At 44.2% G+C, this 72,089-nt stretch overlaps 1 protein-coding gene across 2 annotated transcripts; it reads right to left on the reverse strand.

Annotated features, from left to right (window-relative positions):
- Positions 1-5,539: 5,539 nt before the first annotated feature.
- LOC115185714 (maestro heat-like repeat-containing protein family member 1) lies at positions 5,540-45,419 on the reverse strand. 2 transcript variants are annotated; one of them, XM_029745798.1, is made up of 43 exons: positions 45,144-45,419; positions 44,059-44,170; positions 43,733-43,878; positions 42,655-42,786; positions 42,231-42,393; positions 41,911-42,009; positions 41,635-41,786; positions 40,539-40,679; positions 39,975-40,067; positions 39,421-39,499; positions 38,354-38,467; positions 36,200-36,273; positions 35,729-35,851; positions 35,455-35,565; positions 33,955-34,099; positions 33,276-33,316; positions 32,957-33,098; positions 32,259-32,311; positions 31,598-31,705; positions 31,125-31,244; positions 30,537-30,659; positions 29,950-30,096; positions 28,160-28,186; positions 27,078-27,200; positions 26,754-26,833; positions 26,312-26,456; positions 20,876-20,971; positions 20,678-20,782; positions 19,917-20,052; positions 19,396-19,508; positions 19,013-19,165; positions 18,777-18,931; positions 17,951-18,116; positions 17,635-17,831; positions 17,091-17,228; positions 16,832-16,946; positions 15,116-15,262; positions 13,800-13,988; positions 9,731-9,880; positions 9,266-9,400; positions 8,903-9,005; positions 8,254-8,319; positions 5,540-7,978 (listed from the first exon to the last, which is right to left on the reverse strand). In XM_029745798.1, the coding sequence occupies exons 2-43, from the start codon at positions 44,078-44,080 to the stop codon at positions 7,902-7,904; spliced, it is 4,944 nt and encodes a 1,647-aa protein (XP_029601658.1). In that variant the 5' UTR covers positions 44,081-44,170; positions 45,144-45,419; the 3' UTR covers positions 5,540-7,901. The 2 variants fall into 2 exon arrangements, with proteins under 2 accessions (XP_029601658.1, XP_029601659.1); XM_029745799.1 differs by lacking the exon at positions 28,160-28,186.
- Between the last annotated feature and the right edge of the window lie 26,670 nt (positions 45,420-72,089).

A 72,089-nucleotide genomic window follows, 5' to 3' on the forward strand; every position in this document is an offset into this window, starting at 1 on the left:
AAAGCACCAGTCAGAAGTCTGGACACCTACTCATTATTATTTATGATTTATTTCTACTTTGCACTTTCCTCTACTACAAATCTACCATTCCAGTGTTTTACTTGCTATATTGTATTTACTTCGCCACCATGGCCTTTTTTGCCTTTACCTCCCTTATCTCACCTCATTTGCTCACATTGTATATAGACTTATTTTTCTACTGTATTATTGACTGTATGTTTGTTTTACTCCATGTATAACTCTGTGTTGTTGTATGTTGTCGAACTGCTTTGCTTTATCTTGGCCAGGTCGCAATTGTAAATGAGAACTTGTTCTCAACTTGCCTACCTGGTTAAATAAAGGTGAAATAAAATAAAATAAAATAAAATAAAAATTCCAGGGTTTTTATTTATTTTGACTATTTACTACATTGTAGTAAAACTATTAAATAACACACATGGAATCATGTAGTAACCAACGAAGTATTAAACAAATCGAAATATATTTTAGATTTTAGATTCTTTAAAGTAGCCACGCTTTGCCTTGATGACAGCTTTGCAAACTCTTGGCATTCTCTCAGCCAGCTTCATGAGGTAGTCACCTGGAATGCATTTCAATTAAGAGGTGTGTCTTGTTAAAAGTTAATTTGTGGAATTTCTTTCCTTCTTAATGCGTTTGAGCCAATCAGTTGTGTTGTGACAAGGTAGGGATGGTATACAGAAGATAGACCTATTTGGTAAAAGACCAAGTCCATATTATGGCAAGAACAGCTCAAATAAGCAAAGAAAAATGACAGTCCATCATTACTTTAAGACATGAAGGTTAGTCAATGTAGAACATTTTAAGAACTTTGAAAGTTTCTTCAAGTGTAGTTGCAAAAACCATCAAGCGCTATGATGAAACTGTCTCTCATGAGGACCGCCACAGGAAAGGAAGACCCAGAGTTACCTCTAATGAACTTATCCTCTGCAGCAGAGTTAACTACACCTCAGATTGCAGCCCAAATAAATGCTTCACAGAGTTCAAGTAACAGACACATCTCAACATCAACTGTTCACAAGAGAATGCGTGGATCAGGCCTTCATGGTCCAATTGCTGCAAAGAAACCACTACTAAAGGACACCAATAAGAAGACGAGACTTGCTTGGGCCAAGAAACACGAGCAATGGACATTAGACTGGTGGAAATCTGTCCTTTGGTCTGATAAGTCCAAATTTGAGATTTTTGGTTCCAACCTCCGTGTCTTTGAGACGCAGAGTAGGTGAACGGATGATCTCCGCATGTGTGGTTCCCACCATGAAGCATGGAGGAGAAGGTGTGATGGTGCTTTGTTGGTGACACTGTCTGTGATTTATTTAGAATTCAAGGCACACTTAACCAGCATGGCTACCACAGCATTCTGCAGTGATCTGGTTTGCGCTTAGTGGGACTATCATTTGTTTTCAAACAGGACAATGACCCAAAACACACCTCCAGGCTGTGTAAGGGCTTTTTGACCAAGGAGAGTGGTGAAGTGCTGCATCAGATGACCTGACCTCCACAATCACCTGACCTCAGCCCAATTGAGATGGTTTGGGATGAGTTGGACCGCAGAGTGAAGAAAAAGCAGCCAACAAGTGCTCAGCATATGTGGGAACTCCTTCAAGACTATTGGAAAATAATTCCTCATGACGCTGGTTGAAGAATGCCAAGAGTGTGCAAAGCTGCCATCAAGGCAAAGGTTGGCTACTTTGAAGAATCTAAAATCTAAAATATATTTTGATTTGTTTAACACTTTTTTGGTTACTACATGATTCCATATGTGTTTTTTCATAGTTTTGATGTCTTCACTATTATTCTACAATGTAGAAAATAGTAAAAATAAAGAAAAACCCTTGATTGAGTAGGTGTGTCCAGACGTTTGGCTGGTACTGTAAGTACCTATTAATGAGGCTTTCAACTGTTTGTAGAGGTGTAAAAACCTTAGACATTAGCCATTAATCAACATGTAAAGTTAGGGATGTGGGAGGGAGATTTTACAGTACAGGAGAAAGTCTTCCATGGTTCTGTGGCATGACATTAGTCACAACCAAACCCTGGATGACTGACAGGGGGCGCTGTATTGAAGCCACAGAGCAGCCATCTTGGTACTCCTCCTCCATTGTAAAAAAAATATTAATTTATTAATGTCTAGATTCGTTTTTAACACGTTTTCTATTAATGCATACTTTGAAATTGTATTATGTGCACTAAACGTATAAAAATGAAAAAAATATATAAATAATTTTCCTTAATTAAAGTATATATTTTTAGAGTCCCCAAAACAACAACAAAATCATGAATTATGTAATTTTGTCCTTAATTGAAATACTGTAGAATTCCATTCATTCCTAAAGAGCAGTGGTTCCCAAACTTTTTATAGTCCCGTACCCCTTCAAACATTCAACCTCCAGCTGCGTACCCCCTCTAGCACCAGGGTCAGCACACTCTCAAATTACGTTTTTTTGCCATCATTGTAAACCTGCCACACACACACACTATACGATACATTCATTAAACTTAAGAATGAGTGTGAGTTTTTGTCACAACCCAGCTTGTGGAAAGTGACAAAGAGCTCTTATAGGACCAGGGCACAAATAATAATATAATAAGAATAATAATCAATCATTTTGGTCTTTATTTAACCATCTTACATATAAAACCTTATTTTTTCATCGAAAATTGTGAATAACTCACCACAGGTTAATGAGAAAGGTGTTCTTGAAAGGATGCACATAACTCTGCAATTTTGGGTTGTATTGGAGAGAGTCTCAGTCTTAAATCATTTTCCACACAGTCTGTGCCTGTATTTAGTTTTCATGCTAGTGAGGGCCAAGAATCCACTCTCACATAGGTAAAGGGCATCAGTGCAAAGGGCATCAGTGTCTTAACAGTGCGATTTGCCAAGGCAGGATACTCTGAGCAACCAACCCAGAATTCTGGCAGTGGCTTCTGATTAAATACAATTTTCACAGAACTGCTTTTGCAATTTTGACAAGGCTCTCTTGTTCAGATATCGGTAAGTGGACTGGAGGCAGGGCATGAAAGGGATAACGAATCCAGTTGTTTGTGTCATCAACCGTTTTGGGAAAGTACCTGTGTAATTGCGCACCCAGCTCACTCAGGTGCTTCGCTATATCACATTTGACATTCTCCTTAAGCTTGAGTTCATTTGCACACAAAAAATCATACAGTGATGGAAATACCTGTGTGTTGTCCTCATTAATGCAGACAGAGAAGAGCTCCAACTTCTTAATCATAGCCTCAATTTTGTCCCGCACATTGAATATAGTTGCAGAGAATCCCTGTAATCCTAGATTCAGATCATTCAGACAAGAAAAACATCACCCAGATAGGCCAGTCGTGTGAGAAACTTATCATCATGCAAGCGGTAAGACAAGTGAAAATGATGGTCAGTAAAGAAAACTTTAAGGTCATCTCACAATTCAAAAAAATGTGTCAATACTTTGCCCCATGATAACCAGCGCACTTTTATATTGTAAAAATGTTACATGGTCACTGTCCATATCATTGCATAGTGCAGAAAATACACAAGAGTTCAGAGGCTTTATTTCACTGTAGTGTCCAAAACGTCTTTCAAGCTGTCAGGCATTCCCTTGGCAGCAAGAGCCTCTCGGTGGATGCTGCAGTGTACCCAAGGGGTGTTGGGAGCAACTGCTTGCACACATGTTACCACTCCACTATGTCTCCCTGTCATGGCTTTTGCGCATCAGTACAGATACCAACATGAGCAGCAGCTACGTTTGGCTACATACGGACCGTTAGTAGAATTCCCACGAGAGAATAACAGTTCATGTGATTGGATGTTAATTATTTGACTAGGCTACCTGTATTTGACATTGTGGTGTTATTTCGCTGAACACTAGATGGTTTAATTATATTTTTGGCAGTGAAACGAGGTTACTCAGGCGAGGAACAAACCTCACCCAAATGTATAGCCCCGTTGGAAAATAAAAATGTACTGTTTGAAAATGTGAAAGAAAAAAAAAACATTTGACATACTCCAGTTTGTGAATACCTGCTATAGAGGACTGCTTCTGGGGAGAGCCAATATGGCCGACCGGTGGCTTTAAAGCCTCTCAATGGCCAATACATAGCATCAGCAATCCAGGGTTTATATGCATCATTGGTCACAACTTTAGACAAACTATTATTGCCTTTTCTCTTCTGCAGGATAATGAAGAACCAATATCACCATCCCTTGTCTTCTCTAGGACAATGAAGCACAAATATCACCATCCCTCGTCTTCTCTGGGACAATGAAGAACCAATATCACCATCCCTTCTTGTCTCTAGGACAATGAAGCACCAATATCACCATTCCTTGTCTTCTCTAGGACAATGAAGCACCAATATCACCATCTCCTGTCTTCTCTAGGACAATGAAGAACCAATATCACAATCTCCTGTCTTCTCTAGGACAATGAAGAACCAATATCACCATCTCCTGTCCTGACCACTGATCTAGCTGGCATTCCAATCCACAGCCTCCTCAAGTGCAGCTACAGTATATGATTGCATTACCTTCAAAGTCATTACTTAAAGATGGTCAATTAAGATTTGAAATGACCTGCATGACAATGTGGAGCTACCATTTACGGTAAACCAATTGTTATCTGAAATTAACTGTTTTTACCTGAGAAGAACACCAGTGCCATTCAATGCGATGATGGCACTGATCATTTTAAATCATCATTACGTATCTTGAGATTGGATTGCTTATTTAGACAATATGGGTTTCTCATGCAGAGCAGTCACTGTAAGCAGTTTTAAGAGGACATCCAGTCATTCACATGGGCTAGTGGTTATCAAGGTTCAGCCCATTATATTCAACAAGCCTGCCTGTTTGGTCATTAAGTTAAATTGACTCAGATTCAATAGGCCGCTATGTATTCTATTCTATTAGGCGTTGATTATCTCATAGAGTGCCTGAGACCCCAATCTGCTGACTGCAGTTGAATACAATGTCCAGTTAGAACGTGCAGTGAATGTAACATAAATGATATGTCCTAGAGTTAAATTAACTTCACCACCAGTTGTTTGATTCACCTTGAACACTACGGATCCAAATACTGCTGGGTGAGATTTCCACTTTCTTTTTCTTCTCAGTCTTCAAACTACCCTTCTAATACTCTCCTCTCTTCCTTTTGAGGAGTTGTGAAGAGACCCAGTGGACAGTACTTTGAAGTGAGCTTTTCAGGAGATATATTAAAACCATTAGTCATTTAGAAAAACTGCTCTGATGGACACAATTAAATCTTATTCCCCAATTCACTTCCATCAGCCAGATGCCTTTCCAGATGAATGCTGAGTGTGAGGAGAGCAGGGGACTCCCACAGGTTATCAAATACTGTACAGTAAGGTTTATATCCTCAATAGTATATAAGTACCTTTCCTTTATATATTCATCTTTCTCCATATTTTCCTTACCAAACAGCTTTAATAAGCATATGATTTATTATGTCTTAGTTCTTAGAGCTTTCCTTTGAACAATTGTGACATAAAAGGCTCAGGACACCAGTTATTTTTCTATGGATCATCACTTTATTATTTCCAAAATAAAATATGATTTCCATCATCAACATCATAGGCCTGTTTCCATTTTAAATGGACACGGTTTGCATATTTAACAGTGCACTTTTTCCATGTCCATTATTGAAAGATGTCACATTAAAATATTACATTAACAAAGAATGGTCCAACAGAACAGCCATCATCCTCAGTAACCCTTCAACACCCCAGACACACAGGTCCAATCCAGCTGTACTTTAGTACCAGGACTTTTACCCAATGTAGGCAACACAATAAATAGTGCCTATACCGCAATTTTCCACAAACAAACATCTCTATCCATCAGTAACGCAACAAAAACATGTGGATGTGTAATTCACTGTGTACAGACTGATTAAGTAGTGCAACATAAAACTTACTTGACAGGAATGTCATAGCTTAAGACCTCATAACCTGTTATAATCGGTACCCTAACCCAATCTCATGAAAAGGACAGTAGGAGTGGAAAAGTTAAGTGCATTCCATCTTTTAAGAGAAAGCGTGTGAGATAAGACAAGGAGAGATATGAAAAGAAAGGAAAGGTTATTACATCCATCTTAATGCAGCTTCCCAGTAAAACTATTATTTGCAGATCTGGGTTCAAATACTATTTGAAATAATTTCAAGTACTTTAGGTGTTCTTAATTCTGCCTGCACAATGGAACCAATAGAATAGCGCTGGCAAAACTGCAAACCCCACCCCTCTGGCAGGTTAAAGTAAACACTATTTTTGAAATAAATCAAACAGTATTTAAATCCAGGTCTGATTATTTGGCACTATATGTGGCAACTCCACGGGAGTGCCTGGTTGCGTACATGTTGTACCTGGGGTAAAGAAGAACAGATAAAGACTAGGGGTCACGTTCATTAGGCACCAAACGGAAGAAAACTGACTGAAAACGGGGAGAGACTATCTGGACTTGTCCAACAACACAAATTTCTCATTCATTTTCCATTGCATGGTCCTAAAGAAAGTGACCCAGGCATTTTCCCTGACCAGTAGAAACTCAATGTATAACTATATAACTAGGTCCTGTTTTTCCCCCCATGGTGAGGTCTTGTGGTCAGGAGAAAACTCCTGTTCCTACAAGACATTTTCTGAACAAGCTACAATAGTGTTTTAGGATGCAGTCCTGTTAGACAATCCTAGCAGAAGTAACTGTAAGAACGGGTAAATGGGATGGTTTTGGGCTGTCCTTGCTGACAGCCTCCTTGGACGTGGCTGATAACTGCTCATCCTTGTGTGGAGGGCTGTGGTGGTCATGGAACTTTGTAGGATGGTAATTTGGTCAGCCAAATGACTGCGGTCACCGTAACAACCGTTCAAATAACAAAAAAATACAAATGAATAAAACGTAGACGGACATTTCTCCTCCGTTCCTGACTGCATGTGCTGCCATAGAAACAGAATGAATAGAACAGGAGTCCCCATTCAACTCAATGTTGGCATAATGGGTGGACTGGCAGCCATTGCGAGTGTACCTATAGGACCAAAGCAGGAAGTCAAATATGTGTTGTGATTTGGTGATTCAACTCAATAGACATTACAAAAAGTACAGTACATTCCATTGCATGAGCCACACCAGTTAACATAATTTGAACGAACATTCTACATTACAAAAAAAGTTTAATCATGTTAAGAGTCCATGTTGCAGAAGAAACAGGCTTAACCGTAACATTCATTTTTTACGGTCTTTATCCATAACCGTGGGTTACAGGGTAATAGTGCCAGCCCTACTTGTGTTTCAGTGGTCCACTAGACTAGTGTGAATGGAGTAGAGGCTGGAGGCTCACAGCACAGACAGAATAATAAGGCTGAATTCCAAATCAACCCCTAGCCCCTCCCCGCTAGCCCCTTTTCTTGACCTGAAAGGGATAGATGGCTATAACCAATATGGTGGAGATTCCATCCAGCAGGCAAATCCCATCAGGAGGCCAAGGAAGTAACTACCATATTGCCTACACCTTTCTAATCCCTTCAGGTCTACAGAAGTGCCTAGGGAAGATGCGATAGTGCTCGATTTGGAATTCAGCTAAACACTAAGCTCAGCGAAGGTCAGGCCCATTGGCCAATTGACCTAGCCCTAACACTCAACATTCTAAAGACAAATTCCAAAAATGGCAACAGATTTCATAATACTGCTCCAAAGTGCTATGCATGTTTTTCTATACATGGAGGTACAGTCTTTGGTCACTAATTCATACTTTCAAGGACTAATTCAAGTTGCACTGTCAACATGTAAAGTACCAGATCATCTTCTTAGAAAACAGAAACATGAACAATTCTAAAACAGCTAATGAAGTAATGAATAGCAGGCAGGATGTGTGTCTGTTCAATGGAAGTGGCCCATAGCTTCAGCTGCCTTGACTCTCACCACTGGGTCTGGGTCCTGGAGCAGCATGACCAGACCTGGGAGACAGCACACACAGAACACAGTATGAGGTCATTGTCTTCCCCCAGGTGGTGCCAGTCCTATGCAACGCTAGTCAGACAGAAGACAACAAGTATGAGGTAGGTTTCCCTGATCACGTGGATCTGAGCAGGAATAACTCCTGGACCGACATACACAAGCACATTTAGTTACAGTAATATCACATGGAAGGAGTACTCATCACACGGACTACAACAACCGTTCCAACAGGCCCAACTCACTTGGAAGTAGAACTAGAAACAGCTAAGCCTACCTTTGGTCACACTCCCCATGTTGATGTGAGAAAATAATTCCTCGGGAAGATTACCCAGAAGGAAACCTACAAAGAAATAAAGGACATTAAATGTTCCATTAGATAAATATTTAAGTGAACATCTCTACCATGGTAAATTAGAGAGAATATTTGGTTTGTGCAAACAGCTTCATTGACATTGTCTTCTTGAAAATTACAACTAATTATGACATTTACCCTATATTATAACCAACCACTGTCTGAAAAATGACCAATATTTTTGGTAGTCATAAATGACTACAAAGACATTGGGATAGCTACAGAAGCTAAGACACAGAGCAGAGCCGTGTTGAGGTCAATTCACAAGGTAAACCAAATTCCAATTTTCCTTATTGAAAAGCATTGAAGAGAATTGGGATTTCAGTGTACTTCCTGAATTGACTGGAATTGAAATGGAATAAAGCCCAACCCTGGTGTTGAGGTGAAGTTGAGGAACAGAGATAATCAAAGGAAACAGAGACATCCCGCCCTGGTGTTGAGGTGAAGTTGAGGGAACAGAGATAATCAAAGGGAACAGAGACATCCCGCCCTGGTGTTGAGGTGAAGTTGAGGGAACAGAGATAATCAAAGGGAACAGAGACATCCCACCCTGACCAGTTTCCCTACCTACCGATAAACATAGCAGCGCCGGCCCGAACCTCGGCCCAGTTGCTTTTGAAGAACTGGATGACAGTGATGTGGTAGAAGTTGAGCATGCCAGGGAAGTCTTGAATCTGGTGACAAATCAAATAACAGTTCTATCATATAAAAAGAGAAAAATAACCGGAACCTTCTGTAATAGAACATTATTATTCAAGGTGGGTTTCCAAGGCAACTGCTCCACTGATTGCATAGCGTGCAACGCAACGCATTTAAAAAGCTGTTTACTACAGTAGGTAAATAATTCTCCTGATGCCAGATCTCCGTTACTGGTTTTGATGGCCGATGGTGATGGTGAGTAGAGTATTACAGTACTAGACCGTGATCAACTCACAAGATATTTGGTGAGGTCGTTGATGAACTCTCCGTAGTGCAGACTCTTGTCCTCGTGGAGATGGTTCTGGAACATAGTGGTGATGAGCTCTGAGCCCACCACCGGAGCACACACTCGCATGGCATACTTACACGCCTGCACAGATAGGAAACAGTCTTTTAGTCTACCATCTGAGTCTCAGCACAAAGGCTGCTTCAGTTCAATCCACGATGACGTAATAACGTATGATTCACTTTAATCTATGAAATAAACCAGACTATATCAGATGAATCTATGAAATAAACCAGACTATAGCAGATGAATTCTACGATATAAACCAGACTATATCAGATGAATTCTACTTATGTAAAGCACAGGACTGCAAAGAAAACTAGACAACAGGTATACTGTACCAAACATCAAACCAGTTCGTAGAACCATAGTTTCCCAAGTCCACTACGTGAGTGTTGATGTGAGGTTACCCACCTTGACCACCTGCAGGTTGGGGTCACTGAGGTGCAGCAGCAGGCTGACCAGTACATTGTGGATCTGGTCCTTGAACACAGGCTCTCCTGAACCAAACTTAGACAGGTTCCCCAGGAGCATGATGGAGGCACAGCGGATCTCATCATTCTCCTATTGGGTCAACAGTACAGGAGCGCAGTTAGAGGATCCAAACTAAACCCATCATAACGTTAACACACGTAGACCTACATAACAGAGAACCTTCAGAGGATCCAACCTAAACCCATCATAACGTTAACACACACGTAGACCTACATAACAGAGAACCTTCAGAGGATCCAACCTAAACCCATCATCATTTAATACATTGTCATTTAGCAGATCAAACCCTTCTTATCCAGAGCGACTCACGGTCTAACATCCATTTATTGAAACAAGGTTGTCCATTTCTTGATACTGTCAACTTCTACATGATAGTAATCTGACCCTGAGAAACTAGGAACTCAAAGCACCAAGTATCACATAAACATATAATATCTTGCCTTATCTCTGAGAAGAGAAGTGAAACCTAATAAGCCTTACAAATCTGTTTCAGACGTTGTAGCCCCATCACAAGCATCCTCCTCAGAGGCCACTAGTCTCTAATACCCTGACTACACCGCTCGCATCGCGTGCATTGCAAAATAAATTTAGGAATCTATATTATTAAATTATTGCACCCACACTGCTCGCGAGCGTCTGCGTTGTCAAGGGCTAAAATACAAGTCATTCCTATTTCTGACGCAGATCGCACTGCAAGTCCTGCCTCTCCCATCTCCTCATTGGTTTATAGAAGCAGGTACCCACGTGCCATCTCCTCATTGGTTATACCCACGTGGGTGATTGAAAGACGAACTGTTGCCAGTTGTCGTGGTAATACTATGAAAGTTTAGATGCCAATCACCATATAAGTTAAAACGATGAAAAGGCCTGGAAGGAGGAGAGATGACTAGAAACGATTCGGTTGATCGTTTTTATGTTTGGATTAATTGTCGGAGTAGAGGACCTTGTGCATTTCAGGTAAAATAACAACCAAATGTTTATATCCCAGGACAAATTAGCTAGCAACAGCAAACTAGCTAAATAGGACAAATTAGCTAGCAAGTGCAAGCTAACTAGCTAAATTGCCATACATGTTTAATGCTTTTCGACCTGTCCCCAAATTAATGTAATTGGTTCAGAGTTTGTTTTGATATTTTAACCTGCGTGTCGTGATCGCGTTTGGTGTGGGGGGACAAAATAAATGTATGCACGATGGTGCATGCGCGCAGCCGGTTATGGTTCCGTGATTGGTGTAATTTCACCTTAATCTATATCTATCAGGTAGGGGAGTTACCAAGAGAGAAAAGCATATTTTACGGTGCCAGACGCTGGACTTATATCAGGAATAGTTCAAATAAGCTTAATTAACTTCTTGCATCTAGGCGTTCCGCCAGCGGAACACCTAGCCAACGGAACAGCAGGGCGCGAAATTCAAAACATCAAAAATCAAATAATTTCAATTTCTCAAACATATGACTATTTTACACCATTTTAAAAGATACACTTCTCCTGAATCCAACCACGTTGTCCGATTTCAAAAAGGCTTTACAGCGAAAGCAAAACATTAGATTAGACACCACCTAGATTAGACACCACCTAAACAAGAAAAGCCACACAGCCATTTTCCTAGCATGGAGAGGCGTCACAAAACCCAAAATCCAGCTAAAATGAAGCACTAACCTTTGACGATCTTCATCAGATGACACTCCTAGGACATCATGTTACACAATGTTTTGTTCGATCAAGTTCATATTTATATCCAAAAACAGCATTTTACATTGGTGCGTGATGTTCAGAAAATGATTTGCCTTCAAAACTTCCGGTGAATGTGCACATTCATTTACAGAAATACTTATCATAAACGTTGACAAAATATATAACAATTATTTAAAGAATTATAGATATACTACCTCTTAATGCAACCGCTGTTTCAGATTTTTTTTAAAACTTTACGGAGAAAGCACATTGTTCAATATTCTGAGTACAGAGCTCCGCCATCAATGCAAGCTATACAGTTAGCCGTCAAGCCACGGCGTCGTCAAAACTCTAAAATACTGTTATAAATATTTTCTTACCTTTGCTGATCTTCGGCGGAATGCACTCGGAAGGACTCCCACTTCCACAAGAAATGTTCATTTGTTTGATGAAGTCCATAATTTATGTCCAAATACCTCCGTTTTGTTGGCACGTCCAAAACACTTCCAAAGGCACGAGACGGGGGCGCAAATCAATAGACGAAAAGCTCAAAAGTTCCATTACCGTTTGTAGAAACATGTCAAACGCTGTGTCCAATCAAACCTTAGGGTGTTAACATAAACAATCGATAATATTCCAACCGGACAACAGCGTATTCATTACAGAAGAAAAATAAAAAATGCTATCCATGCGTGAATGCGCATGAAGTAACTACATGACCTCAGACTGTCCACTGCTTGAACCGGCTGTTATTCGGTCAAAATCCACCATAGAAGACTCAAACAACTTTGTAAAGACTGTTGACATCTAGCGGAAGCCTTAAGAAGTGCAAGTTGACCCCACAGACACTGTAGTTTCAAAAGAAAATGGTCTGAAAGACTACAAGTCTCAGACTTCCCACTTCCTGGTTGGATTTTTCTCAGGTTTTTGCCTGCCATATGAGTTCTGTTATACTCACAGACATCATTCAAACAGTTTTAGAAACTTCAGAGTGTTTTTTATCCAAATCTACTAATAATATGCAAATATTTGACTCTGGGCCTGAGTAGCAGGCCGTTTAATTTGGGTACATTTTTCATCCGGACGTGAAAATACTGCCCCCTATAGCGAAGAGCCACATATACCTCAATGACGCTTGTAAGGTTAAACTGCATGTCTTATGTTATTAACTACAAAAGGCCCTTGAGGTAAGAAACCTATTTTGTGAGGGCAACCTTGCAAAGTTTGTCATTATTCTTTTTTATTTATTTAACTAGGCAAGTCAGTCAAGAACAAATTCTTATTGACAATGATGGCCTAGGAACAGTGGGTTAACTGCCTTTTTCAGGGGCTGAACGACAGATTTTTACCTTGTCAGCGCGGGGTTTCGATCTAGCAACCTTTCGGTTACTAGTCCAACGCTCTAACCACTTTATTTTGTCCCCCTACACCAAACGCGATCACGACACACAGGTTAAAATATCAAAACAAACTCTGAACCTGCCGCGCCAAAGTAATAAAGTCAATAGACAAAAGCTACTGGACATAGAATCAATGTACAGGGACCAGGATTCACCTCCATTTATTTTGATTGAACCCTTATTCTACCAGTTAAGTTGACTAAAAAAACACACTCATTTACAGCAACAACCTGGGGAATAGTTACAGGGGAGAGGGGGTGAATGAGCCAATAGTAAGCTGGGGATGATTAGGTGACCGTGATGGTATGAGGGCCAGATTGGGAATTTAGCCAGGACACCAGGGTTAACACCTCTACTCTAACAATAAGTGCCATGGGATCTTTAGTGACCACAGAGAGTCAGGACACCTGTTTAACGTCCCATCCGAAAGACAGCACCCTACACAGGGCAATGTCCCCAATCACTGCCCTGGGGCATTGGGATATTTTGGTGCCTCTTACTGGCCCTCCAACACCACTTCCAGCAGCATCTGGTCTCCTATCTAGGGACCGACCAGGACCAACCCTGCTTAGTTTCAGAGGCAAGCCAGCAGTGGGCTGCAGCAGGGTGGTAACGCTACCATGACAACAGTGGGCTGCAGCAGGGTGGTAACTCTACCATGACAACAGTGGGATGCAGCAGGGTGGTAACTCTACCATGACAACAGTGGGATGCAGCAGGGTGGTAACGCTACCATGACAACAGCGGGCTGCAGCAGGGTGGTAACTCTACCATGACAACAGTGGGATGCAGCAGGGTGGTAACGCTACCATGACAACAGTGGGCTGCAGCAGGGTGGTAGCTCTACCATGACAACAGTGGGATGCAGCAGGGTGGTAACCATGACAACAGAAGTGTCTCTCTGCTCTACTCACACTCTCCAGGAAGGGTTTGATCTTCATGAAGATGTAGACAACCAGCAGCTGGACGTTCTTCTTGTCCAGGTAGAGGAGCACCTTGGACAGGCCCGACATGGCCTCCAGAGTGATGCGTTTCCCAGGGTCGTCCTTCTCCTCCATCCCAGAGCTCATAGCAGCCAGCAACTCCTTAGCATATTTATTTACCTAGAAAATAGATTTTGTAGAGGTTCTGATTACATTGAGATCCATATTTGTCTGAAACATTGTTCCCCTCTGCTGCTGTCTTGGGTAGACCAGAGGGATATACTACAAAGTAGGATAGCCAGATAACTTGTCTAAATATTCTGAAATAACTTTTTATATACATTTTATATAAACCTGAAATTGGCATGGTCTAATTGACTCCACCAAAAACACAGTTCAGATTTCTTAATGAACCAGAAAACCAATATATATTTTATAAACAACCCAAAATATATCTGGCTAACTCATTGATCCTGCTCTGTAGTATATCCTAAGCATTAACTTCTGTTAATGCTTTTTGCCTGCGTATTATTGCCACATTGAGGTAAGATTAAAATCAGTCATACCTTCTCAGCTGATCCTATGGTGATGTTCCCCAGCCCCCTGACAACCAGCACACCCCTCCCCTCTTGTCCCCCCCTCCATATGTACCTTCTCAGATGATCCCACAGCGATGTTCCCCAGCCCCCTGATGGCCAGCACGCCCCCTCCCCTCTTGTCCCCCCCCCTCCATATGTACCTTCTCAGGTGATCCCACAGCGATGTTCCCCAGCCCCCTGACAACCAGCACACCCCTCGCTCTCCCCCCCCCTCCATATGTACCTTCTCAGGTGATCCCACAGCGATGTTCCCCAGCCCCCTGACGGCCAGCACGCCCCCCCTCCATATGTACCTTCTCACGTGATCCCACAGCGATGTTCCCCAGCCCCCTGACAACCAGCACGCCCCCTCCCCTCTCGCTTCCCCCCCCCCCCCATATGTACCTTCTCAGGTGATCCCACAGCGATGTTCCCCAGCCCCCTGACAACCAGCACGCCCCCTCCCCTCTCGCTTCCCCCCCCCTCCATATGTACCTTCTCAGGTGATCCCACAGCGATGTTCCCCAGCCCCCTGATGGCCAGCACGCCCCCCCCCCCCTCCATATGTACCTTCTCAGGTGATCCCACAGCGATGTTCCCCAACCCCCTGACGGCCAGCACGCCCCCCCGCCCCTCCATATGTACATTCTCAGGTGATCCCACAGCGATGTTCAACAGCCCCCTGAGGGCCAGCACGCCCCCCCCCCCCCCCCCCCCCTCCATATGTACCTTCTCAGGTGATCCCACAGCGATGTTCCCCAGCCCCCTGACGGCCAGCATGCGGACGGTACAGCAGGGGTCAGAGATACGCTCCATCATGTTGTTCATCAGGACATCCATCATCATCAGCTCTGTCACCACGTGGTGGTTCAGCAACTAGTGTTACACACAGAGACAGAACACAGTGGTTCAGCAACTAGTGTTACACACAGAGACAGAACACAGTGGTTCAGCAACTAGTGTTACACACAGACAGAACACAGTGTGAAGCCAGTGGTTCAGTAACTAGTGTTACACACAGACAGAACACAGTGTGAAGCCAGTGGTTCAGTAACTAGTGTTACACACAGAGACAGAACACAGTGTGAAGCCAGTGGTTCAGTAACTAGTGTTACACACAGAGACAGAACACAGTCTGAAGCCAGTGCATTGAGATATACATGTAGGAGACGTACAAAAGCTCAACAAATGCAATGTAAAGTACTTTCACTCCTAGTGACAACGGCAATTAAAATGCAATCCCTTCCAAGTATTATAATACTGTAAAGCCACTATGTCCAGTTTGACATCCTAACTCTGACACCTCTAAACCCCCCTAGAGTGGATGTGGGCAGCCCCACCTCTAACACCGACCCCCCCACAAGCATCACGGGACTCGTCTGAAGTCGGTACATCCGATCTGCCAACTTGTGTCTGTAGTGTGTGAACAGTTTGGGCGATACACTAATATGACCCTCACAAACACGTACATGTCAGTTATTTTGCTCCAGGACGCCCACAACCCTCATAAGACTAGTCTGAAGGCAGCCCGTTCAAAGGCACTTCTAGATTGTCTTGCCCATTCACCCTCTGAATGGCACACATACACAATCCATGTCTCAATTGTCTCAAGGCTTAAAAATCCTTCTTTAACCTGTCTCCTCCCCCAGACCTTTCTGTCCCACATGAACTGCACTAGCTAGCTAGCTTAGCTCATCACTAGCTTGGTTTGCTAGCTAGTTACAGTAGCTTGGCAAAACAGCAACATTTTGGCTAGCTAGCTAAATTGTACAGCCAGTATTTTGTCTATATCAATTATGTTACTATTACAAAAATGTTGGGCAAAACAAATAATTTATGAAACCGTGATGTATGACAGTGTTGGATGTTACATGCAATTTCTATTGCATTTGAATTGCTTTGTGTATCAGCAAAGTTGATGATGCAACTTGCATCTGCAACAGAAATTGCGTCCAAATTGCTTGGTGTCACACAGGATTTATATGTTTGCAGATGTGAAGGTTCTGGATAAGTATAATCAGTGTGGAGGTGGACATTCTATCATATTGCTTCCTTCTTACAGACCTACAACAGTGGGCCCTGGGCTTGGCTCACCTCACAGACCTACAACAGTGGGCCCGGGGCTTGGCTCACCTCACAGACCTACAACAGTGGGCCCTGGGCTTGGCTCACCTCACAGACCTACAACAGTGGGTCCGGGGCTTGGCTCACCTCACAGACCTACAACAGTGGGCCCTGGGCTTGGCTCACCTCACAGACCTACAACAGTGTGCCCGGGGCTTGGCTCACCTCACAGACCTACAACAGTGGGCCCTGGGCTTGGCTCACCTCACAGACCTACAACAGTGGGCCCTGGGCTTGGCTCACCTCACAGACCTACAACAGTGGGCCCTGGGCTTGGCTCACCTCACAGACCTACAACAGTGGGCCCTGGGCTTGGCTCACCTCAGAGAAGAAGGCTGTGATAGTGACCCTCTGACACTCGTAGATGTTGTTGAGACAGGGGCACAGACACTCCACTATGGCCGGGAGACGAGGGCCTGCGTGCTTGGCCATGGCCCTGAAAACAACAACACACCTCTCACACTAACTGGTACAGCATAAAGGGTAGCTATACTGTACATATCATGAAGAAAGAGTTAGGGCTGAGGTTAGGGTTGAACCAGGATGTGGACATGAAGCCAGGGTTAAGGTCAGGGTGTACCTGGCGAGGAGGGTGACCCCGGTGATGTGCTGCTGGGGGTCCTTCATCTTGTCCCAGGCCCCCTCCTGGTCCAGGGGTTTCACTACATGGTCCAGCTGGGCCCGGGCCAGGAGGATCCGCAGCGCCTCCACCGCTACCCTGCAAACCCAGGAACACACAGACAGAGGAGTTAAACCTTCAATTAAAATAACTCCATTTTTCCTGAAGGAACTTCATTTTCACATCTTCACATTGTATGGTAACTATGATCAGTGAAACCAATACTGCCATTACTCCTTTTCATTAATTACCTGTACTGATAACTCATATAGTATGTCACCAGTACTTAGTGTATATTTACGTACATGTTTGGATGATCTCCGTAATCACATTTTCTGGGAGGTATATGGGGGGGGGGTGTTCATGTGGACCCCTGTAGGACCTAACCTCTAGTCATTTTCCAACACTGGCACTCCAGATAATCTAATGGATTGTCCCTGCACTCCACCCCGTGTGTCTTATGATACAGTATGCGCTAGCTAGCGTATGTCGGCTCCTAACCCACCCGCACACGTCGAAGCCAGCGGCCAGTTTGGTGGGGCTCTTTCTGTTTGTTCCGAAGCTGTTGATGTCTTTGGGTAGTGTGACCCCCAGGCTGGAGCCCAGGCGGACCAGCAGGGAGCTGAAGAGCTGGGGGAACAGGGACACCACAGCATCCTGGCTCTGGCCGTTCAGCATCATCTCCTTCAGGGCACAGGTCATCTGGCAATAGAATAGCATAGAAAATGACTGCTCAGACTTGTACATTTGACACAAATAAACCTAGCAACACACCATTACCCAGACAGTCTCATCATAGCACTCTATAACCTGCTACTCACAGCTAGAGGGTGACTGGTGGCCACCTTGGTGAGGCCTCCTCTCATCATGGACTCCTTCTTGTCCACGTAGGGCACCATGATGTTGAGCTTCTCCATCAGCATCTCCATGATCTGAGAGGCCAGTTTACTGTCTGCCCCCAGGGCAATCCACATCTCACAGCTCCAACTGGGGATCACACAGGGAGAAGCCACCATGAGGGGTAGGGCTCACTTTGAATGGGAGGCAGTGAAACCATTTCCTCTGCTACTACACACAGGGTTGCAAAGTGTCTAACTTTCCCCAAATTCATCAGTTCTCCAGAAATACTGGTTGGAAGATTCATGGAGTCTCACTCGTGTGTGTGTGTGTGTGTGTGTGTGTGTGTGTGTGTGTGTGTGTGTGTGTGTGTGTGTGTGTGTGTGTGTGTGTGAGAGCGAGAGAATTAACATGTCAAATGAAGCAGGGAGAAAGGGAGTTGGCTTTTGGAAAGGAGAAGGATAGGAGGAGAGAGCTGTCACTTGTCAAATGGAGAAACAAAGACAGAGGAATCTTCCTTGTTGAACAGAGGGGAGACAAGGGGAAGAGAGAGAAGGGGATCTCAGTTGTAGGGGCAGGGGGTAGGAGATGGAGGGAGGAGTGGAAGAGAGATGGTTCTCACCTGTCGAAGGGCAGGGGGTAGGAGATGAAGAGAGAGATGGTTCTCACCTGTCGAAGGGCAGGGGGTAGGAGATGGAGGGAGGGAGGAGAGGAAGAGAGAGATGGTTCTCACCTGTCGAAGGGCAGGGGGTAGGAGATGGCAGGGGGTAGGAGATGGAGGGAGGAGAGGAAGAGAGAGATGGTTCTCACCTGTCGAAGGGCAGGGGGTAGGAGATGAGTGTGTTGATGACAGTCTGGAGGTGCTGTGTAGCCAGGATGAGAATGGACTGGGCCACAGACACCTTCACCTGCTCCTCACTGATCATCTGCAGACGGATGTGAAGCACCTCCAGCATCTCTGATACCTGAAACACACAGCTCATTTAGAGGGGGTGAATGTGTGTGTGAGAGAGAGAGTGTGCGAGTCAGTGAGTGTGCCAGTGTACCAGGTCTTGTAGTCCAGCTCCTCTGTGCTTCAGCAGGGTGTTGAGTAGAACACTGGAGGCTCTGGAGCAGTTAGACTGGGAGTCCACCAGCCCCTCAAACAACATGAAGATGAGAGTGTTGAGCTGCTGCTGGGGCAGACGCTTACTGATGATCTACACAGACAGACAGACAGACAGAGACAGACAGAAGGGAAAAGACAGACACAAAATAAAGACACACATTATGAAAGTAGAGTTGCAAAATTCCAGTAACTTTTCCCAAATTCCCAGGTTTTCCAGAAAGAGTTGACCAGAATTTTGAAACCCAAGGTGAAACAATGTCTTAATATTTTTGTGTATGTAATGCTGACTGTATTCTCCTATCCTGTAACAGAATTCCTTACCTTGGCCAGCTCGGAGCAGGTCTTGTAGAGGACAGAGTGGTCTGGGTTGTCCATGCTCTCCCTCAGTGTGATCAGTCTCTCCACCGAGTCGTCTTTATAGTCCAGAGAGAAGCCTAGTGCCAGGGCAGGGAGACAATGAGACCAGCTGCAGCTGAGCTCCACACACTGCAATCTCACTCCCAGCGGAATGCCACACAAACACAGAGCTGTGCTTCCCAAAAGGCAGCCCATTCGCTATATAGTGAACTCCTTTTGACCAGAGTCTTATGGGCCCTATACAGGGAATAGGGTGCCCTTTGGAACAGAACCAGAGTTTCCCGTATTAAAGAGGCCCACAAATGGGCTGTATTGGTCGCTGGGGGAGATAAGCTGGTCGCTGGGGGAGATAAGCTGGTCGCTGGGGGAGATAAGCTGGTCGTTGGGGGAGATAAGCTGGTCGCTGGGGGAGATAAGCTGGTCAGCAGAGAAAAGGAATCAGAGACAGCGTGTGTGTGTGTGTGTGTGTGTGTGTGTGTGTGTACCTTCGTAGCGTAGCTGGATGTAGAGCAGTGTGTAGATGCAGTCGATGGCTGCCCTGCGGACCAGGGGGTTGGGGTCGGTGCATCGGGGGGCCAAGCGGCCCAGGAGAGATCCCAGGTTGTGGAAGGTTACCATGTTCTACAGAGACAGAACACCCAGATTAAGGCTATGGGTTGGTTCCACGTTTAAAGGGATCCTTCAGGATTTTGGCAATGAGGCCCTGTATCTACTTCCCCCACTTGTGGATACCATTTTTATGACTCTGTGTCCAGTATTAAGGAAATTAGAGGTTGTTTTGCAAGCCAACGCTAACTAGCTTTAGCGCAATGACGGAGTATATTGGTATCTACAAGGATGCTAGCAGATACCCATAGACTTCTAGTTCAGTTCACCTGTTCATCGGAGTCTGGGAAAGTAGATAAATGGCCTCATTGCAAAAATCCCTAAGTATCCCTTTAACAATAAAGAAGCACTTTTATCAACTTCTACTGTTCTCCAGGAGTTCTGGATGATTTATTTCCATGTCCTTCAGTATTTTGTGGTCCTGGTACCACAAGCCCCATATTCCTACCAAATGAGCCTTCAGAACCACTGCAAACAAAGGTCAGCTTATAAAATACACTACGGCATCTCAAACGTTTTGAAAAACACAAACACAGCTATATTCGCTGTTAGTTTATGTCTACAGAACTCAAGGACTTCAGCTAGTAAGGTCCAAATATTACCGGAGAAAGAAGGGTTTGCAGATGTTTTTCTGACTCACTTTGACGTGGAGGTTGTTGAAGTAGAACTCCAGGATGTGAGCGGTGGTGTTCATCGCCCTCTCCCTCTCATGATCCTGACCAGAACTCAACCACTCCTCAATGTGCTGCGGACAACCAAAAACAGGGTCACGGTTGAGCTAAAGATCAACGTATAAATAAGTAAACATTTAAGCGTATACTTCTTATCACCAACTTACCTTGAATACACTCTGGAGTCCGTCTGGACTCAGGTCTCTTGCAAGAATATTCCTCAACAACTCCTGAAGAGCATTGAAGGTGTCTTTGTATAACGCCTGTGGGAAAAGCAGTAGATACAAGCTTTACCGTCTCCACTTTCAGGGTATCTGCTGGTTCCATGAAGTTGAATTTAAGACTGTTCCCAAGTATTCCCACGCATTATAGAGAGACGCGTGATCGTATACAAATGTAAGCAAGGTTTGAAATGATTATGTTTTAGTCAAACATATCTGTTTGGGCTTCTTGCGGTCAGTTTGTAGTCTACAAATTATTAGTCATTATGTTCCATCCGCTCAATAAAAATGAGCCTGCGTTAGGGCTGGGCGATATATCGATATAAAAAAATATCGATATATTTTAAATGTGATATGAAATTAGACCATTTCGCATATATCGATATAGTTCAAATTTGCGCTTTGATCCTTGCTCCAAGCAAGCTGCAGACCCGGAGCTCTCTGCGCCCCGCCCCTCCTCTTTCATGCACAGAGGGGGGAGGGGCAGGAACAGACACTTCAACAAACATGGAGGAAGCAACAGCGTCTGCGGAGCGTTTTGAGGAGGAATTGGTTAGTAAAAGAAAAAGCATTGGCTCAGTAATTTGGAGATGGTTCGGATTCAAAGTATCAGATGAGCAACAAAATCACGTTATATGTAGGCAGTGCCATAAAAAAGTTCCAGCCAGGGGTGGAAGCACAAACTGCAATACGAAGAGTGTGTGAAACTGCGCGCTGCAGAAGCCCCAGCCGCAAGCCGTCGACAATCCGAAAAAGCTCCAGCCCCGAAACAAAGCTCACTGCAAACTTCATTTTCCCGCAGTGTGCCTAATGTCTACCTCAAGACAGCATTACTGTTTATCAAAGTAAAAAACGAGGGGGAAAATGTTTATTGAGTTGATAGTCTGTTTCTTGTGCAACTGGTTGAGGCTGTTCAGATAAGAAATTTAGTTAACAAAAAGCAAAATGGTAATCTCAGGCTGAGGTTTAAAAAACATTTTCTCAAACTGAGCACTTTATTTTGTTCTTTATTTATATATAATTGCTGCCCTTACTAGGGTTTGTCATATTTTATTATTTTGTAATGTTCGTTATTTACATCTGTGGATTTGTTAGAAAGGAGAAGAAATCTGTAATTTGATTTTAATAAGCCATTTAAAGTTGTCAAACTAAAAAGTTGACTTTTGTCATAAATATATATAATATTTATTTCAGAAAAAGAGGCCTATTTTATAGGCTATTTTTGTTTAAGATATTTTTATTTAAATGTGCACCTTATGGAGCTTTGATTTCAAAAAAAGGTACTCCTGTTGTTATACAGTGTTTATGTTTACATGTTATTGTTATTTGAACAGCTGAGCATTTCATCTGAACCAGGTGAAGAGCCCTGTTAATTATTTATTCATTTGATTTTTCAACTGTTCACTGAAATAGCCGGTTAAAACTACTTGAGACATGTCATATCTGGCTTTGACTGAACATTTGCTCTCACTTTGCGGAAAAAATATCGGGATATATATCTTATATCGATATTCAGCCTAAATATACTGCTCAAAAAAATTAAAATAAATCATCTTATTAAAAACTTTTTTCTTTACATATTTGAATGTGCTGACAACAAAATCACAAAAATAATCAATGGAAATCCAATTTATCAACCCATGGAGGTCTGGATTTGGAGTCACACTAAAAATTAAAGTGGAAAACCACACTACAGGCTGATCCAACTTTGATGTAATATCCTTAAAACAAGTCAAAATGAGGCTCAGTAGTGTGTGTGTGGCCTCCACGTGCCTGTATGACCTCCCTACAATGCCTGGGCATGCTTCTGATGAGGTGGCGGATGGTCTCCTGAGGGATCTCCTCCCAGACATGGACTAAAGCATCCGCCAACTCCTGGACAGTCTGTGGTGCAACGTGGCGTTGGTGGATGGAGCGAGACATGATGTCCCAGATGTGCACAATTGGATTCAGGTCTGGGGAACGGGCGGGCCAGTCCATAGCATCAATGCCTTCCTCTTGCAGGAACTGCTGACACACTCCAGCCACATGAGGTCTAGCATTGTCTTGCATTAGGAGGAACCCAGGGCCAACCGCACCAGCATATGGTCTCACAAGGGGTCTGAGGATCTCATCTCGGTACCAAATGGCAGTCAGGCTACCTCTGGCGAGCACATGGAGGGCTGTGCGGCCCCCCCAAAGAAATGCCACCCCACACCATGACTGACCCACCGCCAAACCGGTCATGCTGGAGGATGTTGCAGGCAGCAGAACATTCTCCACGGCGTCTCCAGACTCTGTCACGTGCTCAGTGTGAACCTGCTTTCATCTGTGAAGAGTACAGGGCGCCAGTGGCGAATTTGCCAATCTTGGTGTTCTCTGGCAAATGCCAAACGTCTTGCACGGTGTTGGGCTGTAAGCACAACCCCCACCTGTGGACGACGGGCCCTCATATCACCCTCATGGAGTCTGTTTCTGACCGTTTGAGCAGACACATGCACATTTGTGGCCTGCTGGAGGTCATTTTGCAGGGCTCTGGCAGTGCTTCTCCTGCTCCTCCTTGCACAAAGGCGGAGATAGCGGTCCTGCTGCTGGGTTGTTGCCCTCCTACGGCCTCCTCCACGTCTCCTGATGTACTGGCCTGTCTCCTGGTAGCGCCTCCATGCTCTGGACACTACGCTGACAGACACAGCAAACCTTCTTGCCACAGCTCGCATTGATGTGCCATCCTGGATGAGCTGCACTACCTGAGCCACTTGTGTGGGTTGTAGACTCCGTCTCATGCTACCACTAGAGTGAAAGCACCGCCAGCATTCAAAAGTGACCAAAACATCAGCCAGGAAGCATAGGAACTGAGAAGTGGTCTGTGGTTCCCACCTGCAGAACCACTCCTTTATTGGGGTGTCTTGCTAATTGCCTATAATTTCCACCTGTTGTCTATTCCATTTGCACAACAGCATGTGAAATTGATTGTCAATCAGTGTTGCTTCCTAAGTGGACAGTTTGATTTCACAGAAGTGTGATTGACTTGGAGTTACATTGTGTTGTTTAAGTGTTCCCTTTATTTTTTTGAGCAGTGTATAAATCGGGATATGACTTTTGGTCCATATCGCCCAGCCCTAGCCTGCATCTGAATCTAGTTGATGATCGCTGGGCTGCTAGGCTATAGATGGCAGAAGCATGGGGTTGCCCATCTGCCCCAATGGGCTAATCATTAGCTAGATCACAAACTAAGTGTCCAGAAGGCTTCCATACCTATACCTGCTCCAATGATACTGAACATAACCATACCACTGTGAAAAAATACTTAAAGTCAAATATCCAGCACAGTAAGTGTATAAACATGTGGTCAACTCTCCACCTGGTGAACTAGGTCACTGGGTGTGTTTGATTCAGCACTGCTCAAACACACCGGAGTCAGATTAACAAGGTCCTGTTGAGCAGTTGATTTGTAGAATCTGACGTGTTAGACTGGGGCTGGAACAAAAGTCTACACACCCAGTAGGTCTGCTGGAGGTATTATCCAAAAATAATTATGGGATAAGACTAGAACATTAGCCTACAACCCAAAAAATTAAATAACTCATTCAGTGAATCCAGGATCAAATGGCTGTACTTTGAGGGAAGGCTCTAAGACGGACTTTATCCAGTACAAAGACAGACCTTGTTATAGACATTTCATCTGACATGTTCAGGGAATGCATGATAGTTATTCTGATGTGCAATAACAAAATAGGATCCAGAATAATCAGATATTTTTATTTGTCTGCATGTTTGTGTATATTGGCCAAGGCTATATGCTACATAATGATACAAATAAATCTAATGTATTGTCACATACACCAGATAGGTGCTGTGAAAGGCTTTAAAGGGTCAGCCATAGTAGTACGGCACCCCTGGAGCTAATTAGGGTTGAGGTGCCTTGCTCAGATTTTTCACCTTGTCGGGTATTGAAACCAGCAACCTTTGGTATATTTATTTATTTATTTAGGGCCTGTAACCGCTAGGCTACCTGCTGCCCGAGGAAGTAGGAACTCAAAACACATTAGCTAGAGTGCTAACTCTAAATATGATATTGTTGCTGGATAGCAATGCAATTGATCCAACAGTAAATGTAACATCCTACAAAAACATTCCATTGTATTCACCCCAAATGGTACACTCCACTCCGTTCCACTGGCTCATCAGCCGTTTGTAAAGTGGTGTCATTTCCTCTATCTTCACAGAAATTATTTTTACAGTATACACAAAGCTGAGACTCTACTCTTAACAGTAAAAATAGTTGTTTTAAAACAACTGTCTTTCCCACAATTACATTTCTAAAATGTTGCTCAACTGTCAGTTTGCTTGCTCTTCTCAGAACGCATCTCTCCCTTCACTCTGTGTGTAAAGGGGGAAGGAGCGAGAGCCAGCAGCCAAACATGGACAGGGCAGATACTTTCATTTCAGGAAGCAGATTAACGCACGTTACTGTTGAGCAAAAAATGTTTTTACAACCAAAACAATCTGCAGGAACATTGTGCAGCCTAATCACAAACATAAGCAACATTTCTTAGGTAAGAGAAGGACAATGTCGGTTTACCATCCCAGATTGGGTTGTTGTCTGACTGTATAGGCTACCTTCTCTCTCCTCTGGCAACGGTCCGACACACACACACACACACACACACACACACACACACACACACACACACACACACACACACACACACACACACACCTCTAACATCTTGAAAGTGCGGCTCGATTGTTATTTAACGTTGCCGTTTTGCCGCAGTGGCAACAATTATGCAGAAGCACAATGTAAAACAGTGTAGTCATCTCCGTCACATTCTTTAAGACGTTTGAAAACTGAATTTAAGACATTTTTAGACTTAAGGCCTTTAAATCAGATAAATGAATGAGATTTTTTTAAGGACCCGCGAACACCCTGTTTCATACTTTCACAAAATAAGTGCAGGTTTATGTTTTTGCTGCGATGACTGCATGTCTACACACACAGAGAAGGGCTGTGTATACAGTATATATATACTTGAGGTTGTTCATGTGTGTCCTAAAGTTGAACATAACTAAAAGGTTTCTCTATAACAGGATACATAATAAATCACTTCCTGCTTTAGTCACATGGTTTGTGACTCACCCTATGCCAATCCACTGACTTTGAAATGTCCTCGATGCATTGGTTTGATTGCACTTAGGTCAACATCAATTAGATTGAATCAAGAACAAATGTACTTTTCAATATGGATTGGTTGATTTGTATGAATAATAGTTAATGTACCTACATGTATAGTAATTGTCATTTTGCTCCCCCTCCAGGTTTGTGCACCTGTTGACTACAGCAACCCACTGACGGTGAAAAATCCCAACGAGGTATTGAGATGCTTCAGCTTCATCTCTCACCTCTCTCTGTTGGGGCTCCAGCACCTCCTCGTCTTTTCCCCTGTCCTTGTCCGGAGTGTTCACCGGGGGAAGGCCGTACACACCGTTCAGACACGTCCGCAGCATATCAAAGTTCTCATTCTCCGTCAGCGCCGGCTCCAGGTTACTGGGGTCAACCCGGGGTCAAGGATCAATGATGTCACTCAGTAGAGGCTAGGGTTGCAAAAACCCAGGTTTTCCAGACATCCTGGTTGGAAGATTCCTGAATATCCAGTAATCTTCCAACCAGGATTTCTGAAAAATCTGGGAATTTGGGGAAAGTTCCCTGATTTCTGCAACCCGAGAGGAAAATGAAACACATGGTACTGACAAGCTCCTGACAGGCTGACAGTCTATGGCTGACATCTCTGGGCTCTGTTCCAATATGCAACCCACTAGCACACCTCTGGGCATTAAAGGATACATGAGGTTGGCACACGTGGTCATCACAAGGTGGCGAACCGGAGTCCGCATGGCATCCGTGGGTTCTGCCTTGATAAAATCCTTCAATAAAAGGAAGATATTGAGATGGGTCAACACAATCAGAACCACTTGACTGTAGCAGCCCTCATATCATAAAGCCTTTCTAACAGCTGCATAAGACATAACAGCAGTCATAGGCAGTCAAACAACGTTTTACAGTTGGTGTGATCTAAATCCAGTAACATTTTATGTTACCCTCCATCATAAGGGCTACATAACACTGTCCTAACAACGACACAACAGATACATGACATAAAACACTGACCATCATGACTCCCATGAGTTCCTGCTTACGGACAAACATGTAGCCCTGATTGCGTACGACGGTGCTGATGGCCTTGGCTATGAGCCCCACACTCTGAATCAGACTCAGCTTCATGGTCAGGTCCTGATGGGGGGGAATACAGCGCACACACACACACACACACACACACACACACACACACAGGGAGACAGACACAAACACACAGCCTCAGACTGTGTTCATGGCGATAGCAGTCCGAGGTTTAGTTGGTTCGCATCATTGTGAGCAAGACAACCAAATATTAGTTGTATAGTGCAGCCCTCAAGCATACAGACAGTCACTTACCCTATGATTCTAAAGTTCCCTATGCCATCTATAAAACATCTACAGATAGCTGGATAGCCTAGAGCAGGACCAAGGATTTCAACATGTTGTTGAAAATGTCAGGGGTCCATAAAGAAATGATGTTAAACTTGATAAGAGCATGTCACCAATAGAATGGTTTCAGAACATGGCATAAGAAACAACAGCTTATGGTTGGGTAACTCACATTCTACTGAAGATGAATTTGACTACTTTTCAGTTGGCTTAAAAATCAGTGTGTAGATACAGGTCAATATGAATTAAACAATCAATCAAAAAGTAGAGGGTGTATTTTTAAAGAATGATCATCCATGCCTTGATTTGGAGACTGTAAATGTCAGACAGAAATGTAAGCTTTGCGATCTGGAAGGGGAAAAAAGAATTTGAACATCAAATTCCACCATCTGATTTAGCATCACAACCTAAGAGCTGGTGTGTGTCTTCGATCAAAAAGGGAAGGAGGAAACCACAGGCCCTAGAAACACCATAGTGTCATACCGTGTTAGTAGGACATGGAGGGCATTCAAAAGCACTAAACCTTCTGAACTTCTGAAACAGAGGCAAACAAATACACTGCCTCCCATCATAACTACATGTGGTGCTGATCTTTCAACTAGAGCCATTTACTTCTAAAAGTTCAGAAAGTTGAAGCAGCAGCGTTCTAGAGAGAAAAGATTGTTAGAAGAGTTTTAGTGAGAGAGAGATAGAGAGGATCCTTCATTAGGGTCCAGTCACGGTACCTTGGTCTCTATTTTAATTCCCAGAACCTGCACAACATAAAAGCAACAAGGAGTTTAATCCACAAGTGAACACCACTAGACAAGAATATATCCTTCCCCCCTAAAGAGAAGAGAATATGCTCTTCCCCCTCATTAAGAAAATGTTATCAAACTACAGAAGGCCCTTACCATGAAAGTGTTCCCCGTTTAGATGGTTAACCATGGTATGGGACAGTGATACATTAAATGTCTCACAGATACAGATGAACTCAACCTCTATATCCTTATTGCAGTAAAAAGGTTAGCAAATGTTAGTGCTAGCCAACTAGCCGTAGCCAATTAAATGAGCCCCATGTGGAACCCAAACGACTCCGTGGATATAGACTCGGCTTCTTAACATTAAACACCGTGTGTGTGTGCGTGTGTGTGTCTCCGTCCAATCACCCACCCTAACCACGGACATAAAATCCCATGATCCAGTTCAAGTGGACATCTGGAGGTCATAGTGTACATTGGCAGCGGCCCCTGAAGGCTGCAGTTTAACTAAGAAAACTATGGAGGCCAGTTTTCAGACAGTCATTGTGATGCTAAGCATATGGCCGGCGGCTAAAGGAGAAGAACCCCTGAGGATATAAACAAGGTTCATCTGTAGCCATGGAGAGACAGAGAGACCTCCTGAATGCTACGAGTGAGACATTTGAAACTTCTCCAACTGGTTGATATAATCACACATTCCTTTCACTGTGGTTTGTGCTGTGTGGTTTTATGTACCTTTCAAATGCCTCAATTATGACCCCTTGTTGGTTTTAACCATATAACCACCAGTATGTAACTGTGAGCAGTGAGCCTAACCAACTGTCTGTGTACATCCCAAATGGCACCCTATTCACTATGTAGTGCACTATGTAGGGAATAGGGTGCCATTTGGGATGGATCTGTCTGACCAGCATGTCTTTTAACTCCATCAGACTCAGCCTTATCACAACTTCTGCTCTGTGAGGTCACTCGGTACCATGCCAACCCACGCATGCTCACAGAACTTCTTCTCTGTGAGGTCACTCGGTACCTCGCCAACCCAAGCATGCTCACTGGGCCAACGGAGAACGGTAAAAAATAGATGTTCAGGAATAATGTGAAGCTGCAGCTATTCTGACTACGCTAGCTAACGCTGCCATTGAGGAAAGGGAAAACATTACAAGGCGATGGTAAAACACAGTGCTATGTGGTGATCAGCGACAGGTATCGCTCAGTGATTATTTTCTCTCTCTGCAATGGGGGGGGGGGGTAAATGGATGGTTGGAGATGGGAGAGGGGTTTAATTTGACTGGCCGCACCTCTTTATAGGACATGTGGGGGTATTTAACAGGTCGGTCCCTGGCAGCCTCTGTACTCTAACAGTATGGGCAGCCAAAGGTAACAGCCTAACTAACTCTCTTCAGTCTTTATGCTGATGAAGGCCTGGGCCTGTAGTGTCTCAGAGTAGGAGTGCTGATCTAGGATCAGGTCCCCCCCTCTTATTCATTATGATTTAAAAGATACAACTGATCCTAGATGAGCACTCCAACTCTGAGACGCTTTGTGAATATGTGCCCTGAAGGCCAAAACGGGTCCATTGAGACTGATGACAACATCTAAAGAACTATTTAAATTTGAGAGATGCTGGCTGTCTGTTTCATCCAGGCCTTCCTGACAGAGATTCACTCTTGGGTCAAAACGTTGTGTACTAGCTTTATTAAAGGGATGTGGTGGAGTAATTAAGGTATGTTGTGGAGCAATCATGTGACTGTGTCTCCCAAGTCCTAGCTCTTTACCTTGGTGTTGAAGTGCTTACTGATGCTGCGGAGGATGTCTGAGTCGATGCGGGACAGGATCTGGTCCTCTGGGGCGTGGAGCGCTACGTAACCGTAACACAGGATCAGCGTGCTCTTCATCTTCTCTACATCCAAGTCATTCTTGTCCTGAGGAGGAGGTAGAGATGGGAGGATTACGGTGTAAACTGAGCTTAGTAGTGGACTAAAAAGCTATTTCAATGTGGAATTAATGTCAACTTTATAAAAACCTTCAAAAATATAAATTAGGCTAATTAAAATCAGTTTATCAATACCTGTAAACGTTTCCTTTAAAAATACTTTAGCAGGGCTTGATCGAGCTTGTTTGGTGAAATGTAACCAATAGAATAGTCCCCAAAGTGCAAACCGTGCCTACTGTACCTGCCACTCCAAGCAGGCTCAAATGCTCAAAGTAGTAGAAAGAAATCAACAAGCTCCATAAAATCTTCAATCTGAATGTGTTAAATTGCTGACTGTACGGTGTAGATAGAACCCCCAAGGCAGGCAGACGTTGCCAAGTTTGTGTTTATCGCCTACGATGAAAATAAAAACACGAATAGCATACTAACTTTGAGCAGGCTGAATATTCCTGAGGCTTTCTTGAAGGCGTCAGATTTCCCGAAGTCGTCCAGTTTGGCCAGAGTGGCATCGAGATGACTGCTTGCACACAGCCCGATCCCCATGGCGACACCCTGGGAAACCCATTACCCCAAACACACCCTATTAGCACAGTTTAATGGACACTTCAGCCTCCTATGACCAAACAGTCCATCTAGATTATCATTAACACCGGCATTACAATTTGACTACCACTCTCTATTAGGCCTAAAGACTGTAAAATCACCACAATTCCTAATCATCTGGTTAAAATACAACAGAAATGAGGGGGAAACTTAACTCCAGACACAAATTACAGCTTAGGAAGGCAGACGTGACCTCCCTTTGAAAATAAGCAAAGGCTTAAGACTACTTGTCACAAGACTGTCTTAACTGGGCAATTTAGCTGCACAAAGAATCCCTGTTCTGCCCGGCGACGCTCTGCCCTGCCTTATGCAGACAATTACATCACAGGTCACGCTGAACATATGATGATAAATAAAAGCAAATGCTGTCAAGAGGATCATGGCCTGACTCAAAACGGGGACTAAGAGGTTTACCGCTCTCTCCATGGCGTCGTTGTGTCGTGCACTGATCAGTATCTCTTGGAGCTGCTTCTGGACCACCTCCTTATTGGAACACTGCTGCAGGGTCACTCCAACGCACCTGTAGAGGAAACCCTGTGGAAAGAGCCATGAAGCCAAGAAGAGAAACCTTGATAGTTCGTAGAAGATATTCTTTTACTAAGATTTTGCTGAGGATTATGAGGTTCTACCAACCTGGATACTTTGTAGAATATATCGTTTTAATAAGATTTTGTTAACGCTTATCAGGTTCAGAAGAGTTCCTTGAGGTACTTTTAAATTAGATCATGTTTAAAGAGACATAAACACAATGTGTTACATCTCATGGTTAGGGCTAGGAGTTTTCCCTGAACTATAAGTGGAGACTTGAGAACTCCCTGGTCAGGTCATGAAGAACTCTTGGCCCTACTCATGGTTGAAGAGAGGTTAGGATGAGGTTGTTCACTAACCTTCTCTTCCAGGGACTGGTTATAGGTGGACAGGTAACGTGTAGCCTCTATAGCCAGCTGACAGCTCCACTTGTCATCAGCTATGGCCACCAGGGACTTGGCTAGGAACTGTATATGTCCAAACAAACCCCACCACACAGCCATGTGACCACATCATTATGTCGTATATCAAATCCCTTTGTGACAAACAGAAAACACTTCTTATCCAACGCTTTGTGTGTCAGACACTGCATGCATCCCAAATGGCACCGTATTCCCTATGTAGTGCAATACTGTTGACCAGAGCCCTGGTCAAAAGTAGTGTATTATAAAATGAACAAGATACCTTTTGGGACAAACCTTATTCTACATAGTGACTGTTATTGACAGTGTTGTGGGGACAGACAAAGAGGATGTTAGATAAAGATCACCATAGTGACTGTTATTGACAGTGTTGTGAGGACAGACAAAGAGGATGTTAGATAAAGATCACCATAGTGACTGTTATTGACAGTGTTGTGGGGACAGACAAATAGGATGTTAGATAAAGATCACCATAGTGACTTATTGACAGTGTTGTGAGGACAGACAAAGAGGATGTTAGATAAAGATCACCATAGTGATTGTTATTGACAGTGTTGTGAGGACAGACAAAGAGGATGTTAGATAAAGACGGGCATACCTGTAATAGACTCTCTTCCCATTTCTTGTTGTCTAGTGTTTCTGGGGTAGACTCTGTAAAGAAGAATAGACCATACTACTCAGACCTCGCTCGCTGCACTTCCTCCCAGACAAAAAAAAAACAACAAAAGAGGGCAGCAGAATATTCTGTGCACGTTCCAAAACTGACCAAAGAGCTAAAATGATTTAAGATCAGTTTTAATGACCTATGCTCTACTTCAATCCAAGCTATGTATTTTTATGATGGAAAGATGAAAATGGCCCACTGCAAAAAAATTAAATAAAAAGTTATATCTCCAAAAAAAATATAGCCAATAAAATATTGCCTTTAAAATTGTGAATCACTTATAATGTCCCTTAACTGCAGCTGTTGTGGTAGAAGCATGCGTCTTTATTGATATCAGTTCTCAGTAGAATACATGGAGGAAGAACTATTTTAAACCACAGACATTAAAATGAGGTTCAAACAATACTGCAGCAGCAATAAAAGTCGCTCAGGATTATTTCTGCTTTGGAGATAATAAATAAATATATATATATATATTTATTTATTATGAGCCCCAAATGGCACCCTATTCAGTGCACTACTTTTGACCAGGGCCTATAGGCACTACATAGGGAATAGGGTGCCATTTGACACACAGACATAGCTCGCTACAGGTTCTAAGACTCTGGGGTCATTAAGTGGAGGTCCTTTACCTTCCAGGTAGCTGAGGAGAGCAGGGATCTCCTTCTCCCAGAGTGTCTCAGCGTTGGGGTGGATATTAGGACTTATAACGTTCAGTAGAGACAGAGACGGTGCACCATGGCCACGACTCCGGAACGGGAACGAACCATTCACCTGAGACACACAAGCACATCCCGATTTACAGGCAAGACAAAGAAATAGCCTAGCTATTACTGGAGACATTGATCACACTTCATGGGGGTTTAAATCAAGTTCAAGTTTTATAACACCCACATAGCAAACTGAAATTATGAGCATTCAAGTGGCATGTCATCAGGGTTTCATACTCACCAAGAGCCGCACCATCAGTATATGTGGAGAGGGAAGATTAACTGAATTAGAAAGAAGAAACAGATGAGTAAACAAGGCTGATAGCAGACTAAGCATTATAATGAATGACTGAATGATTAAGTGGCCAGGCTCATACTTCTCCCCACAAAGAGTTCAGCTTAATCATTGAAACAATGACCTTACAGTTCAAGACCCAGCCGACGCTAGTGCTTTATTTAGTGATAAATGTGGCTTCTCATTCAGCTAATCAGAACCAGACACTCTGGTCTGTCTGGCCTCTAAGAACCGACCAACGGCCCTTTAATGAGAATAAAATGGCTGTAGAAAATATAGTTTCAACGAAGAAAAAAAAAGAAAAAATTCCCAATCCCAAAGAAGTGCTGACGAGGAGTGGGCCCCGGCTGCGACCATCTCGTTTACATTAAAGGGCCTGTGTGCCGAATCCCAATACGGAAACGCCAGACGGACTCAGTGAGTGGAAAAGGGAGGGAGGAAAAGACCTCATCTCATTGGTCAGATCCCCCTGGCTCATGGTGATGACATCATAATGGCTTGTTAATATGAATGTAATGTACTGTTTATGAATCTACTGTAAATGTCTACCAGGGAGGATGGGATAGAAAAAAACACATTTCTGTTGCACACCTAGTAAATGGAGCTCCTTCTAAAAGACACCTACCTTGCTCGTTGAAGTCGATGTTGAAGTTGGGCTCCTGGGAGGCTCTCTTCTTGGTTCCCAGCAGCGTGAGGCTCTTACAGAGCGGTGTGGTGGCGTTGGAGTACTGACCTGGGGTCAGGTAGTACAGCAGCATGGGCCACAGGACCTGAAGAGACAGACAGAGGATCACTGTCAGGTAGTACAGCATGGAACACAGCACCTGAAGACAGACAGTCAGGTAGTACAACATGGAACACAGCACCTGAAGACAGACAGTCAGGTAGTACAACATGGAACACAGCACCTGAAGACAGACACAGACAGTCAGGTAGTACAGCATGGAACACAGCACCTGAAGACAGACATAGACAGTCAGGTAGTACAACATGGAACACAGCACCTGAAGACAGACATAGATAGTTAGGTAGTACAACATGGAACACAGCACCTGAAGACAGACAGCCAGTCAGGTAGTACAGCATGGAACACAGCACCTGAAGACAGACATAGATAGTCAGGTAGTACAGCATGGAACACAGCACCTGAAGACAGACATAGACAGTCAGGTAGTACAGCATGGAACACAGCACCTGAAGACAGACAGACATAGACAGTCAGGTAGTACAGCATGGAACACAGCACCTGAAGACAGACAGACATAGACAGTCAGGTAGTACAGCATGGAACACAGCACCTGAAGACAGACAGTCAGGTAGTACAACATGGAACACAGCACCTGCCACAGGGAGACAGATGTACAGTAATATCACAACATTGAGTTCACCTGGTGCAATTGAACCAATAGAATAGTCACAAAAGTACAAACCCAGAGCTCTAGGCATGCTAAATCAAACCCAGAGCTCTAGGCATGCTAAATCAAACCCAGAACTATACATCAAAATATTTAATGTATGATTTGAACCCAATTCTGCAGAGATTTAATCCCATGAAGGAATGGTAAATCATTGTTCTCTTCAGTCTCTGTCAATGCCTTGTCTCATAGCTTCCAGTGGGAAGTAATACAAGAGACATGTCATCTCAGAGAGAGTGTTGATGTTGGGAACCTCAAAGGAACAAGTAACTAAGAGCAGAGTGATTGGCTATAAAACAGACAGGGTGATGCCGTCTTTGGATGTGAGCCGGTTTTCCCTCAAGACATCTGATGATAGGAAAGTATGAACTGACTGAGCTTCTTTACACAAAACTCCATATTATTGCAATTCCACCCTCAGCCTCTTCTCATAAAACGGTATTATGTTTGGTGTTAAGTGTGACTTGGCTTCGACGTATTCGAAAGCCGTTTTTACAGCAGGAACAAACATTAAAATGTCATTTGTTCACTGCCTCTATACCTGAAACGATTCCATGAACAACAAAATATGTTGTTTGTGCATAAATATGCTGATCAGATAAATAATGTTAATGTGAGAGAAGAAAGCAGGTGATAGATTGCCTGCCGAGAGAGAGAGCGAGAGAGCGAGAGAGAGAGAGAGGATTCTTATCTCCATGCAGTAGACTCACGTCAGTCAGCCGTCCCACGGTCGTAGTGAAGAGGTGAAGTGTGTTGTCACACATGCTCCGCAGCGCCTCATTGGTCACTTCCTCCGGGTCACTGGGGCGCTGGCCTGGACGCTGCAACAGACCAAACCCACACACAGTTCTTCAGAAACACACGGACCACCATATACAAGTCAGAGAGTAGTTTTAACTGATCCACCATCTACAATGTCATGCTAATCCCTCGCCAAGGATAATGTCTTAAGACCAAAACGGATTGTGGATATGACAAACGTACATAGTAGGTGTCGGGGAGAGCACAGTGTTGGATGATAAACTTGACCAGCAGGTCTCCTCCCTCCAGCTCCAGGTAACCATGGTGAGCCATGGCACTGATCACCTGGACAACTCTCTTCTTCACCTGCAGGGGAAACGATAGACAGAGGCTAAGCAAAACACTAACAATACACCAATAAGAAAACATGTAGCGCCGGTTTCCCTGATTAAGCATGTTTGTACTAAAATACGTGTTCAATGGAGATTATAGCCTATTGAAAGTAATTTTCAAACCAGGACCAGATTTAATCCATGTCTGGGAAATTGGCCCATAATGTGTGATATGTTTCCCAATGGAAAATGTTTTTTTTTTTTTTATAGCACATTGAAATGGGTCATTGAAACTGTGTTCATTTTTATTTTCTATGCCTTTTAGGAGAGAAAACTGAGCCAAATTGTAACAGTTTAATATGTACACATGGCATGAGGTTACCTTATTGCTGTGGTCAGCCAGTGGTTGTCTGATGCTGGCCAGGATGAGAAGCTTCTTCGTCTCCATAATGGATTCTAGATCACAGACAGAAAGCCTTGAGTAACATCATGAGGTCATTTCATATCAAACAAGTCCTTGGTAAGTACCAGTGATGCTTTCAAATCCAGAGAACAGGTTCAAATAACACTAGAACTGCTAAAGTAGTCATGTTGACTGTTCATGAATGTATTTTATTACTCTGCCATTTAAGTCATGCCCCCCCCTCCGTCCTTGACCTGCCTTAAATAAGTCTGTATAAAAAGACACTGTGGTTGTTAGAATCTTAATATCACAAACAGAACTGGAGTTAGAACCAGTTTTCGGAGGGCATATCATTATTTGAATGGTTTTCCACCATAAATTGGTGTGGATGTTTTTGATCAAACGGCACGGCTGTACTCTGAAAGGAAGCCCCCGCCGCTGGCCTGCTGCTGTGTTTTACAACATGCTTGACTTGGCTGCAGTCAACACACACACACACACACACACACACACACACACACACACACACACACACGTGTTGTTCAAGAAGGGCATGAACAACACCATGCCCAGGAGACTTCATCACGAGTCTGACATACGGGCTACCTGAGAGACATATGAGAGTCAAGGCAGCAGCAAAGATTCCCCATGAGCCTTTGCACAAGGCAAATTGCACACAGCTCCCAGGGAGGAGACAGATGCACAAAGAACAGAACCCAAGACACATGTTTCCCCTGCAAGTGACGTGTTTGTGGGAAGTGTGTCGAGCAAGTAAAAGTGGTGAAGATGTGTGTCGACTGTTAGGACAAGGGATAACCGCTAAATGAAACCCAACTGATGCCATTACGTGAAGCACACCATGGACAGTGACTTGGGAAAACATTCAGAACCCTTGACTTGTTCCACATTTTGTTACAGCCCTATCCTAAAATGTATTAAATAGTTTTCCCCCCTCATCAATCTACACACAATACCTCATAATGACAAAGCAAAAACAGGTTTAGACATTTTTGCTAATTTATCAAAATATAAAAAACTGAAATATTACATTTACATAAGTATTAGACCCTTCACTCAGACTTCGTTAATGCACCTTTGGCAGCGATTACAGCTTCGAGTCTTCTTGGGTATGACGCAGCAAGCTTGGCACACTTGTATTTGGGAACTTTCTCCCATTCTTCTCTGCAGATCCTCTCAAGCTCTGTCAGGTTGGATGGGGAGCATTGCTGCACATCTATATCTCCTGAAATGTTCGATCAGGCTCAAGTCAGGGCTCTGGCTGGGCCATTCAAAGACTTTTCCCTTAGCCACTCCTGCGTTGTCTTGGCTGTGTGCTTAGGGTTGTTGTCCTGTTGGAATGTGAACCTTCGCCCCAGTCTGAGGTCCTGAGCGCTCTGGAGCAGGTTTTCATCAAGGATCTCTCTGTATTTTGCTCCATTCATCTTTCCCTCGATCTTGACTAGTCTCCCAGTCCCTGCTGCTGAAAAACACCTACACAGCATAATGCTGCCACCACCATGCTTCACCATAGGGATGGTGCCAGGTTTCCTCCAGATGTGACACTTGGCATTCAGGCGAAAGAGTTCAATTTTGCTTTCATCAGACCAGAGAATCTTGTTTCTCATGGTCTGAGAATCTTTAGGTGCCTTTTAGGAAGGAAAAGCATCCAACAAGTGCTCAGCATATGTGGGAACTCCTTTAAGACTGTTGGAAAAGTTCTCCAGGTGAAGCTGGTTAAGAGAATGCGAAGACTGTGCAAAGCTGTTATCAAGGCGAAGGGTGGCTACTTTGAAGAATCTAAAATGTAAAGTATATTTTCATTTTTTAACACGTTTTTGGTTACTATGTGATTCTATATGTGTTATTTCATAGTTTTGATGTCTTCACTATTATTCTACAATGTAGAAAATCGTAAAATAAAGAAAAACCCTTGAATGAGTAGGTGTGTCCAAACGTTTGACTGGTACTGTATATATTGTAGTAACGTCTATGTATACTGTAGTAGTGACTATAGGTAGTAAGTTAGTAGTAGTGCCTATATATTTACTGTATTAGTGTCTATATATACACACTGCAGTAAGTGCCTCCTGTCCTGTGCAGACAGGCCCGAGCCAGACTAACTAGCAGTCTTACTGGAGGAGTTGATGAGGTGTCGGAGCACGGCCAGGGAGCCCATACGGATCCTCTCATTACTGTTCTCCAGTTTCTGAAGCACAAACATGACCAGCCGGTCTGGGAAGGTGTTGGCTGAGGAGGAAGGAAGCGTATGGCACAGAGTCAGACCACTGTTTAAAGTTTAAACACATTTACCTTTGAGTGAAGTCACACCATCTCAGATCTAAATCATGGATTCTCTCATTACAGGAAGACATGGTGTCCATCATGTAGTTTCTCTGCAGCAGCTCCGAGTTCTAGAATAACAAAGACATTGTTCACAATGGCACCTTATTCCCTTTATAGTGCACTACTTTTGACCAGGGCACTATATAGAGAGTAGGGTGCCACTTGAGACAGAGTCTTGTATTGGTTGAAGAGGGAAAACAGTCTGGAAGTCTGAACGAACGAACGAACGAACGAACACACACACACACACACACACACACACACACACACACACACACACACACACACACACACACACACACACACACACACACACACACACACACACACACACATACACACATACATACATACATACATACATAGGCCCAGACAGTAAAATTTAGATGCAAGCACACAGAATGCTCACAGTCCAAACTGTGATGACCAGCTCCTCATAAAACCCTTCTACACGTTGCAGCCATAAGGTCTTCAAGCCAAACTCCATAAGTAGGAAGGTCAGTGAAGACAGACATGTGGCATATTGCTGCTGCAGCAGCAGTGTCTGTGTGGCAGGGGGACTGTTGCTTAAATCCCTCCCTCCCCAACAGGAAGCAAATGTCTACTGGATTAAAACTCCACACTGGTCCACTGACTGGTCTAGCAAAGACCCGGTCAAGTGGCCTGTTCTAGAACCTTCCAGTAGAAATTATTGGGTAGAACAGTTGTGATTGTTATGTAGAATAAGGAATCGTGTAAATTCTATTCAATGCATTTCTATCTGTAACATTTAAATGACTACAACCCTGACCACTCAATCCAATAAACCCAGAGAACAAAACACACACGCACAGATGATTGAAGAACAGAAAACCAACCTAGAATGCTGAAGCATCTCAATACCTCGTTGTGATTTTTCACCGTCAGTGGGTTGCTGTAGTCAACAGGTGCACAAACCTGGAGGGGGAGCAAAATGACAATTACTGTACATGTAGGTACATTAACTATTATTCATACAAATCAACCAATCCATATTGAAAAGTACATTTGTTCTTGATTCAATCTAATTGATGTTGACCTAAGTGCAATCAAACCAATGCATCGAGGACATTTCAAAGTCACATAGGGTGAGTCACAAACCATGTGAGAACAGGAAGTGATTTATTATGTATCCTGTTATAGAGAAACGTTAGTCAGTCTCTAGTATTACTAGCTATGCTAAATACAGAAAAACATCCTATTGACATTGCGCAAACAGCCCAGGCGGAGTGACAAGAAGCTTTGTGTGTTCAAGGAAGTACTTTCAAATCAAATGTTATTAGTTACATCAACAGTTTACAGCATGTGTAAAAGGTGCAGTGAAATGCTTGCATGCTAGCTCCCTCAACATTGCATTGTACTGTGCCATCAGGGGACTGTCACTTTGCCGTACCTGCTGGTTTAGAGTAGTGAGCAGGCTGTCGATCTGAGTCTCCAGAACTCTGCTGCCCATGTTCACAGAAGCATCCAGAACTTGACACAGGCTCTGCAGGGGAGGTGAAAACAACATGAGCTGATTAGTGAGCAGAGCAGACAGTGTTGGGAAACTGAGTAGACTAAAATACTGATACAGGACTGATGAATGACTGGGAGAGTATGACTCCATTAAAGAAGAAATGCAAGTCCCAATCAACATAAATAGCATAGGGCCAGACTGCAGAGTATCCTGGTCTGAATCAGTATGTGCTTCAGTCAACTCCACAGCTAACTACCATGGTCATGCCAAGACAACCAGACGTCTTGGCGTGAGAACATGACAAGCATACCTCCCAGGGGGGCCCTACCTCCCGGAGGCCCTACCTGTTTGACAGGACACTGGCATGTCAGAAGAGTTAGCTAAACTATTACACACACACAGATCTGGACCAGGCAAACTGCTGAACTCTCTGGGTGCCTCACATACAGCACTTTATTCCCTGTATAGAACACCAGCAGCGGTCATTAGAGGCCGACCTACCTTACTGATGACGTAATGCTCCGTGTTCTTCTTGTACAAGGAGAGGATTGTGGGAATGAGTTTGGGAAGCTGCTCCTCCAGTTTATCATGGGCCATCAGGTGACTCATGGATCCCACTGCTTCTGCCACTGTCAGTCGTAGCTACAGCCCCAGCCAGGGAGAGAGAGAGAGAGAGACACCACAGTTAGTCGTAGCTACAGCCCCAGCCAGGGAGAGAGAGAGAGAGAGAGACACCACAGTTAGTCGTAGCTACAGCCCCAGACAGAGAGAGACAGAGAGAGACAGAGAGAGACAGAGAGAGACAGAGAAACACCACAGTTAGTCGTAGCCCTAAGGGTCCTGGTCAGAAGTAGTGCACTCTATAGGGCAGGGGTGTCAAACTCTTTCCACAGAGGGTCTAGTGTTTTTGGTTTTTCCTCTCAAGACCTAGACAGCCAGGTAAGGAGTTGTTTACTAATTAGTGACCTTAATTCATCAATTAAGTACAAGGGAGGAGTGAAAACCAGCAGACACTCAGCCCTCCATGGAATTAGTTTGACACGTGATTTAAGGAATACAATGCCATTTGGGACACAGACAATCACTGGAAAAAGATTCAATCAACCGAGTCCACATCTAACTGAAGCAGAAATCTGTTTACCAATGCAGAGACGGGGAGTCATCTTACTTTTGGCATTCTCAAAAATAAAGAGAACAGCAGTTATGCTGCAGTTGCTCTGTGGCTAGTCATTTCATAACCAAAATGGAGGAATAGTTTATGACCAGATTACAGATAAGGGATTATTTGTTTTCCCACAAGCCTAGACCAACCTGTACTGTGATTATGTCCTCTACTCAGAAACAACAAGAAAACCTTTCTGCATAACCTTGCTGAGTATTAACCAGGCAAATATGTCCAGGAAACTCTCCTAAAATGTCTTTATTCATCTAATATCAGTCATTGACCTGACTGTGGACCTCTCTCCTCCCTTCCCTATAAATACCAGCACACTGTCTAAGGGGTTGCGTTCATCAAGACATTATACAACAGAGGGACCGTTGAGACAGAAATATAATTAGGAGAAATTGGTTTCCTGCTCCTCTTAATGTAATGTACCTTGGATTCCCTGCTCTGGAGCCAGCTGCAGTAGAGGATGTCGTAGGCCGCGTAGATATCGCTGGAGAACGTGTCCTTTCTCACCGTCGGGTCGGGAGCTTTGTCCAGGTTGGCTAGGTACTCCAGGATACTCTCACTGAAGTGGGACAGAGCTGGGAGAAGGAAGGAAGGAAGGTCTATAAACTGGGTCTGGTAATGCATGTTTAACCATGTACAATAATAATAATAATAAAATATAATGCTGCAGTATGTTGGATATAGTGCATCTAGTCCTACCAGAGGAGAACACCCACTTCATGTTGTCCTGCTTGGCCATGCCAAGCATTGGGAGCATGGTGCCCAAGATGGCATTGAGAAATGGCACCATACCATAAACTGTCAACAAAAGTAAGATTAGACGTTAGACTCTACCTCTATTACAATGCCAAGAGATATCTCTAAACAATTTGAAAACACTGAGGAGTCTTTGTAAAAAGACAAATGCTTCACAGAAGCTATTTGACAGGACATAAAGGACACATGTTAGCAGCCTAAGTATTTAGACTTTTAGGCAGCTCTATACAGTGCGCTTGCCATTGTGTCTGGTGTTTGCCTACCATTGGATTCAGAGAGGCTTGCTAATGTTTGGACCACAAAAAAATGAGGCAGGATCCCTGGCTGGAACTTGCTGAGGATTTCCTCCATGATGTCATTGATGTACTTGTTTCCCACAGCAACCAGAATATTGCTGGCTGCCTGTTGCCAATCAGGTACAACATCCTGTAAAAACATGAAAACTGAGCTGTTGAATCAAACCCTAGGCCATACCTTTTGTATTACATGAAAACAAACAGATACTATTCATGTGTTCTGATTGATGCAATGGCCTCAATGTTAGAACAAAGTAGAACCACTGATAAATCAAGTACATTCTCAGAAGAATAACTAGATTACATGCAATATTAGGCTAAAAGCATATAAATTGAATGACCAACTGTATTTCAGATGAGACCAAATAACAATCATGAGAAACAATCTAACCTTTGATCGGGTCATTTCATCGGAGGCCAAAGAAATTATGCTTTTGATTTTCGGGTAACTGATATCGTCTATCTTGGTCTTCACAATCAGCTCAATCGTCTGCAGTATGACAACTCTGTGCCCAATGACAAGCTGCAGGAAAATACATTTACATTGTAATTCACTTCAAAACACAGGCCTTAAGTCTACATGCATTAATGTCAACACAGTGGCCTGTATGAAAAGTCTCTCCCATACAGTATATTTCACCATCTCTTTTGTATTCATGTCATTGGAGCAGCACATGCAGAGTCCCAGTCAACAGAGAAGTGATGATAAGGTCTCCAGCTTCTGGAAGGATGTGTGTTATTTCTTCATGTTAGAACATATCACCTCCTAATGCAATCTTTTATAACTTATTATTGTTGTTGCACTGTCGAGAAGGAACCTGCAAGTAAGCATTTCATTGGACGATGTATACCATGCGTATCCCATGCAAATGACTAATAAAACTCAAAAGCTTCTCTCTCCAGCATTGTGAGGAAATCTGCAGCACAGAGCAGCATTGGTGCTGTCTGAAATTGCCCTTGCATCAGAGGGCTATGGTCACACATAGTACAGTAGCCTTCTACTCATATCCAAGAACCCTTTCACTGTCACACTTCCACTTCCCATGTTCTGATAGTGAAAGTTACATCAAGGATGGTGACAGGACAGATAAATGGCTGAAATTAAGAGAAACGACACCTCTAAAACAGAACTAGAAATCTATGCTGTTATTCAAGTACAATGGAAACATATGACTGCTACAGTAGGTTTTAAACATCAGGCTTGTATTACAATTTTCTTGGGTCTTGGTAGTAAGAAGATTATATTAATTTAACATGGAGCAATGTTTACGTAGGCCAGCATTGAGCACCACCTACCTCAACACAAATACAGATACAGATAGAGTACAAACATGGGCCACATACACTGTCCCACCAAGTTCAGCATGAATTGCTAATGAGACTGGGGACTTTCTATTATAGTGTTCCAGTCTCTGCTCCACACAGTAGCTAATCAACAGTAAGTGGCAGTAGCAGTGGTGGTGTCTGACCTTGGGGTGCTTGACCAGGTAGTCCTGGCACATGGACAGGACCTTGTTAGGCTGCTGCTTCCCCAGGGTCAGTATGGACTTCCTGACCTGCTCCCTGACCACTGGGTCCTTGTCATTGGCTGAATCCAGCAGGGCCAGGGTCACCTCTGATGGGGAGAGAAGACAGCAGGGTAGACATGGAGGAGTGAAAATACAGAATAGACGTGGAGGAGTGAAACACAAATGAGAGACCTGGGGTCTATTCATACCACCAAACAGCATGCAAGGGAAAGCCAATATCAAAAGAGGTAATGGCATAAGGACACGATTATGAAGAGGTCACTCACGCTCCACATCTGACTCCTCCATAGTGCCTGTCTGAAGGCTGGGACTGGAGATATTTAGGATTTCATTTGGTGGTCAGAGAGGGTTAAAACGTGTTCATCCGGTCTCACCACACTGCAAAGAGAGAAAACATGCATGTTTGACATGTCAAAGAATGTAGTCTATGGTAATAGTCAGACGAATGAAGAGAACACCAACACAATGTGATTGTTATTCATGTAGTTAAAACGGTGCAATCTCCATTATATTCTCACTGGCGATTGTAATATTCATATGTGAATACATACTGAATTATAATTGGATGCATTTTACCGCCGTATCCTACTGTGCAGTGATTGGTTAAGACCACCCAGACGGTTAGGTCATGGTCAGTTGATCGTGGTTGGAGATAGGCGAACATGTAGTTGTAGCTAGTTAATAAAGAGTTATGTTAAGAAACATCCTGTAGTCTGCGTTTTATTATTTGTACAAAGCGTACAAAACAAGACAGCGATGATGTGCAGTAACATCATGACTAGCTCAGTTGCATCACTTTATGTGGCAACTTTAAGACTAGCGCAAATAGCCACATGACATGTCCTATGCTGGATACAAACAGAGTTGCAACAGACCGTTGCAGTGCATGACAAAGTAAATCAACTTAACTAGCTGTCAAATCATAACGAGCCTGAACCTGAAAACAGTCAGAGAAGTGCAGCACTTCCTTGTCAGACCAAGACTTGTTTTTCTTGGTTGGGATATTACTGTAGCTAAGTTAGCTATTCCACATGTTCTGCGCTGGTAAGTGGTTAATAGTATGGTTGTTGTCAATATGCTATAATTGAATTTGAATAAATGAAGTGTCATCGACCTACATTGTCTATTGTTACAGGTGACAACAAGCTAGCTCTGTTTCGGACTGAGACAGAAGGGCAAGCTCTGTAACAGAGCTAGCTAGCGGTCACCTGTAGCAATAGACAATGTGGGTCGATGACATTTCACGTATTCAATTCTAGTATATTGACAAAACCCATACTGTTAACCTTATACCAGCGGCGAACATGTGGAATGATGAGCGTCGTTAAATTCAGCAAAGTAGGCTCCCCACCTTTCGAAGAGCCCGTCTGACAGGCTAGCTTGATGTTAACTAGCTAGCAAGCTAGCTAACGTTACACACAAATGCAAGGATGAATCTCCTCACGCGCAGTAATCCAGTGAAGATGCGATGTATATTGTCCGATACTTGGCTGACTAACTGTCTTTCACTGTGGTAGTGTATTTTTCCTCAATATAAAGAGAGAGACTTGTTAGCATGCAGTAGCTAGATTAGCTGTATGCCAGTGCAACGCATCGCACGCAGGTAAACACCCCTAATCATGTGCTTCGAGTCAGTGTGGGCGTGACTTTGACAGGAGTTCAGTTGATTCAATGATTTTGATGCATGTGATAGATCACTGACTGGATATCACGAGGTACGTGAGATATCACTTTTCTGGAACTTTTGCAACTTTATAGCCATAGGAAAGTAATGTGTTTTTGTGTCATGCATCATGACTTGAAATACTTTGACAATGTGGACTGGATACATCACAATATCTATGTTTTTATATTGAATTTCTATTTTCTCTCCAACAATTACAGCAATATTAGCCATATTACTGCGAGCATGCGCTGACCAACCAGCAAGTGTCTTCACTGACGTTTTCAACCTCTCCATGTCCGAGTCTGTAAAACCAACATGTTTTAAGCAGACCACCATAGTGCCTGTGCCCAAGAACACTAAGGTAACCTGCCTAAATGACTACTGACCCGAAGCACTCACATCTGTAGCCATGAAGTGCTTTGAAAGACACAATCATCCCAGAAACCCTAGACCCACTCCAATTTGCATACCGCCCCAACAGATCCACAGATGATGCCTATTGCACTCCACCCTGCCCTTTCCCACCTGGACAAAAGGAACACCTATGTGAGAATGCTGTACATTGACTACAGCTCAGCGTTCAACACCATAGTGCCCTCAAAGCTCATCAATAAGCTAAGGACCCTGGGACTAAACACCTCCCTCTGCAACTGGATCCTGGACTTCCTGACGGGCCGCCCCCATGTGGTATTGGTAGGTACAACACATCCGCCACGCTGATCATCAGCACAGGGGCCCCTCAGGGGTGTGTTCTCAGCCCCCTCCTGTACTCCCTGTTCACTCATGACTGCACGGCCAGGCATGACTCCAACACCATCATTAAATTTGCCGATGATACAACAGTCGTAGGCCTGATCACCGACAACAACGAGACAGCCTATAGGGAGGAGGTCAGAGACCTGGCCGTGTGGTGCAGGACAACAATCTCTCCCTCAACGTGATCAAGACAAAGGAGATGATTGTGGACTACAGGAAAAAGAGGACCGAGCACGCCCCCATTCTCTTCGACAGGGCTGCAGTGGAGCAGGTTGAGAGCTTCAAGTTTCTTGGTGTCCACATCACCATTTACATTTACGTCATTTAGCAGACGCTCTTATCCAGAGCGACTTACAAATTGGTGCATTCACCTTATGATATCCAGTGGAACAACACCAACAAACTAACATGGTCCAAGCACACCATGACAGTCGTGAAGCGGGCACAACAAAACCTATTCCCCCTCAGGAGACTGAAAAGATTTGGCATGGGTCCTCAGATCCTCAAAAGGTTCTACAGCTGCACCATCGAGAGCATCCTGACTGGTTGCATCACTGCCTGGTATGGCAACTGCTCGTCCTCTGATCGCAAGTCACTACAGAGGGTAGTGCGAACGGCCCAGTACACCACTGGGGCCAAGCTTCCTGCCATCCAGGACCTCTATATCAGGCGGTGTCAGAGGAAGGCCCTAAAAATTGTCAAAGACTCCAGCCACCCTAGTCATAGACTGTTCTCTCTGCTACCACACGGCAAGCTGTACCAGAGCGCCAAGTCTAGGTCCAAGAGGATTCTAAACAGCTTCTACCCCCAAGCCATAAGATTCCTGAACATCTAGTCAAATGGCTACCCAGACTATTCACATTGCCCCCCTCTCCACACCACTGACACTCCCTGTTGTCATCTATGCATTGTCACTTTAATTAACTCTACCTACATGTACATACTACCTCAACTAACCGGTGACCCCGCACATTGACTCTGTACCAGCACCCCCCCGTATATATTGTTATTGTTTACTGCTCCTCTTTAGTTACTTGTTACTTTTACCTCTTATTCTTACCTGTGTTTTTTGAAATGGCACTGTTGGTTAGGGGCTCGTAAGTAAGCATTTCACTAAGGTCTACACCTGTGACTAATAAAAATGTATTTAATTTTTTTATTTGATTTAATTACACAGGAGGTTGGTGTCACAAGAACGGGCTCGTGGTAATGGCTGGTAATGGCTACATCAAATCCTTGGTTTCCATTTAGTTCCAGCCATTGTTATGAGCCGTCCTCCCCTCAGCAGCCTGCTGTACTATCTTGGCTATTTGACATCTCTTGCTGAAGGTAATAACATTAACAACAAGCGACTGGGACTTGGACAAAACCTAGAAAACTGCACTAGGGGGAGCCAGTCAGTTGGACTAGGGTCCTATATTTACCTACTTCCAGTGCACTCCAGCGAGAGGCCTAGGCATGTACTGTACCATTACCATCCCCTGCAAAAACACCAGCACAACCTGACAAATGTTTTCAATAACCTCTTAGTGATGACAACATCAGCACCACTCTTCAAATTAAAAAGATCATGGCATGGTTGCACCAAGAGAAGAGAGGGGGGAAAAAACATGGTTTATGGTCAAGGAAATCTGGATCCAAGGTAGGCCAATAAATAGTCAAGGCATAGTCTACCGACATTCTGTGGAACTCATAATGAAACTGCCCTTCTTTCTTGAAGCCTTTGGAAATTGGAGAGGCAGATCAATCTAGGGCTTCATTATGAGTGTAGTGAATCATGTTTGCCTCTGTTAAAGGTGCAATGCCATATCTATCAAGATAAAATCTAGCTATACTCATGGTAAATAAACACAACTTCCTCTCTTTCTCAACTATTAGGGATCCGTCCTCAATGGCACCCTATTCACTTTATCCCCCCTATACCCCATAGGGCTCTGGTCAAAAGTAGTGCACTATATAGGGTGTAGGATGCCATTTGGGATGCTCAGTCAAGATAAAGACTTGAGTCACATTGTTTTGCGCATGGTGAATGTATAAACACAACTTACTTTCTCTCTTTCTCAACTATTAGTGCTTTTAAAAGTCAAACAGGACGCATCTGATATTACCTCCCATGAGTTCTTCTATTCAATGTGGCACAAGTCTATCATAATAATTAATCAGCATGAACTAAACCCAACCCAACAATTTACATAATGTTTATGACCACAAATAACAATAACTGTAGCGACTCTGTGGGGTTGTGTAGTTTCACGCAGGGATACGGGCCAGAAGGTTTAGGGTTCGCCGACCACCACAGATGAGCTCACTCTCCCTGCCTATTTCATTACACTACGATCAGAGCCGGCAGCAGACAATGATCAGCTAGGGGGAAATTCGATTTTCAACATTTTGATGCCATATTCAAAATTATTATATAAAATAAATGCAATGAACTTTCCACAAAACAGGTTTCTGTGCCAATGCACCACACAACCAATAAACAAAGCATACCATCTTCGGGCACTTCAATATCATGGTTTGCATTTTCAACACCACAATAAATGGACTATTCATACTGTAGATATGTCAATCTCTACAAACAGAGTATACATCCCCCCTACCTTGTAGACTTACTCAGTATCGAAGGCTTGGCTTCACAATCTACGAATGTCATTCAACTTTTTGCTGTTTTGAAACAGATGTCTCTTTCCATTCATCAATTGGCTGCTGCACAGTTTGGATTGATTTATTGATTGATTTTATTTCTCAGGTAAAAAAAACTGTAGGGTCTGATGCTACAAGCTTGGCACACCTGTATTTGGGGAGTTTCTCCCATTGTTCTCTGCAGATCCTCTCTTGCTCTGTCAGGTTGGATGGGGAGCATTGCTGCACAGCTATTTTCTGGTCTCTCCAGAGATGTTCGATCGGGTTCAAGACCGGACTCTGGCTGGGCCACTCAAGGACATTCAGAGACTTGTCCCAAAGCCATGCCTGCATTGTCTTGGCTGTGTGCTTAGGGTCGTTGTCCTGTTGGAAGGTGAACCTTCGCCCCAGTCTGAGATCCTGAGCTCTCTGGAGCAGGTTATCATCAAGGATCTCTCTGTACTTTGCTCCGTTCATCTTTGCCTCGATTTTGATTAGTCTCCCAGTCCCTGCTGCTGAAAAACATCCCCACAGCATGATGCTGCCACCACCATGCGCTTCACCATAGGGATGGTGCCAGGTTTCATCCAGACGTGACACTTGGTTTTATCAGACCATCAATCTTGGTTTCATCACACCAGAGAATCTTGTTTCTCATGGTCTGAGAGTCATTAGGTGCCTTTTGGCAAACTCCAAGCGGGCTGTCATGTGCCTTTTACTGAGGAGTGGCTTCCGTCTGGCCGCTCTACCATAAAGGCCTGATTGGTGGAGTGCTGCAGAGATCTTAGTCCTCCTATAAAGTTCTCCCATCTCCACAAAGGAACTCTAGAGCTCTGTCAGAGTGACCTTCAGGTTCTTGGTCAACTCCCTGACCAAGGCCATTCTCCCCCGATTGCTCAGTTTGGCCGGGCGGCCAGATCTAGGAAGAGTCTTGGTGGTTCCAAACTTCTTCCATTTAAGAATGATGGAGGCCACTGTGTTGTTGGGGACCTTCAATGCTGCAGAAATGTTTTGGTACCCTTCCCCAGATCTGTTTCTCAACACAATCCTGTCTCGGAGCTCTACGGACAATTCCTTCGACCTCATGGCTTGGTTTTTGCTCTGACATGCACTATCAACTGTGGGACCTTATATAGACAGATGTGTGCCTTTCTAAATCATGTCCAATCAATTGATTGGACAGGTGGACTCCAAGTTGTAGAAACATCTCAAGGAGGATCAATGGAAACCGGATGCACCTGAGCTCAATTTCGAGTTTCAGAGCAAAGGGTCTGAATACTTATGTAAATAAGGTATTTCTGTTTTCGCTAAGTCAACGGCTCTGAATATTTTTCGATGGCACTGTAACTCTGGTAGGCTTGAAACAGTCTTCCTCACCTCAAGTTCAACTGTCGGAATCAGTTGGAGTGACGGGGCGCACTGCCTTCATATCGTAGACCTGCAGGCGCTAAAGCTTAGTAACAGCCACACCATAACCAACCTTCACAACTGTTTTTAAACTTTATTAGGGTAATATCAAAGTAAGTCAAGCCATTGTTAACAGGGAAAATACGAGCAGAAGAGCAAATGTAAACCCTGGAAAACCACACTACCCTCCCCTGTGCCCCCCAAAAACTACACAACCCTCCCATGTGCCCCCCAAAAACTACACAACCCTCCCATGTGCCCCCCAAAAACTACACAACCCTCCCATGTGCCCCCCAAAAACTACACAACCCTCCCCTGTGCCCCCCAAAAACTACACAACCCTCCCCTGTGCCCCCCAAAAACTACACAACCCTCCCCTGTGCCCCCCCAAAACTACACAACCCTCTCCAAGGCAAAGAAAAAACATTGGCAGCCCTCCCCTATTTTGGACCACCCCTCCTCCCAGTCAATTTGGCATGAACGTTTTTTGTCTGATGTTTGTAGTAAAATATTCTGGGGTGTTTGAATGCTGTCTAATGAGCTGGTTTAGGACATAGAGTTGTAGTATCTGTGCGGATAGAGGCTTTTGTCATTTGTATGGGAATTTATTTATTTTATTTTTTATAAACCACAAATAATTGTTTTCTGAAACGGTGCAGCTGTGGTAACAGGCCCAGACAGTATTTCTTGATATTTAAACTTCATTACACATATTGTATATTGAAATGAGGCACTTGTTAAATGAATGTGTCAAATCCAAGTCCCACTCCAAATTCACAGGAAATATTTGTCTGGGACTGGTAGTACGTGCGCATGTGTGTGTGTGTGTGTGTGTGTGTGTGTGTGTGTGTGTGTGTGTGTGTGTGTGTGTGTGTGTGTGTGTGTGTGTGTGTGTGTGTGTGTGTGTGCGCGCGCGCGTGTGTGACTGCCAGGGGCATTGAGCTGTCACTCTAAGCAACCTAAGCAAACATATAAATAGCCATGATTTGGTAGGTGCAGAGTGAATACGGATATTTAAAGAGTGATGGACATGAATCAGATATGAAATAAAATGTCAAAGCATTACTTTGACATTTTATTTCTACATTTTCCAATACCACATTGCTTACATAAAGGTTTACATTTGCCAGCTAGTTAAATAATATCCTACATTCAAACATTTGCTATAGCTTAAAATCAGTATAAACAATGAGGGTGAGAGGCCCATTAGGAAACCAGCCATGGCTAAAGCTCAATAACTCTCCGTTAAATATCGCTGCATCTGTTGATTTGGGGAGCCGACTGTTTATAAAACTCTGCATTTTCATGGCTCCAAGTCCATTAGCTCCCCGAGCCAAAATGAATGGTCTCTCCTGGCTGCCCAGTCTATCCTCCTGAGTTTTAACACAGTCCATAATGAAAAGTTTAAGGAGACAGATGAGACGGAACGGAGGTTTAGACTTTTATTAAACAACATTAAACAAATTACAGGCCAACAGGCATATCAACCCTGTGACCAATTTTAATTAGGAATGCAAAGCATTGAGACAATATGGCCCTGTCCATAGTCCATATGGGGACTGAGACAATATGGCCCTGTCCATAGTCCATATGGGGACTGAGACAATTTGGCCCTGTCCATAGTCCATATGGGGACTGAGACAATTTGGCCCTGTCCATAGTCCATATGGGGACTGAGACAATTTGGTCCTGTCCATAGTCCATATGGGGACTGAGACAATTTGGCCCTGTCCATAGTCCATATGGGGACTGAGACAATTTGGCTCTGTCCATTGTCCATATGGGGACTGAGACAATTTGGACCTGTCCATAGTCCATATGGGGACTGAGACAATTTGGTCCTGTCCATAGTCCATATGGGGACTGAGACAATTTGGACCTGTCCATAGACCATATGGGGACTGAGACAATTTGGACCTGTCCATAGTCCATATGGGGACTGAGACAATTTGGCCCTGTCCATAGTCCATATGGGGACTGAGACAATTTGGCCCTGTCCATAGTCCATATGGGGACTGAGATAATTTGGTCCTGTCCATAGTCCATATGGGGACTGAGACAATTTGGCCCTGTCCATAGTCCATATGGGGACTGAGACAATTTGGACCTGTCCATAGTCCATATGGGGACTGAGACAATTTGGTCCTGTCCATAGTCCATATGGGGACTGAGACAATTTGGTCCTGTCCATAGTCCATATGGGGACTGAGACAATTTGGTCCTGTCCATAGTCCATATGGGGACTGAGACAATTTGGCCCTGTCCATAGTCCATATGGGGACTGAGACAATTTGGTCCTGTCCATAGTCCATATGGGGACTGAGACAATTTGGCCCTGTCCATAGTCCATATGGGGACTGAGACAATTTGGCCCTGTCCATAGTCCATATGGGGACTGAGACAATTTGGCCCTGTCCATAGTCCATATGGGGTCTGAGACAATTTGGTCCTGTCCATAGTCCATATGGGGACTGAGACAATTTGGCCCTGTCCATAGTCCATATGGGGACTGAGACAATTTGGTCCTGTCCATAGTCCATATGGGGACTGAGACAATTTGGACCTGTCCATAGTCCGTATGGGGACTGAGACAATTTGGTCCTGTCCATAGTCCATATGGGGACTGCATTGACAACCATGAAAGTAAATCAATGTGATCCCTGGTTGCCATGGAGGTTCAGCCCGTTGAATAGTTATAGGTTGTAGAAATGCTTAGTGAAATAAACACAACTCTGTCCCTCATTCTCAACAGACTAACGCCTCTGAAGGAAAACCAATCACCTGATGAAATAAGGGCCTAGTTTGAGGGTTGTTGAATGTATTTTCCCCACTACTGAACATTTACCTTGGCTTGACAGTTGTGGGAGAAAGTTAATTCACTCTGAGGGGAAAAAATAGCTTTTTCAGTTATTCAGGTATTTCTAAACTGTAACAGGTATAGTCAAATTTTGCACAACTATGACAAACCAAACTGTAAAAGTGTTGTTTTATGAAACAACAATCTATAGTTCAAACATATTGTTAACATATCAGTGAGACATTGTCACCTACTGTATTTCACCCTAAAAACAGAGTTACCAGGTACATTCTTGGTAAAAAAAAAGGTGTTATATAGAGCCTATAAGGGTTTTTCTGCTGTCCCCATAGGAGAACCCTTTGAAGAACCCTTTTTGGTTCCAGGTAGAACCCTTCTGAGTTCCATGTAGAACCGTTTCCACAGAGGGTTCTACATGGAACCCAAAAGAGTTTTTACGTTGAACCTATGGGCCCCCTTTTCTCCTTCAAAGTGTACAGTGAAGGGCTCTCAGGGTGTTTTGCACTATGTCAAACCAGTCTATATATATGGCTCTGGGTCAAACTAGTGGAAATCATTTAAAACCACCTAAGCTATATGTACCAGTTAAACAAATCTTTATGCCCCTCAGGCAAGTACCTCACCCTCTTCGTTAATATTTTCATATTCAATAAAATGAGGGTGTTTAAAACGCAATAATACAAAGGTTAGGCACAGGCCAAAGCCCTTAAGTCCGGGTCCACCCCTACATGGCTTAGACTGGGGGGGGGGGGGGGGGGGGGAGACTGGGGGGGCAAATGGCACCCTATTCCCTATATAGTGCACTAGTTTTGGCCCGCGCTCTGTTCTAACGTAGTGCACTATATAGGGTAAAGGGTGCCATTTGTGACGTAACCAGTGGAATATACACTGTTTATTCAGCTGAAGTCATGGAGCAGAGCAGCTCACAGCCCACAGCACCCCAACACCCTCTCCTTCCATCCAGCCCACAGCACCCCAACACCCTCTCCTTCCATCCAGCCCACAACACCCCAACACCCTCTCCCTCCATCCAGCCCACAGCACCCCAACACCCTCTCCCTCCATCCAGCCCACAGCACCCCAACACCCTCTCCCTCCATCCAGCCCACAGCACCCCAACACCCTCTCCCTCCATCCAGCCCACAGCCCACAGCACCCCAACACCCTCTCCCTCCATCCAGCCCACAGCACCCCAACGCCCTCTCCCTCCATCCAGCCCACAGCACCCCAACACCCTCTCCCTCCATCCAGCCCACAGCACCCCAACACCCTCTCCCTCCATCCAGCCCACAGCACCCCAACACCCTCTCCCTCCATCCAGCCCACAGCACCCCAACACCCTCTCCATCCATCCAGCCCACAGCACCCCAACACCCTCTCCATCCATCCAGCCCACAGCACCCCAACACCCTCTCCCTCCATCCAGCCCACAGCACCCCAACACCCTCTCCCTCCCTCCATCCAGCCCACAGCACCCCAACACCCTCTCCCTCCCTCCATCCAGCCCACAGCACCCCAACACCCTCTCCCTCCATCCAGCCCACAGCACCCCAACACCCTCTCCCTCCATCCAGCCCACAGCATCCCAACACCCTCTCCCTCCATCCAGCCCACAGAGACTGATTGTATCATCTGTAAGAATCTGAAAGGATCTCGTAGGTGAGGTGAACTTGAGTTCTCTCTCTCTCTCTCTCTCTCTCTCTCTCTCTCTCTCTCTCTCTCTCTCTCTCTCTCTCTCTCTCTGTGTGTGTGTAAATTTCACTTCCTCAGCGAGTGACCACTGTTTACTTTGGATCTATCCAAATCTGTTGAGTTCCTCCTAAATCTTACTTGCCTAAATATTGCCTCTTGGCTGCAGGTTTGGTGCTCACAAACAGATTTACTCACATCAATAATTATGCTGCCTAATATGAGGATATAAAAACATTCTTACTTTAAGGAAATGGAACCATAAGAGAAGGAATTGACAGATCTCCATTGAATAATTTTGGTAAAGTACTATACTATTGTTTTATTTTGGTAAAGTATGATGCAATAGGGGGGAATGGCTCTATTTTTTTATTTTGGTAACTTTTTTTCCATCTCCCAAAGGTAATCAGTCCTGGTACTGGGAAGGCAGAGGCTATGTACCAAAATAGTGCACTATGGAATAGGGTGCCATATGGGACGCACTCCTATGCACCCCAGTATCTCTACTTGCACATTCATCTTCTGCACATCTATCACTCCAGTGTTTAATTGCTAAATTGTAATTACTTCGCCACTACGGCCTATTTATTGCTTTACCTCCCTAATCTTACCTCATTTGCACACACTGTATATAGATTTTTTCTATTGTTTTATTGACTGTACGTTTGTTTATTCCATGTGTAACTCTGTATTGTTGTTTGTGTCGCATTGCTTTGCTTTATCTTGGCCAGGTCACAGTTGTAAATGAGAACTTGTTCTCAACTGGCCTACCTGGTTAAATAAAAGTGAAATAAAAATTAAATAAATAAAATTGAGTTGCAACCCATTTTGCCTCAGAACAGCCTCAATTCAACGGGGCATGGACTCTACAAGGTTCCATGCTGGCCCATGTTGACTCCAATGTTTCCCACAGTTGTGTCAAGTTGGCTGGATGTCCTCTGGGTGGTGGACCATTCTTAATACACACAGGAAACTTTTGAGCATGAAAGACCCAGGACCGTTGAAGTTCTTGACACACACAAACTGGTGCACCTGGCACCTACTACCATACCCTGTTCAGCGGCACTTGAATACTTTCTCTTACCCATTCACCCTCTGAGTGGCGCACATACACAATCCATATCTCAATTGTCTCAAAGCTTAAAAATCCTTCTTTAACCTGTCTCCTCCCCTTCATCTACACTGACTGAAGTCATTTTAATGGGTGACATCAAAAAGGGATCATAGCTTTCACCTGGATTCACCTGGTCAGTCTACGTCATGGAAGGAGCAAGTGTTCTTAATGTTTTGTAGACTCAGTGTGGTGGCTATTGTTGTAGCATGTCCATGTCCACCCCCTCTGTAGGTCATCTATAACACACTGTTCATACAGGGACATAACCGAGTGGAAGCAGTATCACTGTAATGAGTTGCCTCCCAAATGGCTCTCTATTCCGTATAGTGCACTACTACACTACCATCCATCCTGGGTGACCCATAGTCAACTCTTTCTTTTGTCTTGTTAAATCACTGTGAAGCAGCTATTGAGCATTCTAAACACACATTATGACTCATTTGAATGTTTTCAATCATTTATTATGTTGACTATAGGCTGCCATTTTAGTTAGCTCTGGTCAGGGCCAGAACTACTGTTGTAGTATGTAGTTTGAAGACAGTGAACAGTGGTAAAGCTCTAGAACGACTCAGCACAGGTGGTAAGAGAATTAACCTTAAAACGAACCGTCAAAACCTGTGAACCTGAAAGCCATCTCTAGAATTTCAGGTGGCAGGAGCAGGACTTAATGAATGGGGAGAAATAAATTACACGCAACGTCCAAATGGATCACAGCTTGAAGTAAACTTCAACAATTCTCCTGCTCCAAAATCCCATTGAGGGTTTGTAGTAGTAGTATTACTCTGTTTTACGTTGATTTCACTGCCAAATCTCCCAAAATAGATGGGTCAGAGTCAGCTCAACCCTTTCAGCAGACGCTGCGTTGGTCCAATAATGAATTACAAGCAACCAGAGGCTAAAAGTACCTTTGCAATGTCATGGCTTGGTGAAACAACATATCTCATATTAACTAATGCATGAGAACACAGGTGTGTCTCTCAAGGTGATGGGCTAACGTCACCAAAATAGTGAACTCACCAAAATAGACTCACCAAAATAGGCTCACCAAAATAGTGAACTCCACAAAATAGACTCATCAAAATAGTGAATTCACCAAAATAGTGAACTCACCAAAATAGTAGACTCACCAAAATACTGAAATCACCAAAATAGACTCACCAAAATAGTGAACTCCACAAAATAGACTCAACAAAATAGACTCACCAAAATAGTGAACTCACCAAAGTAGTCTGGAAGCATGATGTTGATTTTGCTCATCATATACCATATTTGATAACTATATTTGGAAATCCCCCCCCAAAAAATTGCCTTCAACAAACTGATATTTGAATATGTCCCTCTTTGGCTAGAAGTCATCTTATCTACAATCCCAGAGTGGCTCCATCCAACCAGCCCCTGCATATACCACCAAGCACACGGACCACAACTTAAACACTTTTATGACATGTTATTTTACAACCTTAGTGGGCTTTCTCTTATTAACCATGGTGAAATAGTTTTGTGTTTTAACAGCTGCTAAATAGAATTTTGATTTCTCTCCAGTCTACTCAACACTTGCGATATATGAGTTCACCTCTCTTTTTGTCTCATCTCGCTGACTCCTGCCAGTTAGTAAATCAGCAAATCTGAGCATATAACATGTAACTTCCAATGGTGGCCCACCCTGACATCAGTCTCTGTGTTACAGCCCTGTTGCCCTGAGCTCATGTGTTTTGTTTGTTACATATACACTGCTCAAAAATAAAGGGAACACTTAAACAACACAATGTAACTCCAAGTCAATCACACTTCTGTGAAATCAAACTGTCCACTTAGGAAGCAACACTGATTGACAATAAATTTCACATGCTGTTGTGCAAATGGTATAGAAAACAGGTGGAAATTATAGGCAATTAGCAAGACACCCCCAATAAAGGAGTGGTTCTGCAGGTGGTGACCACAGACCACTTCTCAGTTCCTACGCTTCCTGGCTGATGTTTTGGTCACTTTTGAATGCTGGCGGTGCTTTCACTCTAGTGGTAGCATGAGACGGAGTCTACAACCCACACAAGTGGCTCAGGTAGTGCAGCTCATCCAGGATGGCACATCAATGCGAGCTGTGGCAAGAAGGTTTGCTGTGTCTGTCAGCGTAGTGTCCAGAGCATGGAGGCGCTACCAAGAGACAGGCCAGTACACCCGGAGATGTGGAGGAGGCCGTAGGAGGGCAACAACCCAGCAGCAGGACCGCTACCTCCGCCTTTGTGCAAGGAGGAGCAGGAGGAGCACTGCCAGAGCCCTTCAAAATGACCTCCAGCAGGCCACAAATGTGCATGTGTCTGCTCAAACGGTCAGAAACAGACTCCATTAGGGTGGTATGAGGGCCCGATGTCCACAGGTGGGGGTTGTGCTTACAGCCCAACACCGTGCAGGACGTTTGGCATTTGCCAGAGAACACCAAGATTGGCAAATTCGCCACTGGCGCCCTGTGCTCTTCACAGATGAAAGCAGGTTCACACTGAGCACATGTGACAGACGTGACAGAGTCTGGAGACGCCGTGGAGAATGTTCTGCTGCCTGCAACATCCTCCAGCATGACCGGTTTGGCGGTGGGTCAGTCCATGTGCTCGCCAGAGGTAGCCTGACTGCCATTAGGTACCGAGATGAGATCCTCAGACCCCTTGTGAGACCATATGCTGGTGCGGTTGGCTCTGGGTTCCTCCTAATGCAAGACAATGCTAGACCTCATGTGGCTGGAGTGTGTCAGCAGTTCCTGCAAGAGGAAGGCATTGATGCTATGGACTGGCCCACCCGTTCCCCAGACCTGAATCCAATTGAGCACATCTGGGACATCATGTCTCACTCCATCCACCAACGCCACGTTGCACCACAGACTGTCCAGGAGTTGGTGGATGCTTTAGTCCAGGTCTGGGAGGAGATCCCTCAGGAGACCATCCACCACCTCATCAGGAGCATGCCCAGGTGTTGTAGGGAGGTCATACAGGCACGTGGAGGCCACACACACTACTGAGCCTCATTACTTGTTTTAAGGACATTACATCAAAGTTGGATCAACCTGTAGTGTGGTTTTCCACTTTAATTTTGAGTGTGACTCCAAATCCAGACCTCCATGGGTTGATAAATTGGATTTCCATTGATTATTTTTGTGTGATTTTGTTGTCAGCACATTCAACTATGTAAAGAAAAAAGTATTTAATAAGATTATTTCATTCATTCAGATCTAGGATGTGTTATTTCAGTGTTCCCTTTATTTTTTTTTGCAGTGTATATAGAGCCCACATGCCATAATGTTTTGATAGTGAATCCCTTAATTGCTGTTTTAATCTCCAAATACCATAATTCATACTTCCCCATTCTTGAACAGAAAAATGACCCTTCTTTATGACTGTTACTCAACACTCCAGGTATGTGCCTGCTCAGGAAGGCTTGTCTAATGCGAAAATACAGAAAAATGTACTGTTTCATTGTTGTCCTTTCATGAAGGATGCCAGCCTCCATTGCTAGAGGCTGCTGTGGTCGGTTTATTATTGGCATGCGCTTGGCGGGCTCCTGTTACCAAGCTCAGCTGTGAGGCAAGCACCACCACAGAACTGTCTGTCCAACTGAAATAGCAGTTACAGTGCTGTAGTATTGGCTACTACTTCAATATTATAACCCCTATTTCACCCTCCCCTCAATCTTTTTGAATTAAATTGATGAATCTATAACTTGTTGAAGTGATACGATCAGCCAATGCATGCATCATAATCCTCTTGACTTCCAGGTGACAGAAGAAAACTGTTAGAATGAGTTCTCTTTATATACAGTGAGGGAAAAAGTATTTGATCCCCTGCTGATTTTGTACGTTTTCCCACTGACAAAGAAATGATCAGTCTATAATTTTAATGGTAGGTTTATTTGAACAGTGGGAGACAGAATAACAACAAAAAAATACAGAAAAACGCATGTCAAAAATGTTATAAATTGATTTGCATTTTAATGAGGGAAATAAGTATTTGACCAACTCTGCAAAACATGACTTAGTACTTGGTGGCAAAACCCTTGTTGGCAAACAGAGATCAGACGTTTCTTGTAGTTGGCCACCAGGTTTGCATACATCTCAGGAGGGATTTTGTCCCACTCCTCTTTGCAGATCTTCTCCAAGTCATTAAGGTTTCGAGGCTGATGTTTGCAACTCGAACCTTCAGCTCCCTCCACAGATTGTCTATGGGATTAAGGTCTGGAGACTGGCTAGGCCACTCCAGGACCTTAATGTGCTTCTTCTTGAGCCACTCCTTTGTTGCCTTGGCCGTGTGTTTTGGGTCATTGTCATGCTGGAATACCCACCCACGACCCATTTTCAATGCCCTGGCTGAGGGAAGGAGGTTCTCACCTAAGATTTGACAGTACATGGCCTCGTCCATCGTCCCTTTGATGCGGTGAAGTTGTCCTGTCCCCTTAGCAGAAAAACACCCCCAAAGCATAATGTTTCCACCTCCATGTTTGACGGTCGGGAGGGTGTTCTTGGGGTCATAGGCAGCATTCCTCCTCCTCCAAAAATGGCGAGTTGAGTTGATGCCAAAGAGCTCCATTTTGGTCTCATCTGACCACAACACTTTCACCCAGTTGTCCTCTGAATCATTCAGATGTTCATTGGCAAACTTCAGACGGACATGTATATGTGCTTTCTTGAGCAGGGGGACCTTGCGGGCGCTGCAGGATTTCAGTCCTTCACGGCATAGTGTGTTACCAATTGTTTTCTTGGTGACTATGGCCCCAGCTGCCTTGAGATCATTGACAAGATCCTCCCGTGTAGTTCTGGGCTGATTCCTCACCGTTCTCATGATCATTGCAACTCCACGAGGTGAGATCTTGCATGGAGCCCCAGGCCGAGGGAGATTGACAGTTGTTTTGTGTTTCTTCCATTTGCGAATAACCGCACAAACTGTTGTCACCTTCTCACCAAGCTGCTTGGCGATGGTCTTGTAGCCCATTCCAGCCTTGTGTAGGTCTACAATATTGTCCCTGACATCCTTGGAGAACTCTTTGGTCTTGGCCATGGTGGAGAGTTTGGAATCTGATTGATTGATTGCTTCTGTGTATAGGTGTCTTTTATACAGGTAACAAACTGAGATTAGGAGCACTCCCTTTAAGGGTGTACTCCTAATCTCAGTTCATTACCTGTATAAAAGACACCTGGGAGCCAGAAATATTTCTGATTGAGAGGGGGTCAAATACTTATTTCCCTCATTAAAATGCAAATCAATTTAGAACATTTTTGACATGCGTTTTTCTGGATTTTGTTGTTGTTATTCTGTCTCTCATTGTTCAAATAAATATACCATTAAAATTATAGACTGATCATTTCTTTGTCAGTGGGCAAATGTACAAAATCAGCAGGGGATCAAATACTTTTTTCCCTCACTGTAGCCTTGTGTTTCTCCAGCCAGAGGCTGCTGCTTGTTGGATGTAGGCCTTCATTGCAAAATATGTTGATTTTACCTAAATATCTCTTAGAATGCATTGGCTTGACATCTAATGTAAATTATTTTAGTACACTGGCAGATAATTTTGCTTACTTTAACCCCAAAAAAGGCTTGATACAAGTGGGGTAAGATAAATTATCCTATTTCAAGATATTTAATAATATGTCTTAACAAAACAAATTATCTTAGTGCACTGGCAAATTATTTTTCCTTATTTTAACTTAAAAAATGCTTGGAATAAGTCAGAATATCTTAAAGCAAAGCAAATTATCTTGATGCCTTTTCAGCTCAAAACTAGTAAATATATTTTACTTCATTATCTCAATACAATTCTACAAAATATAGGTAAAAATTGCATTGTTTAGTAATAGATGTTTGATGACCAGCCATGGTCGTTCCACAAAATGAGTCTCTTTTGGGTATATTTTAACATTCTGTCATGTCAAGCAACTTAATAACTTAATAGAAAACATGTTTTCCCATCTCAAGAGGTTAAAAAATAAGTGACTATAGTAAGGGCCTATTAAATGCCAAATAAAGTAACAGGGTTGACCGTAACAGGTTTGAAGATTTCATCTTAAATCAGCCATAAATTCCCCGTGTGACAGGAAATGGAACCTTGTTGTGTGCAACAAGGAGGGGCAATTGAATGAAAACATTTCGTTGTTAAAACATTTCTAGCCTGTCTATCTATGGGTAACAGGGTTGACGTGTTATGCTCAACCCACTCAGTTTCCCACCGCAAAACACCAGAAAATGGCCCAGAAGAGTAGAACCAGCTCACCTGCTTTTACATTATGATTTGGCAATTAAATGTTCAATGTTTCTTTCAAAGGAATAGTTTCACCATATTAGAGTTCCGTTCACGTAACACGGTTGACCTTAAAAAGTTAGGGACAGGTTTTAAAAAAAGAAACATCCTTAAAATGTGTAATTAAATAAATAATGATCTTCAGAAATGACTTTGTCCAAGGAAAAAAATAACAGTGGTGAAAACCTGGAGAATTGTAGCGATTAAGTGGGTTGAGATCTTCTGAGAAGTCATAAGGAGTGCATGGAGGGACATGTCAAAATGCTGGATTTTGGCACTTTAGCAAGTCTTTATTCATATAAAAATCGGATTTATAGAATTTTCCAGGGTGTCTATATTAAAGGGCCCTTCATTCAATATAACAGGCTTTTAAAATCCAATATCGGTGCACAATTTAAAATCAACTTAAAAAAACAAAGGGACGCAAAAGGGACTCATTTCGTGGAATGACCCAAACACTAGACTTATGCAACGTAAGAGGAGTGTTAAAGTAGAGTAAACTATATCCCGACACACAGATATGTTACTGTAAAGGAGGGGTTGGGCTGTATCCCGACACACAGATATGTTACTGTAAAGGAGGGGTTGGGCTGTATCCTGACACACAGATATGTTACTGTAAAGGAGGAGGGGGGTGTATCCTGACACACAGATATGTTACTGTAAAGGAGGGGTGGGACTGTATCCTGACACACAGATATGTTACTGTAAAGGAGGGGTGGGACTGTATCCTGACACACAGATATGTTACTGTAAAGGAGGGGTGGGACTGTATCCTGACACACAGATATGTTACTGTAAAGGAGGAGGGGGGTGTATCCTGACACACAGATATGTTACTGTAAAGGAGGGGTGGGACTGTATCCTGACACACAGATATGTTACTGTAAAGGAGGAGGGGGCTGTATCCCGACACACAGATATGTTACTGTAAAGGAGGGGTGGGACTGTATCCTGACACACAGATATGTTACTGTAAAGGAGGGGTGGGACTGTATCCCCACACACAGATATGTTACTGTAAAGGAGGAGGGGGGTGTATCCTGACACACAGATATGTTACTGTAAAGGAGGGGTGGGACTGTATCCTGACACACAGATATGTTACTGTAAAGGAGGGGTGGGACTGTATCCTGACACACAGATATGTTACTGTAAAGGAGGGGTGGGACTGTATCCCGACACACAGATATGTTACTGTAGAGGAGGGGGGGGGGGGTGTATCCCGACACACAGATATGTTACTGTAAAGGAGGTGTGGGACTGTATCCTGACACACAGATATGTTACTGTAAAAGGGGGGGGGTGTATCCCGACACACAGATATGTTACTGTAAAGGAGGGGGGGGGGGGGTGTATCCCGACACACAGATATGTTACTGTAAAGGAGGAGGGGGGTGTATCCTGACACACAGATATGTTACTGTAAAGGAGGGGTGGGACTGTATCCTGACACACAGATATGTTACTGTAAAGGAGGGGTGGGACTGTATCCTGACACACAGATATGTTACTGTAAAGGAGGAGGGGGGTGTATCCTGACACACAGATATGTTACTGTAAAGGAGGGGTGGGACTGTATCCTGACACACAGATATGTTACTGTAAAGGAGGGGTGGGACTGTATCCCCACACACAGATATGTTACTGTAAAGGAGGAGGGGGGTGTATCCTGACACACAGATATGTTACTGTAAAGGAGGGGTGGGACTGTATCCTGACACACAGATATGTTACTGTAAAGGAGGGGTGGGACTGTATCCTGACACACAGATATGTTACTGTAAAGGAGGGGTGGGACTGTATCCCGACACACAGATATGTTACTGTAGAGGAGGGGGGGGGGGGTGTATCCCGACACACAGATATGTTACTGTAAAGGAGGTGTGGGACTGTATCCTGACACACAGATATGTTACTGTAAAAGGGGGGGGGTGTATCCCGACACACAGATATGTTACTGTAAAGGAGGAGGGGGGTGTATCCTGACACACAGATATGTTACTGTAAAGGAGGGGTGGGACTGTATCCTGACACACAGATATGTTACTGTAAAGGAGGGGTGGGACTGTATCCTGACACACAGATATGTTACTGTAAAGGAGGAGGGGGGTGTATCCTGACACACAGATATGTTACTGTAAAGGAGGGGTGGGACTGTATCCTGACACACAGATATGTTACTGTAAAGGAGGGGTGGGACTGTATCCTGACACACAGATATCTTACTGTAAAGGGGGGGGGTGTAACCCGACACACAGATATGTTACTGTAAAGGAGGGGGGGGGGGTGTATCCCGACACACAGATATGTTACTGTAAAGGAGGGGTGGGACTGTATCCTGACACACAGATATGTTACTGTAAAGGAGGGGGTGGGCTCCTTTATGGCACTCTATTCCCTATATAGTGGACTACTTTTGACCAGGGCCCATAGTTAGTGTACTGAATGATTATGGGGGGACACAGAGATGCAAAAAGAGAGAAAGGATGATTGGGGAGGAGAATGAAGAGACAGCAGGGTTGAGAAGTGTTGAGGAAGGACACCAGGGGAGGAGAATGAGGAGACAGCAGGGTTGAGAAGTGTTGAGGAAGGACACCAGGGGAGGAGAATGAGGAGACAGCAGGGTTGAGAAGTGTAGAGGAAGGACACCAGGGGAGGAGAATGAGGAGACAGCAGGGTTGAGAAGTGTTGAGGAAGGACACCAGGGGAGGAGAATGAGGAGACAGCAGGGTTGAGAAGTGTTGAGGAAGGACACCAGGGGAGGAGAATGAGGAGACAGCAGGGTTGAGAAGTGTTGAGGAAGGATGAAAGGGGAGGAGAATGAGGAGACAGCAGGGTTGAGAAGTGTTGAGGAAGGATGAAAGGGGAGGAGAATGAGGAGACAGCAGGGTTGAGTAGTGTTGAGGAAGGATGAAAGGGGAGGAGAATGAGGAGACAGCAGGGTTGAGAAGTGTTGAGGAAGGACACCAGGGGAGGAGAATGAGGAGACAGCAGGGTTGAGAAGTGTTGAGGAAGGACACCAGGGGAGGAGAATGAGGAGACAGCAGGGTTGAGAAGTGTTGAGGAAGGATGAAAGGGGAGGAGAATGAGGAGACAGCAGGGTTGAGAAGTGTTGAGGAAGGATGAAAGGGGAGGAGAATGAGGAGACAGCAGGGTTGAGAAGTGTTGAGGAAGGATGAAAGGGGAGGAGAATGAGGAGACAGCAGGGTTGAGAAGTGTTGAGGAAGGATGAAAGGGGAGGAGAATGAGGAGACAGCAGGGTTGAGAAGTGTTGAGGAAGGATGAAAGGGGAGGAGAATGAGGAGACAGCAGGGTTGAGAAGTGTTCTGCAAGCCACTGTTATGGCCACTGAAGTGGAGCCTATGTCATGACTTACTTAGAATAAGTAAGCGTGAATGACTGCAGCAGGCCTCGTCCCAGCGCTCCGATAACAACAGGCCTCGTCCCAGCGCTCCGATAACAACAGGTCTGGTATCACTAAGTCTATCCTGTGAGAACTGATGTCCAGATGTGAGAGCGGGCTTGTATTGCTGTACACACGATGCAGTGTCACACAGATTGATTCACGGCAAAAAAGAAAACACAAAACATTATTTTGGGGGGGATCCAATTCAATAGAAAATTCATGGCCGATTTCCAATCTCTGACTTTTCAATAACAGGTGAGCAGAGTCCCATAAACACTTCCTCTATTTCACTGTCTGTGGATGATCCACTGCAGAGCAGCTGAGCAGCAGTAACGTTTGACTGACAGCGTCCTTGCCAGGCTCTGTCTGAGCAATAAAACCAGACAAATAAACAGAGCCGTCATTACCCCTCCCTCCCATCCAGCTCCTCCACACACAGAACATTGAGAATCATGAGGCAGAGAGAGAGAGAGAGAGAGAGAGAGAGAGAGAGAGAGAGAGAGAGAGAGAGAGAGAGAGAGAAACCTGGATGCTTCTGCACCATACGGGCCAGCCCATCATTAACCTGATCAGCTACAACAACAAATAACATAATGCACCGAGAAGGAAGAATGAAACCAACACATTTAACAGCTCTGTCTACTTTGGACTGAAAGGCATTCTGTCTGTTCTGTTGCATGAAAAACAAGGGGATATTTTTTTTTATATCAGTGCGATATGGTTGAAGGCTAGCTTAGGGATCGGATCGCCCCCCAGCTTCCTGAAGTGAGAGAGCTTTCTGAACAGGGTCCAGGTAAGGATTTAGGGGCTCAGATTTATGGGCCCTGGGGGACTCCACAGCTGTGGTGGGGAACGCCAGACGACCAGAGAAGGAAGGGTTGGGGGAGAATAAATCAGAGGGTTTTCATTTTATTTTAGATGAGAGGAGGAGTGGAGGAGTGGAGCATGGCGATAGAGGGGAGGAGAGAGACCCCTCTCTTTAACAGTGCAAATATAACAGAGGTTCGGAGGTTCGGAACCATGCTTATGTTATGAGTAATAACCTTGCCTGAAAAGATATCTGTTGGCTCCCCGAGCTAAAGGCTTTAGCTCAGCGTGCTAACACAGACTGTAGAGGGCAGGAGACCCAGGGTTGAATCCCTGTCAGAGATATGATAACAGTGGGGTGTGAGTGATTAAGAGCCCGGACGTCATGACAACTGGATAATGGTTCAAAAGGTGTAGTTTAGAAAGCCTACAGTCTTTATTGTGTTTTATCCTTAATAGTTTTTTACGTTTGTAATGTTGTCTCCGTTTGTAATGTTGTCCGCATTTGTAATGTTGTCTCCGTTTGTAATGTTGTCTGCGTTTGAAATGTTGTCTCCGTTTGTAATGTTGTCTCCGTTTGTAATGTTGTCTGCGTTTGTAATGTTGTCTGCGTTTGTAATGTTGTCTGCGTTTGTAATGTTGTCTCCGTTTGTAATGTTGTCTCCGTTTGTAATGTTGTCTCCGTTTGTAATGTTGTCTGCGTTTGTAATGTTGTCTCCGTTTGTAATGTTGTCTCCGTTTGTAATGTTGTCTGCATTTGTAAAGTTCTCTGCATTTGTAATGTTGTCTCCGTTTGTAATGTTGTCTCCATTTGTAATGTTGTCTCCGTTTGTAATGTTGTCTGCGTTTGTAATGTTGTCTGCGTTTGTAATGTTGTCTCCGTTTGTAATGTTGTCTCCGTTTGTAATGTTGTCTCCGTTTGTAATGTTGTCTCCGTTTTTTAATGTTGTCTGCGTTTGTAATGTTGTCTGCGTTTGTAATGTTGTCTGCGTTTGTAATGTTGTCTGCGTTTGTAATGTTGTCTCCGTTTGTAATGTTGTCTCTGTTTGTAATGTTGTCTGCGTTTGTAATGTTGTCTCCGTTTGTAATGTTGTCTGCGTTTGTAATGTTGTCTCTGTTTGTAATGTTGTCTCTGTTTGTAATGTTGTCTGCGTTTGTAATGTTGTCTGCGTTTGTAATGTTGTCTCCGTTTGTAATGTTGTCTCCGTTTGTAATGTTGTCTGCGTTTGTAATGTTGTCTGCGTTTGTAATGTTGTCTGCGTTTGTAATGTTGTCTCCGTTTGTAATGTTGTCTCTGTTTGTAATGTTGTCTCTGTTTGTAATGTTGTCTGCGTTTGTAATGTTGTCTGCGTTTGTAATGTTGTCTCCGTTTGTAATGTTGTCTCTGTTTGTAATGTTGTCTGCGTTTGTAATGTTGTCTCCGTTTGTAATGTTGTCTGCGTTTGTAATGTTGTCTCTGTTTGTAATGTTGTCTCTGTTTGTAATGTTGTCTGCGTTTGTAATGTTGTCTCCTTGAGCGTCCTTCTACTTTAATTATCTAATAAACTTAATCAGTCAATCAAACATGAACCGGTAGTTCAAGTTTACAGTATTATTCCAGAGTTATGCGCTCAGTCAGAGTGTTGCCCTCAGTCAGAGTGGTGCCCTCAGTCAGAGTGGTGCTCTCAGTCAGAGTGGTGCCCTCAGTCAGAGTGGTGCCCTCAGTCAGAGTGGTGCCCTCAGTCAGAGTGGTGCCCTCGGTCAGAGTGTTGCCCTCAGTCAGAGTGGTGCCCTCAGTCAGAGTGGTGCCCTCAGTCAGAGTGTTGCCCTCAGTCAGAGTGGTGCCCTCAGTCAGAGTGGTGCCCTCAGTTAGAGTGGTGCCCTCAGTCAGAGTGGTGCCCTCAGTCAGAGTGGTGCCCTCGGTCAGAGTGGTGCCCTCGGTCAGAGTGTTGCCCTCAGTCAGAGTGGTGCCCTCGGTCAGAGTGGTGCCCTCAGTCAGAGTGTTGCCCTCAGTCAGAGTGTTGCCCTCAGTCAGAGTGGTGCCCTCAGTTAGAGTGGTGCCCTCAGTCAGAGTGGTGCCCTCAGTCAGAGTGGTGCCCTCGGTCAGAGTGGTGCCCTCGGTCAGAGTGGTGCCCTCAGTCAGAGTGGTGCCCTCAGTCAGAGTGGTGCCCTCAGTCAGAGTGGTGCTCTCAGTCAGAGTGGTGCTCTCAGTCAGAGTGGTGCACTCAGTCAGAGTGGTGCCCTCAGTCAGAGTGGTGCCCTCAGAGTGGTGCCCTCAGTCAGAGTGGTGCCCTCGGTCAGAGTGTTGCCCTCAGTCAGAGTGGTGCCCTCAGTTAGAGTGGTGCCCTCAGTCAGAGTGGTGCCCTCAGTCAGAGTGGTGCCCTCGGTCAGAGTGGTGCCCTCGGTCAGAGTGTTGCCCTCAGTTAGAGTGGTGCCCTCAGTCAGAGTGGTGCCCTCAGTTAGAGTGGTGCCCTCAGTCAGAGTGGTGCCCTCAGTTAGAGTGGTGCCCTCAGTCAGAGTGGTGCCCTCAGTCAGAGTGGTGCTCTCAGTCAGAGTGGTGCCCTCAGTCAGAGTGGTGCCCTCAGTCAGAGTGGGGCCCTCAGTCAGAGTGGTGCCCTCAGTCAGAGTGGTGCCCTCAGTCAGAGTGGTGCTCTCAGTCAGAGTGGTGCCCTCAGTCAGAGTGGTGCCCTCAGTTAGAGTGGTGCCCTCAGTCAGAGTGTTGCCCTCAGTTAGAGTGGTGCCCTCAGTCAGAGTGGTGCCCTCAGTTAGAGTGGTGCCCTCAGTCAGAGTGGTGCCCTCAGTCAGAGTGGTGCCCTCTGTTAGAGTGGTGCCCTCAGTCAGAGTGTTGCCCTCAGTTAGAGTGGTGCCCTCAGTCAGAGTGGTGCCCTCAGTCAGAGTGGTGCCCTCAGTCAGAGTGGTGCCCTCAGTCAGAGTGGTGCCCTCAGTCAGAGTGGTGCCCTCAGTTAGAGTGGTGCCCTCAGTCAGAGTGTTGCCCTCAGTCAGAGTGGTGCCCTCGGTCAGAGTGTTGCACTCAGTCAGAGTGGTGCACTCATTCAGAGTGGTGCCCTCGGTCAGAGTGTTGCACTCAGTCAGAGTGGTGCACTCAGTCAGAGTGGTGCCCTCGGTCAGAGTGTTGCACTCAGTCAGAGTGGTGCACTCAGTCAGAGTGGTGCCCTCGGTCAGAGTGTTGCACTCAGTCAGAGTGGTGCACTCATTCAGAGTGGTGCCCTCAGTCAGAGTGGTGCCCTCGGTCAGAGTGGTGCCCTCAGTCAGAGTGGTGCCCTCAGTCAGAGTGAAAGTGTTGTGTAATAGCAGGTCCAGTAAGTCAGCAGCTCATATAATATAAAGTTAGTGACCACATCAGTCTCTTGCCCAGATTAAACATGCTCATCTAGCCAAGAGCTCCCCTACCACATCCTGTTTTTACACAGACACCAATGTCAAGGTAATGAAGTTATAATGAAGCTTCATGCCCAAAAGTAGGTACATCTGGATTTTTACAACCTGTGGTTTTCTCTATAGAATATCTAAATATGCTCACGCTGCTTGAATGTCTGAGAGGACTGAAAATGCCATTTCTCAACTGTAAACTTGTCAAAGCACGCTATGTTGAACCTCCATTAAGTGCCTTAAAATCCCATTGTATTTAATGTACAGTACTGTAGACCTATAGGTTTACGTCACTGGAAGTCTCCCTCATAGTGAACGCAGCATAATCTTATTGAGCTTCCTTCAAGCAGTTTATCACATTAACAACGACTTGATGATACTATCTGTGTCCCAAATGGCACCCTGTTCCCTACCAAATGGCACCCTGTTTCCCTATCGGCTCGGGTCAAAAGTACTACACTACATAGGGAATAGGGTGCCATTTTGGATGCTTACTAGTTTCAAAACATGCTAATCTGACCTTATTTTCCAAAGGGGAAAGAGTAGGTCAATTATATAACTCCTTATCACCATATTATTGTTTGTTGAACAGCACTTTGACACAAACCATGAGAAGCAAGGAAATGATGGATTTACCACGGAGGGAGCGAATGTCTTTTTAGAACCTTCTGTTTTTCTCTCAACTGTTGTTTCTATTGGCAGAGGCCTCTACGAACATCTTACTTTTCACAAGGGGTCTCATTGTCCATGCATGTGTGGTTGCACTTTATGAGCTATGTAGACAAAAGTGGCAGTAGCACATTTCATACGTTGGAACAGGTCTATCCTGTCAAGTCCAAATCGGCTGCGGTGTATGAAACTAAGCATGTCGTCTGGACAGAAGTCTATAGTTGCCTTTGATAAGTGGCCCAAGTGGAGAGCACTCCATCTTTTACTTGTGAATTAACTAATTCAAGTCAAATCACACAAAGTCAAGCCTTTGTTAAGGTTGCAAAAAATCTGGTAACTTTTCCAAAAGTATTTCCTATTCCCTCCTGATTCTGGAAATTTTCCAATTGTTTTTTCTGGAAAACGAGGGAATTTGAGGAAAGTTACCGGATTTTTGCAACCTTGTGAAGTGGACCAGTGTTTCTTTTATATCAACATATTAATAACTTTTTTCCTACAGTTTCATCCTACTTATTTAGGCTGCGTGCCAAATGATACCACATTCCCTATATAGTTCATGACTTGGTCAAAAGTAGTGCACTAAATAGGGAATAGGGTGCCATTTGGGACTCAGACCTGTAGTGGTTCTGGAAGTTCTCTGACCGTCCACACACAGCCACTATGTGCTGTTGTCGTCTGTCCTCTGAGCCTGTTCAGAAACACACAGGCCTTCCAAACACAATACAATGTGATGGAGTTCTCTGAGCCTGTTCAGAAACACACAGGCCTTCCAAACACAATACAATGTGATGGAGTTCTCTGAGCCTGTTCAGAAACACACAGGCCTTCCAAACACAATACAATGTGATGGAGTCCTCTGAGCCTGTTCGGAAACACACAGGCCTTCCAAACACAATACAATGTGAGGGAGTCCTCTGAGCCTGTTCAGAAACACATAGGCCTTCCAAACACAATACAATGTGATGGAGTTCTCTGAGCCTGTTCAGAAACACACAGGCCTTCCAAACACAATACAATGTGATGGAGTTCTCTGAGCCTGTTCAGAAACACACAGGCCTTCCAAACACAATACAATGTGATGGAGTCCTCTGAGCCTGTTCGGAAACACACAGGCCTTCCAAACACAATACAATGTGAGGGAGTCCTCTGAGCCTGTTCAGAAACACACAGGCCTTCCAAACACAATACAATGTGATGGAGTTCTCTGAGCCTGTTCAGAAACACACAGGCCTTCCAAACACAATACAATGTGATGGAGTTCTCTGAGCCTGTTCAGAAACACACAGGCCTTCCAAACACAATACAATGTGATGGAGTTCTCTGAGCCTGTTCAGAAACACACAGGCCTTCCAAACACAATACAATGTGAGGGAGTCCTCTGAGCCTGTTCAGAAACACACAGGCCTTCCAAACACAATACAATGTGATGGAGTTCTCTGAGCCTGTTCAGAAACACACAGGCCTTCCAAACACAATACAATGTGAGGGAGTCCTCTGAGCCTGTTCAGAAACACACAGGCCTTCCAAACACAATACAATGTGATGGAGTCCTCTGAGCCTGTTCAGAAACACACAGGCCTTCCAAACACAATACAATGTGATGGAGTCCTCTGAGCCTGTTCAGAAACACACAGGCCTTCCAAACACAATACAATGTGAGGGAGTCCTCTGAGCCTGTTCAGAAACACACAGGCCTTC

This window comes from Salmo trutta, chromosome 3 (genome assembly GCF_901001165.1).
Source record: "Salmo trutta chromosome 3, fSalTru1.1, whole genome shotgun sequence".
In the NCBI taxonomy this organism is placed as follows: domain Eukaryota; kingdom Metazoa; phylum Chordata; class Actinopteri; order Salmoniformes; family Salmonidae; genus Salmo; species Salmo trutta.

Coding starts and splice junctions, on each gene's coding strand:
- LOC115185714 (XM_029745798.1), bottom strand. CDS start 44,080: ATGGAGGAGTCAGATGTGGAGC. Junction 43,879..44,058: donor GGAGGAGTCAGATGTGGAGC/GTGAGTGACCTC, acceptor TCTCCCCATCAG/AGGTGACCCTGGCCCTGCTG. Junction 20,783..20,875: donor GACTCCAGAGTGTATTCAAG/GTAAGTTGGTGA, acceptor GGTTGTCCGCAG/CACATTGAGGAGTGGTTGAG.